The sequence below is a fragment of the Prunus mume genome, linkage group LG4 (genome assembly GCF_029339155.1).
Source record: "Prunus mume cultivar Tortuosa linkage group LG4, ASM2933915v1, whole genome shotgun sequence".
NCBI lineage: Eukaryota > Viridiplantae > Streptophyta > Magnoliopsida > Rosales > Rosaceae > Prunus > Prunus mume.
In genome coordinates this window covers 5,073,513-5,139,689 of record NC_142701.1, presented here as the reverse complement: position 1 = coordinate 5,139,689, position 66,177 = coordinate 5,073,513, and the positions used below count along the sequence as shown (strand labels likewise).

Sequence of the window (66,177 nt, the reverse complement as noted above, 5' to 3'; positions counted from 1 at the left end):
TGCATTTTCTGTGAATCCATATGACTTTACAACTTTATTAAATTTCAAATACCATTGTCTTGAGGCTTTCTTTAGTCCTTAAATTGATTTGCACAGTTTGCAGACTAAATTCTTTTCTTTTTCTTAAATGAACCCTTTTGGTTGTATCATGTAAATCTCCTCTTCAAGATCTTCATTTAGGAATGCAGTTTTAACATCCATCTTATGTAAGTGTAGATCAAAATGTGATACAAGTGCCATAGTTACCCTCAATGAATCTTTTGTTGAGGCTGGTGAGAAGGTCTCATTTTAATCGATTCCTTCTTTTTGTGTAAACCCTTTGGCAACCAATCTTGCCTTCTATCTTTCTATCTACCGCTTTGAGTTTCTCTTTGTCTTAAATACCCATTTACAACCTACTGGTTTGCAGCCTTCAGGCAGGGTTACAAGCTTCCATACTCCATTCTTCTCCATTGAATGTAATTATGATTTCATTGTTGCCCACCAGTTGTCACATTTTTCACTTATCATGGCGTGTTTGAAGGTCATGGGGTCCTCAGTGTTGTTCACATCTTTCTTAGCTCCTTGTAGGTACATAAAATAGTCGTCTGCTAATGCAGGCCTTCTAGTTCTGTGTGATCTTCTCAGATTCTGTGTTTTGTTGCATTTCTGCATCTTCTTTTGTTTGGGTGCCTTGATTTTTTGCTGGCAGTGTTTGAGTATTGACTATTGGTTCTACAGTTTTCGGTTGGAGCTGTAATTTTTTCCTCAATAGCAGTGATCTTTGGTTGAAACCGTTAAGGCAAGGATCTCAAAATATTTTTCACAAGCCTATCCTCTAGAATTTTTTCACCTAAACTTGAACAAGCATTCACAATTACACAGAGTTTAGCATAAAATTCAGAAATAGTTTCATTCTCATCCATCATGAGTGTCTCAAACTATAAGGTGTGCATTTGGAGCTTGGCTCCCTTGACAGTATCTGTTCCTTCATGAGCAACCTTCAAAATATCCCAAGCTTCCTTAGAAGTATCACAACCAGATATATATTGAAATTGATCGGAAGAGACAGTAGTAAATAAAGCATTTAACCCCTTTTGATTATTAGTGTTGTGTGTGACTTCTGTAACGGTCCACTCCTCTCTAGTTTCAAGGACTGTGGTTTCTTCAATCTTCTTTGTGGGTTTAGGAAATTCATGAACCACTGTATATGGGTGCAGCCAGCTTGATTCTTTCTTGCTTTGGAACATTCGGAGTTATTATCAAATTCATTGATTTCTTTCCTTGTGAGGCCCCCATCATGTGCACGTAATCCTCTGAAAATATGGGCGTGAATAGGTGGCTTAAACTTGGGCCTCTGATTTCTCTTGTATTACCACCTATATAATATATGTTAAATTTTATATGTATATATATTTATAAACATGCAATAGAATCAGGAAAGCTGGCTGCACGTCTTCATTCATTTTTATATATATACTTATATATATATATATTATCAATATGAAATAGGATAGAGAGGGCTTTGAACAGGAACCCCTCTAGCCACATATTTGCAAGAGTTCCTAAGCTTGGTCCGCATAGAACATGAGTTTTCACATACATATATGGGCGGGGCAAAACTCTCTTAATCTTATATATAATCTTATATATATATATATGTGTGTGTGTGTGTGTGTGTTTAAAGTGGGCTGATATAAAACCCTCCCCAAGTTTAAAGCATTCCAGCCGCAACAAATAATCCTCCAGTCCGAAAAGCTCGGCTGCCACTCATCTTTTTGAAAAGACCCGGCCATACTTTCGGCTGCTCTCCAGCCCTCCTAGCTCCATTCGGCCGCAAACTTGTGTAGCCCGGATTGCTACGACCTCCAAGCTTCAAGGCCCCGGCCAGATTTTGAACTCCTAGCCCTGCTGCACCTCACAAGCTCCTATTCCAGCGGCTGCCCAGCTCTGGGATTGAAAAGCCCGGCCGCACTCTCCATTCGAAAATTCGGCCAAGATTTTCCAAGACCTCCCTCAGCAGTCCCGACCGTAACAGACTCCAAGCCCGGCCGTATCTTTCACTCGAAACCTAGCCGAGACCCTCAAAAATCCGGCAATTCGGCCGCAAAGAACCCCAAATCGACCTTGAGTTTTGCCCAACCGAGTTCCACACCGGCCGCTATTCTACTTAGGGTGGCAATTTGGACACGACCCGATACACGACTCGAAACCCGCATACGAGAAATTAGCGGGTTCAACCCGCGTTAAAAAAGCAGGTCAATTTCGGGTCAACCCGTTCTGACCCGTTTAATAAACGGGTGGGTTTCGGGTCAACCCGCTAACCCGCTATAATACCTACCTAACCCGTTTATTAAACGGGTCGTGTCAACCCGCTATAATACCTGTCAACCCGCTAAAAAATGAAGAGAAATGGAGACTTCAGCACACACACAAGGGGTTTCGAACCTCTACCACCCTTATTTCTCTCAAACACCTTATCCACCATGCTACAAACAACTTTGTAATTTTATCATGTCTTTTAATATTTATAATGTTTCTTTTTCTTTTGTGTTTTCCTTTCTTTTCCATCTCTCTTCTCCACTTTTTTTTTTCTTTCTCCTCTCTCTCTTTTTTTTTTCTCTCTTTTCCTTTCCTGTTCTCTCCTTTTTTCTTCTTCTTTCTTTTCCTTCTCTTTAGTTTTCTCTCATCTCTCTTTTTTCTTTCTTTCTTTCCTTCAATCTTCTCTCTCTATTTTTTTTCCTTTCTTTTCCTTCTCTTTTCTCTCCTCTCTTTATCTTTTTTTTTCTTTCTTTTCCTTATATTTTCTCTACTCTCTCTGTTTTTTTTAATTTAAATTTTTTTCAATTGTGAGTTTCGTAACATGCATATAATTATTTATGAACCCGTTACGACTAAAACCCGCACGATAAAAGACGACCGAACGACACGACACGTTTATTAAATGGGTTGGGTTCGGGTTGAGCATTCTTGACACGTTTATTATCCCGACACGACACGACACGAACCCGACACGACACGACCCATTGCCAGCCCTACTCGTGCCTGGTCAATTCTCTTGCCCGGGTGGATTTCTACCACCCCTAAACACCATCAAAATATGGTGGATGTGCAACAGAGCCCACAACACTATCCATCCTAAGGTATGTCGGATCTTGTTGAGTATGTTTAGCAACCTACTTTGATGCCAATTGAAATTACCTATAGGATGATTATAAATGCCTAGAGGGGGTTAATAGGCCCATTTAAAATTATAATCAATAAACAAAAAATAAACTTTGGTAGCAGGATTGATATGGCTTATAAATCCTAAAACGTGTTGTGCATAAAATAAAAGAACACGTAGAGCATTATATTACGTGGTAAAACCCCGCCTCTGGGGAAAATCCACAGGACTCCTCAGTCCAACACAAATCCACTATAGAACAATGATTGCAAGAAGTACTTACACACTTATCCTGTACACATTCTAGATTATGTTTACCGACTTCTTCGTAACTCAACTTCTGTCATGGGATGATCTTCGACACTCCTTATGTTGACGTAAAACCGCCACTACGGTCTTGGTGCCCTCAACCATATGAGTCACCGACAGGTATATGAATGCAATATGAATAATGAAAGGATTTGATAAATCACCAAGTAAACATGGAACACTTGATGACTTATCTCAAAGATATGCACAATAGCTTTCTCTTGAAAATTCTATATGCTCAAAAAAAAAATTATGAAAGGCCGTGTCAAACAAAGAAGCACATCATATTCTTATACATACCACGATCTCCTTTTTGCAAGAGAAGAGCACCAAGCCATGTTCTCAATCTCTTGCCATTGATCATATTGGATTCTCTTGGATTCCTATTTAATTTCGTCAGCTTATGCAATCTTTAGGATAACTTCCCATCAAAACAATTGTTATTCAAGGAAACAATATTAATCAAAGAACCCAATTAGGTATTAATAACAAGTGTTCTTCAAGTCAAAGATGATGAAAACATAATATTTTAACTTAAATTAAAATAGAGTCCAACTAGGAAAGAATCTCAAGAGATAAAATCAAATCCTAGTAAAAATAGGATTAACATAAAAATACTTGATTGAAAATAACTCAAACTAAGAATCCTATAATGAATGCATGATTATATCATCATTTACCTAAAATCAATTTCCTCATATCGATCAAGTCATACTTCGAAAATCCGGGATTGAATGTGTTGTGCCAAAACTTCAAGTAAAAGATATTCATACACTAATTCCCAACCCATGCTAGAGTCTAGGAAATGACAGTACAATTTTCATACTAACACTCTCTTACCAGTCCGCGACACAGATATCTCAAAGGAGATCTAGCACAAGGTGAGGTTCATTCGCTAAGAAGCCGAGGGAAAGGCCAACGAGATCTCCTTCTCTACTGAAGAAGTACGTATCCCAATTCTATCACAACTCTTTTCTTTTTTCCCAATTGTTACTTTATTCTAATAACCCTAAATTTCAATTTAATATTGATCAATTGTTGTAATTCATGCGTAATCAAGTTTTTGTACGGGTTTTCCGATCTGGGATTCCAATGTTTAGTCTCCATGTCCGCCACCTTTGCTTCCATCTATGTTCCTAGCCGATTTGTACTTTGCTCTCTTCTCAGTTCTCTTCTCTTTTGCACCTAATTTGATTTTGCAGAAATTTGACCTATATATGTTGATTCAATTCTTAACAACTAAAATGAGTTATTAAAAACAGCAACTTTAATTCTCGCAAGTGCACGAACCGTTTATAGTATAGCTTATGTAAATACGATGTCGATCCCATAGAGAATGGTAACTTGGTTCCAAGTTAAATTACTTAGAATGCTAGAAAAACATAGAACAAAGAAACTGACTAACTAGCTAAAGGCAAGGTCGAATTCAACAATACCTCTTGCTAATTACTCAAGGTCTAGGAAAGAATCTTAGCACCACACACGCACTCGAAATGGAGGGTTTTTGTTGTTGAAATGAAAAGAAGAAAGTGAAATGAAAGTGCTCGAAAGTAAATAATGGACAGATTGTGAAACAATAATTGAGAGGTGTAAGAGCGTTGAAATCCACCACTAGTTTTCCTATCCAAGTTATGAATGCATGGAAATTGACTCAAGCTTCATCAACAACAGATTATCGCATACAAGCCTATGGTATCTAGGTGCAGGATGCATGATTCTCCTAAGGCATGTAATTGTGTATGGTATCTACACAACACGTGATCTCTAATATGCAACCTAAGCATGGTATCTACTTAGAATAAAGCATACAAGAGTCATTAAGCTCCATGAGAATATGATAATCACACAAGTCCTAGAACATGGTATCTGTCCTAGTCAACCTATGGTTATTAACCCCTTGAATGATTCTTAGGCCATTCATATGTTGCTTGTGAAAGGAGAGTAGAATTGGTGAATCTAAACTCCTTCCCAACCTGTGCTAGATGCATAAAATCCTAGTTAACTACTCCAAGAAAATATACATCAAGCACATAATAAAATGGAGATTAACAACTTGATAATGAAAGCAAGGAAATCAATTAACTATAAAATCATCCATAACATTAAATATTCATGACTAGGGCTTCATTCTAAGCCCTAACTAAATGGATTAGTTAGACATAACTATGAATACAGAAAATAAGAAATACATAGATAGGATAAAGAAAGGAGAAGAACTAGATGATGGTAGCAAGGAATTCCCAGGACAGCTCCAAGCTCTCTTCTCTCTTTGTGGTGAATCTGAATGTGTGTATGAGAGTAATGGATGAAGTGAAAATGTGTATCTGACTCTCTATATCTTGAATGAGTGTGCAGCTCTCTATTTATAGAGTGCAATTTCGTCCTCCCCTTTGGCTGGTGAAGCACACCTCTCTTAGCTGTTTCCAACTGCTCCAGCTGCCCATACTTGCCAACTGCTCCAGATGCCCATACTTGCCACCTACTCCAGCTACAAAATACATGCTTTGGTATGGTTTCTTTATGGAAAGCTTGACTTTTGTTCATATTTCTGAGTTCCTGAGCTGATTTGACTCTCATGTATGGCTGCCCATGTGTAGCACATGGCTCTAGGGATGTAGCCACATTAAATGTGATGGCAGCCAACATGACATTTATGTGAACTTGGTTTAGTCTTTGACGTGCTGAGGGCTCCAGATTTATCCAATTGGGCTGAAATTTGGATATGTTATAATAGACACCCATTGGAACAATTCTATCGAGGATGTCTCCTCATCCGATCTGTGTAAGTTGCTGAAATGAGGACTGCAATATGACCCACGAAACTGGACTTACAAGGAGTATGGCTCAAATTGGGTTTGTCTTTAAGCTCATATTCCTCTTATCCCAATCAGCCCTTAACAAGCATGGATTGCATCAAATGTGATCTCTTGCTGTCTTAACCTACGAAACAAACAAAAAGAAGTAAGTGACTCAAAATAAAGAGAAACTAAGCAAAGTCACTAAGTAAAGAAGGCATGCGAATGTATGAAATTATGAACTTATCAATATATGATAAATTTTGGTTCCCTCCCTTTTTCTTTGATTTGGGGATTTTCTTATTTCAACTGGGATTTTAAAAGACTATTTAGAGATAAGAAGTCTAGTGGATTTAAGCAAAATGTAATGATTTGTAGGATTTTATTTATGGATTTTTTATAATCTAAATTTTTTCCTTATTTATTTAAACGATTTATATCAAGATTTATAAGATTTGAAAGGACCACTTGGATTTAACGGATTATGAGTTTAAAAAATCCAATGGCTTAGAATATGCCACATCAGCAAAATAAGTTTTGGTTTTATTTTTTTGAAACTGACAATGCTAACTGTAATTCTGCTAGTAACCAATATCTGTCCCGGTGTTGCGTGAATCCTCTTTGAGGCATTTCATCGAATAGATGGTGGATGTTGATGCTCTTTTTCGGAGAGGGTCAACTTAGAGATAGGGGATTGTCTTTAGCAAGAGAAGGGTCTGGGCCTTGGTGAGGGCTAACCTGCAGAAGACAAAGATAGGAGAAGCGATCGTTAAGCGGACACGGTGTGGTGCGGCGAAGGCTCTCCGATGCCCGAGTCAGCTAGGGGTAGTGACTTTTGCAAAGTAATGTAATAGTGAGAGAGAGAAGTTACCCTTTTTCTTGGTTACTGTTCCCATTTATAGGGAAGTAAAAGTAGGAGGTTTGCACAAAGTTCCGATGTGGGACTTTGTGCAAGTTGCTGTGATGATGACACGTGTCTCATGTGTTTAAGGTTTGGCGGTTCGAGCTTGCAGGTGGTTGTCCCTTCGGAAGAGCATCTCCCTTTGGCAGGGAGGAAGGCATGTCTACCTTGGTGTTTTAGTCACGCTTGGTTAATTATGGTGTAAACAGTAGTCCCCCAAGTTGTCAATCAAGAAGTGGCTTCTGGTTTGGTAACTTGTGAAGAGTTTGTGTAATTCAACCAAGCATGTCGGCGTGGCGGGTGCTGAAGGTAGTCCCCTAGTCCCCCAAGTTTGGAAACTAGAAGACACCTTTTTTTGTTTTTGTTTTTTTGTTTCTTTTGGGGCTTCGGTCAAGGGGTGCGAAGGTGGCCTTCAAGATAGCCTTCCGAAGGAAGGTATGGCGTCCACGGGTACCTTCCAAGGGAAGGTGTGGCGTCACCGCGAGGTCTCCTTCCAAGCGGAAGGCTCCTTCCGAAGGGAAGGTGTGGCGTCATCATGCCTTCCGAAAGGAAGGTGTGGCGTCACCGCAAGGTCTCCTTCAAGCCGGAAGGAGCCTTCCGAGGGAAGGTGTGGCGTCATCATGCCTTCGAAGGGAAGGTGTGGCGTCACGCGAGGACTCATTCCGAAGGAAGGTGTGGCGTCATCATGCCCTCCGAAGGAAGGTGTGGCGTCATCGCGAGGTCTCCTTCCAAGCCGGAAGGAGCCTTCAAGGGAAGGTGTGGCGTCATCATGCCCTCCGAAGGAAGGTGTGACGTCACCGCGAGGTCTCCTTCCAAGCCGGAAGGAGCCTTCCGAAGGGAAGGTGTGGCGTCATCGCCTTAGAAGGAAGGTGTCGCCATCGCGGTCGCAAGGGGTTCCAAGCTTGGAAGGAGCCTTCGAAGGAAGATGTGACGCGTCATCATGCTTTCAAAGGAAGGTGTGGCGTCATCGTGTCGCGAGGGGTCCTTCCAAGCCGGAAGGAGCCTCCGAAGGAAGGTGTGGCGTCATCGCGTGTCGCGAGGGGTCCTTCAAGCTTGGAAGAGAGCCTTCGAAGGGAAGATGTGACGTCATCATGCCTTCCGGGAAGGTGTGGCGTCATCGCGTGTCGCGAGGGGTCCTTCCAAGCCGGAAGGAGCCTTCCGAAGGAAGATGTGACGTCATCATGCCTTCCGAAGGAAGGTGTGGCGTCATCGCGTGTTCGAGGGTCCTTCCAAGCCGGAAGGAGCCTTCAAGGGAAGGTGTGGCGTCATCATGCCTTCCGAAGGAAGGTGTGGCGTCCATTATGCCTTCCGAAGGAAGGTGTGACGCGTCATCGCGTGTCGCGAGGGGTCGCTTCCAAGCTTCGGAAGGAGCCTTCGAAGGAAGGTATGGCGTCATCATGCCTTCCGAAGGAATGTGTGACGTCATCATGCCTTCCGAAGGAAGGTGTGACGCGTCATCGCGTGTCGCGAGGGGTCCTTCCAAGCCGGAAGGAGCCTTCGAAGGAAGGTGTGGCGTCATCATGCCTTCCGAAGGAAGGTGTGACAGATGGTATAGAAACGTCTGAGCGTGGAAATCGAGGTGTCCCAACGGTATGATGAGTTATTGCTTGGAGCAAGAATCGAAGGGTCCCTCGTATGCCTTTAAAAGATTGGAGAGGGCTAAAGGAATGAGCACTTGAGTTTTCCGAAAGATTTTTGGAGACGAGAAGGGCGATTTCCGATAGGATCTAGGTAGGCGGAGCGATTTCCGGCGAGACGGGAAAAGGTGCCTTCGTGAGCTAGGCGATTTCCGGCAACCGTGGACGGTGGTGATAACAAGGTATGCCTTGTATTCCTTCTCCCTTTCTGGATTGAAATGCCCCTTTTGCTTGAGTTTTTCATGAATTTGGTATGAACGTAGATGAACTTTCGTGAACATATTAAGAACATGCCTAGGCTCCTGTTTTCAATCTTCGCATGCCCCTTAGTTTCCCTTTTTGTGTTTGTAGATGTCTGATAATTCTGAAAGGGAAAGTCAAAGCTCTCCAAGTCCCCATGCCTTCAGTGGGGAAGAGTTTGAGAGTGGTAGCCATGATGAAGACTTGGGTGCTGATGGGGAAAGTCTTGGGTGCTGAGCGTGTGGTGGAGGTGATAGTGGAGGGAAATAGGGTTGGGGGAGAGGAGCAGTCAAGGAGTTACTGGGGGGGAAGCTTATAGGGAGATGCAAAGGAACTATGTGACCCTAGAAGCTTGTGAAAACCGGGTGTTGGGGATAACCCAGGCACCAGAGGCTAGTGGAAGTGGGCGGGCTGGGCCATCGGGGTGTGGTACGGTGGTAGTAGCATCCGCCGATGTGGGCATTCAATAGGGGTTCCACTACCGAGGAAAAATATGATGAGCCTGTATGATCTAGAGTCACTGAAGGCAGATTATGCAATACCCGATTGTGTGGGGTTGAGGTTGCCCATATCTACCGAAGCGGCTAGATACCCCCCTGAGGGTTGTGTTATGGTGTTCTCAGCCATGTACAAACATGGATTGAGGTTACCATTGCATCCTTGGGTGCAAATGATGCTTTCCAGACTGGGCTATGCCCCTGGGTAGTATAATCCCAATTTACGGTGTATCTTGCAGGGTGTACATAGCATGGTGGTTGGCGAAACGAGGAGCCCTCCTTTGAGTAGTTCATGCATCGTACTCGGTGTCCGAACCTTGAGGCAACTTTGGTGAGTGCAGTCAAGTGTCGAAGGCAAAGGAGAGAGGATACTTTATAGGGCAACCACCATCGTCCCAGAAGACGTGGCGAAATCGGTGGTTCCTTGCCTTTGGTGATTGGGAGTGCTTGGCACAGGCGACCGTCACAAACATGTGCCTACCCACTTTCAATCTATAGGTCTTTGGTTATAACTCCTGTCTTTGTGTTGAATGTGTTGGTATGAATATGTATTGTCGTCCGAAGCTTGGGAAAGCTAACGCCTTCGTCCATGTGCAGGTTCCGTGAAGTGTAGGCCAGTGTCCAGGGAGGAAGAGGAAGAGATAAAGCTGGTGAGGAGACAGTGCTCCAGAGGCGCGTGAGTGAAGAATATTGTGACACCAGCTCTTCTTCTACAGTCGGGGTTGCTTCAAGGAAGTAAGTATTGGCCCACTCCCTCTCTTTTATGTGTTTGTTTTTGTATATCTGCTCACCTTTGCTTGGTTTCGTTTTTGCAAAGTGGTGAGGTGCGAAGAAGGTGGTGACCGTGTGTTTGGCTGATCCAAGATTTCCATGTGGATATTGCGGTCAAGACCCTGCTCTATGGCTGAGCTAGTCTAGCTAGGGAATCGGCATGGCTATTCTCCGAGCGTGGTACCTGGCTTATGAAATAAGCGTTGAAGGTTGTAAGCAAATGGCGGGTATGTTGGAGGTAGGCTGCCATGGACATGTCCTTGGCAGTGAAGTCCTGGTTGACTTGGTGGACAACGAGCTGTGAGTCGCTGAAAATCTGAATTTGCCTAGCGCCCATCTCTTTGGCTAACCGGAGGCCAGCTAAGAGTGCTTCGTATTCGGCCTCATTGTTGGAGGCTTGGAATTGGAAGCGAAGGGCGTACTCAGGGCAGTCTTCTCGGAGAGATGAGAACAAGGCCAGCTCCACATCCTGGGCATTGGAAGAGCCATCCATATACAAAGTCCATAAGGGCTGTGTCAAGTCTAGGGTGCCGTTCTTTGGCGGCGTGGGCTGGCTCGGGGTAGGAGTGGGCTCCATCGTAATCGTGGACTGCCACGGCATGGGGTTCTGTGGTCAGATATAAAGTCGACCACACTGGCCCTTCGTGGTGGGCGGGGTTTGTAGTGGATATCGAATTCACCAAGCTCAATGGCCCACTTGACTAGTCTCCCGAAGTCTCGGCCGCAACACTTGCCGAAGTGGTTGATTGGTTAAGACATGAATGGTATGAGCACGGCGGCTGCCGAAATGAAACCACCAGGCGAATGCCAATTTCTCGATGTCCGGTGCGAACCTCGGCGTCTGTAACGCTTGTCGGCGTAATGCAGGGTGCTCGACCGTTTTTGTCCGGATGAGTGCAGGCGGCCGTGAGCGAGGCGGAGATAGATCATGAGGGTGTCTCGGGCTCGGTGTTGACAATAAGGGGCTCGGCCCATATACGCCTTGACTCGTTGAAAGCTTTGTCGCACTTTCGGTGTTCGGGTAATACTCCGCTTGCTACCCTTAAGTGCCTTGAAGAAGGGCGCGAGCGATCGGTGGCCTTTGAGATGAATCAGTCGTGCGACTCGCCCGGTAAGGCTCTGGATGTCCTTGATCGTCCTGGGTATTGCCATGTCTAGTATGGCCTTGATCTTCTCTGGATTGGCCTCAATACCCCTCTGGCTGATCATGAAGCCAAGGAATTTGCCTGAAGCCACCCCAAACGCGCACTTGGTGGGGTTGAGCCTCATCCTATACTGCTTTAGAATGGTGAACATGGCTGAGAGGTTGGGGATGTGCTGGTCAGTAGTGCGACTCTTGACGAGCATGTCATCAACATAAACCTCCATGGTGTGGCCAATTAGGGGAGCGAAGATGGCGTTTACGGACGTCGTGGCCCCGGCATTCTTGGGGCGAAGGGCATGACTTTGTAGCAGTAAAGGCCACGATCCGTGATGAAGGAGGTGTGTGCCTGGTCCTCAGGATGCATGAAAATCTGGTTGTACCCCGAGTAAGCATCCATGAAGCTGAGAAGGGCGTGGCGGTGTGGCATCAACCAATTGGTCGATGCGGGGTAGGGGGAAGCTATCCTTCGGGCAGGCCCGATTGAGGTTGGTGTAGTCTATACACATGCGCCAGCCCTTTGTGCCCTTTCGAACCATCACCACATTGGCCAGCCAGGTGGGATAGTCCACCTCCTTGATAAATCCAATATTGGTTAGCTTGTCCACCTCTGCCCGCATGGCTTCATATCGCTCGGGTCATAAGCACGACGCTTGCCGAACGGGTCGAGCGGCGGGATTAATGCTTAGCGGTGGGATATGATCTCGGGTGATATGCCTGGCATGTCATTGTATGACGGCGAAGACCTCGGGGTGAGGCGAAGGAAGGCGACAAGATCGAGGCAAGCTCCCGGGAGAGAGAGGTGCGATCGGACTGCCGTCAGGATGTTTTCATCAAGAGTAACCAGCTCAAGGTCTTCCATAGGTTCGGCTGTGGGGTGACAAATTCCTCCCTAGGGTCCTCGACGGCGCCTTCGAATGCCGGCCGAGTCTGGTTACCGCGAGGGCCTTGCCCGATGTTGGCGGTTGGTGGACCTTACCGCCGAAGCGTAGCAGCGCGCCAAGCTGGTCTCCGCGCACCGTGCACATGTGCCATGAGGCGTAGGAAACTTGAGCAGGCGACATATGGGTGGAGATGAAGACCTTCATTTGGGCCATGGCGGGGCGGCCGAGGATGACATTGTAGGCTGTGGGGCAGTCAATAATAAGGAAGGGAGTGGTGATTGTCCTTCGTTGGGGTGCCGATCCAAGAGAGATTGGGAGATGAATGCTTCCAATGGGCTGGACCACCTCACCAGAGAAGCTCACTAGGGGTGTGATGCTTCGATCGAGCAGGTGAGATGGGACACAGCTCGTTGAAGGCCTCAAGGCAAACATCATGGCGCCGGTGTCCACTGGATATGCCCCACATCAAAGTTAGAAATGTCGCGCGAATAATGATTGGGTCATCGTGGGGAGGATAACTCCGCGCTCTTCCTCCTCACGAAGGTAATGGGAGCCCACCTGATTTATGGGTCTTGACAGCGTCCCAAGATCTAGTGCGCATAGGTGGAGCGGACATAATGTTTGATGGAGTTGTTAGAGGTTCCAGCCAGGGTGGGACCACCACTGATAGTTGAGATCATGTTGATCTGCCGTTGGTGAGGGTTAGGTGGGGGTGGGAGATTGTGCACATATTTATCCAATTTCCCATCGCGAATAAGTCCTTCGATGATGTTGCGCAAAGCAACACAAGATTCGGTGTCGTGTCCACCGAACTGATGGAAGCGACAGAAGACACCCGTGTTGGGCATGGGCTTGCCGGTCTCGGGGAGGCTTGGGTATGATAGGTGCCTCGTGCACCAGGACATTTTCGTAGGTGGTGTTCAAGGTGGTGAAGACCTCGAATCTAGGCTTGGGTGAGAAGTGGAGTGGAGCCCGATCGCACCTGTCTTGGTCGACCCATTGGATAGTGGTGGTTGTTATGTCTCCCAGTTTGTTATTATTGAAGGTATCTTTGGTAGTTATCCTTCCGCTTGGGGTGCTTTGGGTACCACTGGTACTTGGGCGGGAGTAGAATGTTGAGGCGGGGTGAGGTGGAGTCTTTGAAGCGGTGGGGATCGTGAAAGGATGATGTGCCGGGGTGGCGGGCCACGCTTGAGGTTGAAATACTCGGCCTTGGCATGCACTCTGCTGCTTCATTAATTCGACATCGTGTTCCAAGGGTTCTTTGTGGACAAGGTACCGAAAGTTAGACTCTCGGAGGCCACTCTTGAAAGCACCAAAGGCGGCACAATCATCGGTCTCGGGCAGCGGGAGTACTCGTGGCTGAACTCGGCTGCATACTCCCGAAGAGCTCATCCTCACCTGCCTAAGCATGTACGTCGTCCGCGAGTAGAGCGATCGATCGGATCATGAAATGGTCGAAAGCTGCCAGGTGTCATCAGCGTATTGATGGTGCGGGGCTCACCAGGCTGTAGAACCAATTGAGCCGCACCGAGGTAGATGGGAAGAGGAGGCACATGCCCTCGTCAGTTAAGCCTTTGCATCCCATGGCGGTGGAAGGAATGTATGTGGGTGAGGATCCTCCGTGCGGTGTAGAAGGCGATCGGAGGGCTGGATTTCCTTCTCTGGTGGAAGTGGGATGCGCTCGGTAAAGGGCCCAGTCATGGCCGCCAGGGGTTGGTGGTTGCGTTCTTGCTCATTCTCCAGACGCGGACCTTCTCAAAGAGAAGTCTCATTGCCGGGTCGGCATGAGGAGAGTCTCGGTTCTGGAGGTCCGGTGTGTGTGTGGCGGGAGCTAGATAAGGGTCAGTCCATCGAACTCCTCGGTGTGATAAGGCTGGTGCTCTTCGAGTAATCATGCTCCCAATCATCCGAGTCCCCATACCCTCTCCTGTAGGCACATGGATTGGTTTTGGTGGGGGGCCTAGGTGTGTCACCTTTGGGTCTTGGAGATTAATGGGGATAAGAAGGGTCCGTCGGCGGTCCGAGGATACGGTCGCTGCAATCCTGTAGACCTTCGTTAGTTCATGAGGCGGTTCCTCGGCGGGAGATACGGAGAAGGCGCGACTTGGTCGTCTCCGGATGGAGGGGGTCCTTACCCTTGCTTTGGGCCTAGGCTGGATTGGAGGGCTATGGTGGGAATGCTCCGCTGGTTTGGTGTGTGCGCTCAGTTCTGGTAAGGCTGCGTTGGAGCCACAGGCTTGGTTCCGTTCCCGCCGAGGATCACGGTAGTCGTGTTCCACTCAACATTCCTCGGAGGTGAAGATGGTCACACCTCTCGGACATCTTGACGACATCGGCGCGGAGGAGCTCCACCTCGGCCTCGAGGTTGACCTCCCGACGGTCCCTTCGGGAGGTACCCTCCCGAGGGTATTGCGCTGGGCATCGCGGCTATCCTCGATAGGCATGGCTGAGTGTGGAGTGAAGAAGAGGCGACGGGCGGATAGGTGAAGGAGCAATGGTGGTAGAGAAAAATGGGTTTTAAGTATTGGATTCCCACAGGGCGTAAGCTGTTGATGCTCTTTTTGGAGAGGGTCAACTTAGAGATAGGGATTGTCTTTAGCAAGAGAAGGGTGGGCCTTGAGAGAGGCTAACTGCAGAAGACAAAGATAGGAGAAGCGATCGTTAAGCGGACACGGTGTAGTGCCGGCCGAAGGCTCTCCGATGCCTGAGTCAAGCTGGGGTAGTGACTTTTGCAAAGTAACAGTAATAGTGAGAGAGAGAAGTTACCCTTTTTCTTGGTTACTGTTCCTATTTATAGGGAAGTAAAAGTAGGAGGTTTGCACAAAGTTCCGATGTGGGACTTTGTGCAAGTTGCTGTGATGATGACACGTGTCTCCTGTGTTTAAGGTTTGGCAGTTTGGAGCTTCGGCAGGTGGTTGTCCCTTCGGAAGAGCATCTCCCTTTGGCAGGGAGGAAGGCACGTCTACCTTGGTGTTTTAGTCACGCTTGGTTAATTATGGTGTAAACAGTGGAAACCAGCATAGAGCTGAGGATTGCAAGAACGATGGACATGTACAAGAAATGTATTTTGTACAGTCTTAATAAAAGCCATGTGAGATATCCCAGAAAAAATTGCAATCTCAGTTGTAGCCAAAACAAAATAACACCAGATATAGCATTATCAAGAACTTCAACTCATCTAACCCTTGCAGACTTTGAAATTGAAAACATACTTATCACTTGTTCAGTCACTCCACCAAACTTAGATGTGATCAGAAAATACAATACCCAAAAGAATACCATTAACTGAGATACAAAATAGAAAATCTCAGTTGCTCCAGAAACAATGAAACTACCAATGGAGATCATATATTTTGCACTACCTCCAAGAACTGATGTACTACTAGCAAGTATGCGTTGTGATACATCCATTCCTCGAATTGCAAACCCTTTTGCCTTCTCAACTAATCCTCCCTGACCCCAGAACTATTTCTCATACTGGAAAAGTGCTTCTCACACTCTTGCTTGGAGAAGGTTCTTGCAGAACAAATTGCTATCGATAAAAGCAATTCAGCCAATTAGATTAACCCCAGTCCAGTTGACTGCGCTCTTCTCAAAGACTACGTGGCCCAGGTTCGGGTGGCCAGCAACAAATGCTTCATCAAAATTGTGCATTGCTACCGTCTCAAAGCTGGCAAGGAGAAAGAAGCTCAAGAGTACCACGAAAAGGTGAGCCGTGCATCCCGGGTTGATCACTTGGGAGTCCGTCAAGATGTGGAATTACATTACTCTGCCATTCCAAGTGCTCAAGATGTGGAATTACATTACTCTGCCATCACTTGGAGTCCATCAAGATGTGAGTTTCTCTATGCCTCCAGCACCACCTAAGGTTTTTCCCACTCCGACACCGGGATGACACAAAGAGAGAAGCCTTTTCGCACTATTGGTCAGTTCATTTTTTCCTGAGTGAAAAATAAATCTCACGTGAAAAATCTCATGGGTTAGCTTGTGATTTGAGATAGGGTTTTATATTTATACCTGCCACTAAAAAGTCTGACACAATTCCACATTTTAAAAAATCCTTCGAAATTAGCAAGTTTTTGAATTCCATAAGACTTTTTGTTACTTGTTTAAAGTCTTGATTGAATACCACGTGATTTCGACACCCTCTTTTAAAAATCCTAATAGTCTTAATGGAATACCACAAGACTTGTTTAGATTATTTAAAAGTCTTAATAAATACCACAAGACTTATTTATCCCAAAATAATATTTTAAAATATCAATTGAATACACCTCCTAATTTTGGGATGTAGGCTTGGATTGAAAGCCAAGCAAAACAAGGACAACTTTAGAAGATTCTGCACAGGCAAAGGTGTGATGTGTTTACTAACAACAAGGTAATAATTAATTTGGAAACTAAGGAATAATAAAAATGAGAAAAATAATTGAGTTTTATAATTACCTTAAGGAAAATTGCATTTGCTGGGGGTTACCTTCTCAAACATATCTTCTCCAACAAAAATCCAAATTGTGAGTCCCTTGCAAGTTTACAACAACATGTGGTTGGTCAAAGACAGTGCAATTGATGTTGGGGAAGGCCTTGGCCATGGTTCCTGTGCCACCTCCAACATCAACCAAGGAATTCAAACCCTCAAAATTTTCTTCACACTCTTCAACCACTGCCCTTGCTAGCAGCTGAGCGTCAGCCTCCATTGCTTCATTAAACAAGCTACCGAACTTTGGTTGGTGAGCAACCGAACCCCAAAAAGGCCTTCCATGTGCCATCTCAAATGGGGAAGCTGGATGATCATGATTTCCATGATTGTTCATCTGCCACCAAATGCCCATGAGATGAAATGGATCTGTTACTATTGGATCAAGAATCATAAGTAAAAATTGTGTGGTGCTTAATAGACCTTCCTTGAGGAGAAACCTGGAAGCTGGTGTAAGGCTTTACACCACAACAGTTTTTTCCTCCTCTTCATCATCAAGATCTTGAATGAGTTACGTCAATATGCTTGGTGCGCAATATGCAATTCATCTAAACGCACCATCAAGATCCTGAATGAGTTATGTCAATAGGCTATACACCCCTATGCTTGGTAGGCAATATGCAGTTGATCTAAATACTCACTCTTGCTCTTGTAGAAAATGGGATCTATGTGGCATCCCATGTTGCCAAGCCATGGCTGCAATATTAAGGAAACAAAGGAGCCCAATGAGTTATGTCAATAAGGTTTATAAGAGATAATTTTATGATAAGGCTTATAGCAATTACATTTCACCAATGTCAAGCCAACAATTATAGAGGAAATTAGGTCATAGTCCAATTAAACCCTCCCTGTTACAGCCAGCCACGTTTTGGTGGAAACCACCACCTCCAGCCACCAAAATTGACGGGGTCGGTACCAAAATGTCGAGTGCACCGTCCTTTTCCCGCCTCACCCCTACCCCGCCGCAGCCTGCAGCTAGTTCGCCGGAAAACTCAAAAAAGGGCATGTTTTCACTCGAAACCTCTGACGTCATTTCCAATGATTCTGGCTACCAAATTTGTCGATCCACGTATACTTTCCCAATTTAATCGATTTAATGCAATTTAATTCTTTTAGGGGTGGGGCACTTTGGTAACTTTTTGATCCGACAGGATTTCGGGGAATTGAGTGGCACCGTTTCGTAAGGCTCACTTTTATGAGTTTGTAGACAGGTGGCACGCTCAATTCCGAGTTGTAACGCACACGTAAAGGTAGCTATAGTACTGCTACTATGCTACATTGCCAGGTTCTCCTATTTCCCTTCTTCTTCCTTGCGATATAGCTAGATTTTTTGGTTTTTTTCATTCTTCTCGATGCGACAGTGGCACAGCAAGCTTCATGAAATCTCTTCCCCTCGTCCTCCTCTACAAAACCCACCCAAGACCTGATCTGATTTGTTGTCAATGAGCTCAATTTGAAGCTGAAAAAGGGTTAGGTTTTTCCGGCGGTGTTCTTGCATTTTTAGGCGATTCCGGCAATGGTTCTCGTCAAGTGAGGTATGAAACTTCATCTACTCTTCACGCTCTATCCATTTATGTAGGTATTGTAGATCACTTTTGAGGTTTTATAAATTGCTCCCCTAGTTGTCCTGATCACGTAGGTATAGGTATTGTTAGGTGGTTTGATAATTTTCCAGTCACCGAAATTTTCTCAAGACACACACGCGCTGTCAGCACTTGGGCCATGGGGTGGTGTCCCATTTTGTCCTAAAATATTCCTCACGTCGTCCCGAGCATGACGATATGCTCGGATTTGAATTTGGTTATCGTTTGACAATGAAAAGGATTTACGCATATTAGGCGATATCCGGGATCGATATGTTCAGACCTTTGGATTAGCTCCATTTTCAAGCATGTTGATCTATGTACCTCTAGGATCGTGTAGGAACTCACGGATCTAGAATTTGTGTCCCAGACACTCCAATCGTGCCATCGAGAGCGATCCGACCACTCGATCTGGATCAAACTTGCAGGAGGTGTTTAATAAACTTTGTTGAACCCGTAGGAACTTTCGGATCGGAAATCCTAGGTTGTGGGCCACGCGGGCCCAATTGACCAAAAACAAGAAGTTTGACCAACTGTAGACCATGGTACTTTTGAGACTGTCTCATCCTTTGTGAAGGTACCAACAGGTCTTTCGAACCTTTCCAAGGTTGTGTATACACAGTTAGGCCGCCCTAATTTTAATATATTTTTTTTACTAAGGCAGAATCCCTGCCAAGTTCATATAAGGGAATGCTTTCCCCAACCATTAAAGGAAAGGCTCGACGAAGGGAGGGGGAAGGAAAACGCTTTCGGAGATAGAGATTTTATTTGTTTTTCATCGAAAACGAAGAAGGCCGAGGATGGCCTACGGTGCGTATTATCTAAGGGGAACACGCTTTTTCAACCGCAGTAGTATGATTGCCGGGCCCTCTCCTCGTTCCTTCTGGCCTATTGGGATAGCAGCCTTCGGGCTTTGCCTGCCTTTAAAAAAAAAATTCCAGCTCGGCTCGGGAAAGCGCTGACAACAACAGAAAGGAAGGGGTCCATGTAGCTGCTGCGCCCACCCCCTTCTTAGTCAATGGGGCAGCAGGTTCGGCATCTACTAGAAACGAGAGAATCCAGTTCAGATAACCACTCCTCTGCTAGGCAGCATGTCGAATGGCCGAGAGCGGACCTTTTTGGATATATAATCCAAGTCGAGAGTGGAGTTACGGGAACAGCCGTCTAATGGAAAACTAGTTTCACGTTCGGTTCAGAGAGCACTTTTTTCGTTGAGAATTCCTCTTTCCCTTTCTTGTAAATTCCCCTGCAACGAATTAAAAAATTTCTGGGCCTTCCTATCTATTTATTCCCTCTCTCGAGCCCCTAAGAAAACCCCCTCCCCTTCGGACTCTACATCTCTTATCATGACCCTCTTAGCATAGGTGGGTTTGGCTTGGAGCAACATATAAATCTCAAGGCCTGTTTAAAGGTTAATTGTAGATTCTATAAGAATGAGATTTAGAATGAGTTTGACCATGAATTATCTCAACATTGGAAGGGTTTGTAGGTTAACTTGTGAGACCCATTTTCATCATGCGTGGATGATCAAATCCAACAAGGGGTTGGGGTGGATGGATGTAGGTAACGCCTTTTCTTCGTAAAAGTTACTTAGTTAGCAGCTTGAAACCCTGAACTAAAGACCGTAGTTCCCTTTAGACTGAATAATATGGCAACAAGAGGGATCAATGTATTAGCAGCCCTTTTTGTTATCATGGTTCTACACTGCACCACTGTCAGAGACAATTAGAACTACTTATGATATTCTAAAAATGTGTCTTGATAACGCTAAGGCTTTGGTGCTTCCTGTTGTTTTCCCATTAAGGGCCAGTTTGACATTGCTGTGCTGTGAAAATAATCGCTGTCAGATTTGCTGTGAGAGAAATCAGCTGTGAGAGAAAGCAATTTGGCGTTTGGTAAAATTTTTGTTAAAAGTGTTGTTGGTGTTGATTTTACGCATAATCAGAAAATGATTGCTGCATAATCATTAAACCCAACACTTCTTCAAAACTGATTCCTGCATAATCAGAAAATAAAAGCACCTAATTAGCTGCTTTCCCTTATAGCTTTCTCTCACAGCAATTTTTAACAATAAGTGATTTTTTCGCAGTTTACCAAACGGGTTGGGCTTCTCAAAATTTTTAAAAAATCACTTATCACCCCAAATAAGCAATGCCAAACTGGCACTAAATCTATTAAACTAAAATTTTCCATTTATACTGAAAAAAATGAGAACATGTCAGCTCCTGTATAGGTATTATTTGTGGATGCTTGGCAAAACTTTAGTTATGTAATTATGGAATCTTCATTACTATATCCATCTTATGATTTTTCCCATTCATAATAAGATGCTTCATGCTCTATTGTTTGTCAAATTTTACATGTCTGTTGTGCTTTATATCATATTTTCTCATGCAAGCTATTTCTTGTGCTCGCTGTAGCAATGCTAGGTAATTTTCAGGTCTTACTAACTTTGACTACCTGGTTGTAGAAGTAACATTGCTGTGTTTGCATATATTGTCATTCTTGTGTTATTGTGTTCCATTTATTATATAAATGCTTGTTTGTTGGCATTTATTTTGGTTTACTTTGAAATATGAAAACATGTAACTAAATTCAATTAAGCATTGCTTTTGTAAGTCCTTGACTCTTGTACTTTTCATCTCCCTTAGACTCTGTTCTTATAAGAAATGGTATATTATACGTATGTGGAATTGATTTGAGAATGGATGTTGAAAGTTATGGGTGATTTAATTCAAACTAGTGAATTTTTAGGATGGGATACGTGATTATGGGAATTTCGGGAATGCTTATTATTATTACTATTATTATTAGCGCTATTAATATTATTTTAAAAAGGTTATGGTGACTTTGTGTAAGATATGGTGTTTTGGATTTTATTATCTCGTCTTATGGGATTTTCAGAGATTCTATATTCCTAAGTATATGAATAGTGTTTTGTATATTAATAAAATCGAAGGGCTTATTTAGATTTAGTGTTCTCTTAATTATGATTTTATTTTGGTTTTCAACAAGGAAGTATGGGTGTTATTTTATTATATATGTTTATATATATATATATATATAGATATAGATATAGATATTTAGGTTGAATGGAAACGATTTGTTTTGGGAAATTGGAATTTTGCATCAGGATATGTACCTTATTGACTTTTAGAATGTGATCTGGGATTTACGGGGGTTACTATCAGTATCGTTGTTATTATTAATGTTATTATTATTAGAGTATACGGATTTGAATTTCAGTCTATGTTGATACCTGTTAAATTTGAATTCAGTACACTGAATGTTATTGTTTTAACTTGATATCATTGGGGTGTGTTAAATTTGCATAAATGTGAAATTGAGAATTTAATTTCGGATAAGATTATTACGAGGTGAGTGGACTTTGTTTTGAAATAGCATTATTTTCAATGATTAAATTACCATGCATATAGGAGTTTATATATATATATATATATATATCGTTTAATTATGGAGATTTCGACTATTTTGATATTTGAGGCTTATTATTAATTTGAATATGGATTATGAGTGTTGAGAAATTGTTATTCACTCTATGATTAAATAACTCGGAAAGGGATTGATATGAGATGCACTACTTTGTTCATTGTTATGTGAATATGTGATTGCATCATGCTAAGTACCCTCCCTTGGTTACCGTATCTGATAGGCTTTTTAGTACATGCGCAAACAGGGTTAAAACTCCTACAAAACTTGCAAGAATGACAAGGTTATTGTAGTATAAATGATTCTCGTAAGGTCGTTCTCCGCAGGGATTATTAAATAACTCGTAGCAACCAAATTCTAATTAATTATTGCAAAAGAGAAAGTTGAGATGTTTGATTTGAAGACCTTAAATTAAAAGGAATTTAACTAATAAAAATAAGGCAATATGCAAAATTAAAGCTAAGAGCAAGAGAAACAGTTGTGTTTTTAGAAATCAAATTAAGAAAGCACTAGGGATCCGCCGTCACCTTAACAATTCTATATAGTTCCCCCAATTACTTATGACCTATACATGCATATTTCGAAGGTTAGGTACTCCTAATATATGCCTACTTGGACCCCCAACATAGAGCGTATATCACACATGCAATCCGTCTGTGGTATTCAGGATCAAATCTAAACATACATGACTCATTAAGTTCTGTGAAACCTTTTGAAAAGCCCATGCAACCCTTAAGACGTGGTATTCATCCTAAGTGAACTTGCACATATTAATCACAAGAAGCCTTCGTCAATTTCAGGGACCGACCTCCAACCAAAACTGCATCAAATTACTTTTCTAAACATCCTAATGGTGATCAAGCATCAAGACACTTAGATAGGTTAACCCAGTGATGAATAATTCGAAAACCTGCATGCATATAATCATAAGCAAATTGGACAGAAACTACATATTCTTGCTAAGGCTCGTGGCCTCACCCTAGCAAAAGAGAGTTAGTTACGCATGTTCACAATAAAAATAATCAAGTTCTTCATTAAAATAATAAAGATCGAAAACACCTTGAAGTAGAAGTTCTTCCAAAATCCTAGCAAAAGTCGCGTTCAAAAGCCCAAAAGAGAAGTCCAAAAATTTTCTGTGAAAAATAACTTAAATACCTCCTAAAACCTAGCTGCCCCAATCCCCACAAGGAAACTAGGTTAAAATAAAATAATACTAGGATATAAAATCCAAATTGGATTAGGAGAATCTGCCCACAATCTGCCCAGCCACATTTTGGCCTCAAATGTCCTCCAAATCCAGCCCAAGATAGCTTGTTTTAAAGATAAAAATATTCCAAACACTTCTCCAGAAGGCCATGAACCCATCTGAGGTCATCTTGGGCTCCAAAAATGCAATAAAAGCCCAAAACGTCACTATTTCAGCACAGCGCACTGCTCCTTCTTTTATTCGCCAGGAAATCATCGCTTGGTGGAAAAGTCTGATATTTTGATACGATCAAGCTAAGTGACTCACGTACGTCCTCCAACTGGAATTACTCCAAAATTAGTTCATTTGATTATGTTTTGCTCTAGAGAGAATCGAAAGTCCTATATTGGAAATATAATTCAAAGTATCAAAATTCTTCCAAAGTATTAACCAAAATATACTAAGAATGGGGTTAAATATATAATATAAAATCGACTCATCAGTATCCACACGTGGCGTTGGATTATCCAGCATGTGGAGACATTTGGTTGTGTTAGTACTTTATCACATGTGGCGTTGGATTATTCTGCGTGTGATAAAGAAGTCCACGTGTGTAGGACATGGTTTGGTCTAGCCACACGTGGCATTGGATTTTCTGGCTTGTGGGCTTACTTGGTTATGTTGTACTTTATCACACGTGGCATTGGATTATCCAGCGTGTGATAAAGCAGTCCACGTGCGTAGGACATGGTTTGGTCTTGCCAGCATGTGGGCTCACTCAGATACTGGTTACTTTACCATACGTGGTGTTGGATTATTTCGGCTTGTGGTAAGGGATCCAGACATTTTAATTACTGTTACTTTACTACGTGTGGAGTTCGACCATATCGGGAAAAAGAGTAACGTTTAAAGGAATTATGCTTAGCATATGTGAATTGTTAAAAGGAAAAGGTCGGTGAGTTATGAGTCTTAAGAACGGAGTGAGTAAAGAAAAATGGGTTTGTGGTTCATGGGCTGAGATATTATTGAAAATATTCTAAAATTAACTTGTTGGTATTATTGAACATAATTCTACGTTATATGATTCATGACTATTGATTGAAGAACTAAGTGTGGCTTGATCCCTCAGTAAGGGTACGTAGGTAGTCTGTGGTCTCACCTAGGTGTAGCCGCAAGATAAACTATATTTTTTTACTTTAATTTGGTCATTGGAATCAAATCCTATTTATTAGATTTGTTAAGTTTGGTTTTAAATTTGTCAGTGACCTGCCTGTTTATATTCCAGTTTTTACTAAAGGGATGTGGTTAAAATGTGTTTGTAGTTGTGACGGGGCTGAAACCTATTTTAGATTGACGAATAATTGTGGATTGACTCTTTACAACTACTTATGATTGAATCTTTACAAAAATCCGTTGTATAATCCTAATGTAGAGATTAAAAAAATTTTATAATGGAGTAAATCAACTTACATTTTCACTATATTTCTCATGTCCTCGTCAATCGAGCAGTTTGGCAATGAATCCATATAATAGACTGTCTCCTTAGCTGGTCTCACAATAATCAACACTCAACGACCCCTACATCCATATAGGTTAATTAAATTGTTAGGTTCCAAGAAAAATATGACAAAGAAAAGAGGTTAAATAATTAAGGGGACTAACCCTGGATTATAAGGCACCAAGAAAAATTGGTCCCCATCTGCCTTTTCCAAGCGATCTGATAGATGTTTTGATTTGTAAGATAACGATCCAGATTCAGAGCTAACTTGTCCAGGGTCGACGAGGCCAATAAGGTTTACCATATTTGCCATTTTTAAATAGTCAAATAGGTACCTAAATATATGAAATTCAATTAAATGATATTTTAATTTAAAAGATAGGGAATTGTAATAAAATAAATTAAAATAAATTAAAATAAAGATTTCTAGAATTACCTCATGTATACTGCAATCACTGTGGATCCGATCTCAACCATGGATGCAAACTGCAAAATATCTTCACACAAGATGAAGGTATCATGCTCATACCCAAACACTTCCCCTGGAATGTTAACTCTCAACGTCTCATTAGAAGGCTTCAAAGTGGTCTGGACAAATTGGCATAGGGCTAATAGAGGAGGTGGCAAGTCTAGCTTTGAGAGATCCTGTTAAAATAAATAAACAAAGAAATATAAGATAGTTTGTACATCAAATAAAATAAACAACTCTAACTAAACAATCCAAACTGTTGTGGAATTAATATATAAACGATGATATTCCTAAAATACTGACGTAATAATTTTTTTAGACGGCGGTAAAAAGAAACCATCGTTGTGTAAAAGTTATAACGTCGCCAGACTATAAAAAGGTTGTCGAAATAAAAAGCATTGAAGATGGATTGTAAAACAAGTAAAACATATGACGTAGTAAAGAAATAGACGACGGTTTCTGAAAAAATAACTGTCGTAGTAAATGGTGTCGACGACGGTTAACAGAAACCGTCATTATTTACAAGTTCTAAACTAAAATGCAAAATATTCTGAAGATGAAACCAACAAAAGCATTGTGGTATTTAAATCACAATGACAGTTCTTAGAAAAAGTACACGTATTATAAAAATCAAACGACGGTAAATATGTAATGTCGTTGCTTTAGAATTCAAACGTCGGATATTAAAAAAGCGACGTCTATTTAATATTTAAAAATAAGAAAAAAGAAAATGTTAGAGATTTTACCATGTCATCTTGCTGTTTTTCAGCAGAATCAGCATCATGCTTGAGATTTTCTTCTTCCAAAACAAGGGGTCTCACATTAATGGCCCCCGAGTAGCTTGCTTTGTCAAACATTGGATTTTTTGGGCTTTGCTCTTGAGGCAGTAAGGGAATTGAAGTAATTGGAGTTTTATTGAGCAAGTTGGGATCAAAATTGGGAACTAGTTGACGGAATTGTTCCAACAAAATTTCCCTCGCTTGTCTGACTGCCTCCAAAACAGTTTCCTTTGCCCTAGCCTTGATCCTCTTGGTTTCTTCTCTGACTGCCTCCATAAGACTTTCCTTCAATTTGTCAGCAAATTTTACTCTCTACTGTCTTAGCAAATTGAAGAATTGAGTTGGGGAAACCCCAATTCCAACACCTCTGACTCTCTCACCATGCTCAGGTGTTCCCAAAGCCTAGGTCAAAACTTCATTGCTCCCAAAGACAGCCAGAGTGCCCTCGGAGACTTGTTTTTTTAAATCATCCTAAAAGATGTACAGAGAATGTTAGTGAGTGAATGGATTGTAAAACGGATAAATTAAGACGACAGATGTGTGAATACGTCGTGGTAAGTGCATTAAAACGTTGGTAAGAAACTACCGTCGTTGTGTATGCATTCTAACGTTAGTTTTTGGAAAAAACCGTCGTATAATTGACATGCAGGGAAAACAAATCTTAACCAAAATATTCATTCTTTTCCAAAAATAGTGTACAAACCAACTGCAGAGAAATATATATACATATATATATATATAGAGTGTGTGTGTGTGTGTGTGTGTGTGTGTGTGTGTGTGTGAGAAAATTCAGAAAGTTTAAAATTTTAAAATAAAACATATAACTCAGAAATATAAACCATCGTGGTAATTCAATCCAGACGTCTGTTTCCTAAACGTATTGACGTCATATCTATTTTTAAACGACAATAAATAAAAATCGTCGTGGTGTTTCATTTCTAATGACGGTTACTAAAACGAATGACGTCTAAATGAAAAATAAAACCTCTGTTTTTCAAATTTAGATCAGAGTCAGTGAGACTTAAGATTAATTTTTCCTTCTCTACAACCTTTGGATCATGGATGTTTCCCTGTTTATCTTCTCTTGCCTTCTTCCATAGTAGAGAACGATCGATTTCTTCACCGGGCATGGTTTCTTCTAATTCGTCCACCAAACCAACATGCCCTTTTCAAGACAACCTATGGTTATACTCGCATTTTTTCCTTCTCTGTGACTGCTCAGAATGCACAACCTCAAAAAATCTGGGGATAACCTTGAAGCTACAAAGGCATCCCATTGCGATTTCTTTATGAAGTTATAAAGCTGAGGCGGTTCTTTTAACTTCTCCTTCTCATTTGCGAATGGAAGGATAAACTACCTCGTTAAGGTAGGCTTGAAATCCTTCCATTTTTTTGTGGCAGACGACAGCACCATCTTCTTGCTCCCTTCCCCAACAACATAAGCCATTTCAATAACTTCCCAAATATGCTTCTTCAGGTCCTTGAGTCCATTTCTTGTCCATAAGAGGGACTTTGGTGCATGCCAAAACACCAATGTTACTCTCCATCTCAACAGCAGCCTTGCCATCTGGTCTGCCCCTTTTATTGTACTCAACCATGGGCTTAATCTTTTGGATTTTTCTCTTCACAACACGGCTCATTGTGTTGATACTGCAAGTCAATTTTGGCTCCTCATCAAATGTCGCTGAGCTTTGGTCTTTCTCGGTGGTTGAAGTAAATCTCATCTTCATCGCGGGATTGCTTTGAACATATTTGGCTTCACTCATTTGAGCCTTTGAAACAGCAAGGTCCTTTCTTTGACCTTTTGATACTTGAGCCTCCTTACGTTAAGATTTTGAAACCATGTTTAGAGAGAAATAAAAACTGCAAATAAAAAAAACGGTTAATTAAAAAGAATGACGTAATATTACAGTTTAGAATGATGGATGTGAAAATATGTCGTGGTAAGAGAATTAAAACGACGTACATAAGAGAAAACTGTCGTCTTATTATGAGTTGATACAAAAAACCGCTCAGATTTCTCTCTCCCACGATTGTTTCAAATAAGACGATGGTTTTATCTTATTAACGACATATTTATTCTAACACCACGTGGGTTATTAACTACAATCGTGCTATTTGAAATAGCATGGATTTAATTACCGTTGCGGTGTGTGAATAAAAACGTCATATGCAAGACAAAACTGTCGTCCTCAGACGTCGTGATAGTGAGGGACTAGTGATTTTAATCAAACAAGTGAAAGATTTCATTATTTTGAATGGAATCTTGTTTCCAGACTCGTTCTTTCAAAAAAACCTTCAAATGATATTGAACAAATAAAAGTGTGAGAAAATACCTTTGGCTTGCAAAGAAAGTTTTCTTCCGAAGTAAACTTTGGAGTTTTGGAGATGAAGATGAGGAAGATGAAGAGATTCAGACATGCCATTTTTGGGAAATGAGAGGGAAATTGAGAGGAAATTAAAAGAATTTATCAGTTAGAGAGAACGTAAAACTTTAGGTCAAGTGACGAAAACATTTATATATTGTTCCAAAGATCAATAAGACGATGGTTTTTCCCAAAACCGCCCTAGTATGTTTTTACAACGATGTGAAAATAGTAGAAACCGACTTGGTTAGTAATAATGCCAATTGACTTTTGGTATTCCGAGAATGACGTGGTTATCTAGGTATTACACGACACAAGTTTACTTTTGAAGAAGTGATATTATAAGTTACCACGTCGCCTATTTATAGAGAACCATCATTGTTGGTTTTAAAAGTCAATGAGTTTAGTTTACCAAATTGACTGTGTTAGATAGGTTTATACGACCTCATGTTACTTCTTCTAACGCGACACATTATTTAATATGTGTCTATTTAGTATACACCGCCATGGATTTTTGTAATTAGATGACTTGACTTGTAGGAGGACCGACGTGGTTAGTGAACATTATTTGTATAAATTGTATTTTTTTCCCGCGCTCTTTCACTTTCAGTTTTTAACAACTTCTTATTGCCCTTGGCTGCCGTCCACACTTCAAGCCTTGGCTCTCTCTCACCTCTCTGAAGGCAATAGTTTGGATGTTGATGTGTGTGTGCGTTTGTGTATCTGAAAGACACAAACATGCACACATCATCAACTTCTAAAAAAATTTCGTTTTGAAAGCTCACAATTGTCAAATTTTAGAAGCTCACAATTGTCAAATTTTAGAGGCAAATATTTCGGATTTTGACGTGTATGTGCCTTTGTGTATCTCGAAGACACAAAGACACATACATCGTCAATGTCTAAAAAATTGACTTTCCCTAATCTTGCCGTCTTCAAATTTTAGAGGCAAATTTTTTGGATTTTGATGCGTATGTGCTTTTGTGTATCTGAAAGACACAAAAACACATATGTCATAAATGTTTAAAATATTGTCTTTCTCACATTGGTGGTTCGATTATGATGAGGAACACAGATCCCACTGGTAAGATTTCATATCTCTTGGAATCTCATTTTAATTTTCTTGTCATTCTGTTGATCTACTATCGTAGGATACAAAAATCCATTAGTAAATTTTAAAAAGCAATAAAAATTAAAACGACGGTTTACTAATAAGGTCGACCGTATAAAGTGAATAAATACGACGGTGCTTTGAACTTCATGACGTGGTAAAATAATATTATACGTCGTTAATTGAACAAACCAACATAGTTACTTCAAACTTATGCGAATAGTAGAGTTATAGATACCATCGTAGTACATTGCCAAATAATAAGTCGATAAATTTATCTTTATAGTCATGGCACATCGATTTAATACATTGAAATTTTGTAATATACCAACGTGGATTTATTTGAAATTATACGACGTTGACTAAGAAAAGTTGGTCTTGTTTATTTAGTAGTTAACACGGCGGCTATTTAGTTAAACCATCGTCTTTACCTTTTTAATAAGACAACACTTTTTTAATTTGGTGTGTCGTTTTAAAAAAAATATCCAAACGGGTCTCGATTGTTTAGGTGTTTAAGTAATTTATCCATGACGGTTTTTTGTTACCATCGTCTTTCTAAACACAACGACGGTTTTTGGTTCTACCTTCGATTTTTTCTGGTTGTCTTTTTCACTTTTTGTAGTAGTGTGCATACTTTCTTGTCTTCATGTTTAGATATGAATCCTTCAAGTTGATCCATGTAGATTTCTTCCTAAAGGTGGCCATTCAGAAAAGCCATTTTCACATCATTTGCTATATCTCATAATCATAATATGCTGCTATGGCGAGAAGTATGAGGATGAATTTCATCAATGCTACAGGAGAGAAAGTTTATTTATAGTCAATTCGCTCTCTTTGTCTGTAACCTTTAGCTATTAATCTAGCTTTATAAGTCTCCACCTTGCCATATGAGCCCTTCTTTCTCTTGAGGACCCATTTGTTTCCTATTGGTACAATACCTTCAGGTGGGTCAACCAGAGTCCAGACTTGGTTGGTATACATAGAATCCATCTCAAACTTCATGGCTTCCTGCCATTTCTTTGAGTCAATGTCCAACATTGCCTTCATGTAGGTTTCAGGATCTTCCATGTCATCTCCCATGAGAAGAACATGGTGTAAGCCCAAATATCTATTAGGTGCTTTACTGGTCCTTTCAGACCTAAGTGAAGGTTGGGTGAGTGTGGGTAAAGGGACTGGATTATCAACTGGATCATACTATACTTCAAGTTCATGAGGCTCTCCAGACTCTTCCTTAAGCTCAACCTTTTGCACATAGGTGCCATCCAATGCAAAATCAATCTCAAGAAATCTTGCAGATCTTGCAATAAGCACCTTTTGTTCGTTTGGATAGTAAACGTAGTATCCTAAAGTTTCCTTTGGATATCCAATGAATCTACACATTTCTGATCTAGCGTCTAACTTGTCAATATCATGCTTCTTGACATAAGCCGTACAACCCCATATCTTAAGATGATTAAGACTTGGCTTCCTCCCAAACCACATTTCATATGGTGTTTTGGGCACGGATTTGGAAGGTACTCTGTTTAGCAGGTATGTTGCAGTTTGAAGTGCATATCCCCAAAACGATACTGGCAAGTCAGTATAACTCATCATTAATCAGACCATGTCCATCAATGTTCGGTTTCTTCTTTCAGATTATCATCAAACCAGCAAACAATCGTTTCAGCCTCAATTCCACACAAACGCTACATGTATGTTCCTATGCATCCTATCTTCAACTGCAATTTCTTGTCTTGTTCATGAAATTGATGAACATAAACGGAATGAGAAAGTTAGAATGCCTGCAAATGGGGTTGAGTTCTGTCATAAACAGTGGGTTCTGTCAAAAAGGGGCAGGTTTTGGCACCAATTGAAAGATAAAGTTTAAGAAAAAGGAGGGAAAGGGGTTTGAGGATTAGAAGGACAAGATTACCCTCAACAGTAGCCGCACATGCCATTCACATGGTGGTTTTGACGGGCATTTGGATGGAATTGTGAAAAAGCTAACGGCATGAGCAAAATTGGCAAATAAATTTAATAGGAGCGCTAAATTGCCTGAAAAATTAATTCATGGTGGTAATTTCAACAATCGAAATAGTTCAAGGGGGTATTCGGCAGTTTACCCTTATGTATATGTAATATTATATATATAATATGTTTTCCTCCAATAATAATTATATTCTCTCCTTACCCAGAGAAGAAAAACTCTTCTCTCTCGGTTCTCTCCTCTATCCATCTCCTTTCTCAAATTTGGAAGCATGAAGATCCTCAAATATTCAGTTATATTAATCTAAGAAGGTTTATGAAGAGAACTTAGAAACCAAACTCCACGGCACCACACCAAGAAGGTTAATGAAGCATCAAATTATAGAAATTTCTAGAAATTGAGGAACCAAAAGAACTCTTACAATTGATCCAAACCTAATAGTTAACAGTTTGTTGGCTTAATGACAGAGATAGTGTAGAAATACTCAAAACATGCGGTTGTTGCACTTTGACTCCAAAATTAATTGACAATAAAGGAAGTAGTCTTTAACTTTTTATAGACCCATGCAAGGTCCCTTAAATCTTCGATGTAGGACTAATACTGAACATTTTTAACATAACAATCGTTCAAAATAGTTTCATCTAACATTTTTAACATAACCATCGTTCAAAATGGTTTCATCTAACGGCTAATCAAGTGAGTTATAGTTTGTGCCAAAAAGTGTCTCCTAATTTTGACCCTATATACATGTTTGTATTTTGGCATATGTGCGTGATTTTTAAATATACCCAGGTTGATTTCTTTACGTATTATTCTTATTGTGTTTGTAGTAACTACAATTTAGAGTTATTCTTGTTGTGTACGTAACCACAATCTGAATGCTCTAAATTCTAAGTAGGTACGTTACTGTACTGTTCTTGCACACTTTAAGCAATATACATGTTTCTAATATCAAATGAGAGTGATGGGTTACTCAATCGAGGATTTGATTTGGTAGATGGCCTATGAAGGTTTTATGGATTCAGATCCTGCCAATAACTATAAGATTAATTTTATCAATCTAATATTATTGTAATATTCTTACGGGGGTCGCTGTTGTACCACTGAGATTATTGTAATATATATTCAATGTTGATACCCAATTGACGTGGAAGATCATAATTAAAGACTCCAATATTAATTGTGTTCTGTCATAAATAGTGGGTTTTGTCATAAAGGGGTGGGTTTTGGCACCAAATGAAAGAGAAAGTTTATGAAAAAGGAGGGAAAGGGGTTTGAGGATTAGAAGGACGAGATTACCCTCAACAGTAGCCGCACATGCCATTCACATGGTGGTTTTATTGGGCATTTGAATGGAATTGTGAAAAAGCTAACGGCAGGGGCAAAATTGACAAATAAATTTAATAGGAGGGCTAAATTGCCTGAAAAGTTAATTCATGGTGGTAATTTCAACAATCGAAATAGTTCATGAGGGTATTCAGCAGTTTACCCTTATGTATATATAATATTATATATATATATATATAAAATGTTTTCCTCCAATAATAATTATATTCTCTCCTTACCCAGAGAAGAAATACTCTTCTCTCTCGGTTCTCTCCTCTATCCACCTTCTTTCTCAAATTTGGAAGCACGAAGATCCTCAAATATTCAGATATATTAATCTAAGAAAGTTTATGAAGAGAACTTAGAAACCAAACACCATGGCACCACACCAATAAGGTTAATGAAGCATCAAATTATAGAAATTTCTAGAAATTGAGGAACCAAAAGAACTCTTGCAATTGATCCAAAGGTAATAGTTAACAGTTTGATGGCTTAATGACAGAGATAGTGGAGAAATACTCAAAACATGTGGTTGTTGCATTTTGACTCCAAAATTAATTGACAATAAAGGAAGTAGTCTCTAACTCTTTATAGACCCATGCAAGATCCCTTAAATTTTCGATGTGGGACTAATACTGAACATTTTTAACATAACTATCGTTCAAAATGGTTTCATCTAACGGCTAATCAAGTGAGTTATAGTTTGTGCCAAAAAGTGCCTCCTAATTTTGACCCTATATACATGTTGGTATTTTGGCATATGTGCGTGATTTTTAAATATACCCAGGTTGATTTCTTTACGTATTATTCTTATTGTGTATGTAGTAACTTCAATTTAGAGTTATTCTTATTGTGTACGTAACTACAATCTGAATGCTCTAAATTCTAAGTAGGTAAGTTACTGTACTGTTTCTTGCACACTTTAAGCAATATACATGTTTCTGATATCAAATGAGAGTGATGGGTTACTCAATCGAGGATTTGATTTGGTAGATGATGTATGATGGTTTTATGGATTCAGATCCTGCCAATAACTATAAGATTAATTTTATCAATCTAATATTATTGTAATATTCTTACGGGGGTCGCTGTTGTACCACTGAGATTATTTTAATATATATTCAATGTTGATACCTAACTGACATGGAAGATCATAATTAAGGACTCCAATATTAATTGTGTTCTGTCAAAAATAGTGGGTTTTGTCATAAAGGGGTGGGTTTTGGCACCAAATGAAAGAGAAACTTTATGAAAAAGGAGGGAAAGGGGCTTGAGGATTAGAAGGACGAGATTACCCTCAACAGTAGCCGCACATGCCATTCACATGGTGGTTTTATTGGGCATTTGAATGGAATTGTGAAAAAGCTAACGGCAGGGGCAAAATTGACAAATAAATTTAATAGGAGGGCTAAATTGCCTGAAAAGTTAATTCATGGTGGTAATTTCAACAATCGAAATAGTTCATGAGGGTATTCGGCAGTTTACCCTTATGTATATATAATATTATATATATATATATAAAATGTTTTCCTCCAATAATAATTATATTCTCTCCTTACCCAGAGAAGAAATACTCTTCTCTCTCGGTTCTCTCCTCTATCCATCTTCTTTCTCAAATTTGGAAGCACGAAGATCCTCAAATATTCAGATATATTAATCTAAGAAAGTTTATGAAGAGAACTTAGAAACCAAACTCCATGGCACCACACCAATAAGGTTAATGAAGCATCAAATTATAGAAATTTCTAGAAATTGAGGAACCAAAAGAACTCTTACAATTGTTCCAAAGCTAATAGTTAACAGTTTGTTGGCTTAATGACAGAGATAGTGGAGAAATACTCAAAACCTGTGGTTGTTGCACTTTGACTCCAAAATTAATTGACAATAAAGGAAGTAGTCTCTAACTCTTTATAGACCCATGCAAGGTCCCCTAAATTTTCGATGTGGGACTAATACTGAACATTTTTAACATAACTATCGTTCAAAATGGTTTCAGCTAACGGCTAATCAAGTGTGTTATAGTTTGTGCCAAAAAGTGTCTCCTAATTTTGACCCTATATACATGTTTGTATTTTGGCATATGTGCGTGATTTTTAAATATACCCAGGTTGATTTCTTTACATATTATTCTTATTGTGTATGTAGTAACTACAATTTAGAGTTATTCTTATTGTGTACGTAACTACAATCTGAATGCTCTAAATTCTAAGTAGGTACGTTACTGTACTGTTTCTTGCACACTTTAAGCAATATACATGTTTCTAGTATCAAATGAGAGTGATGGGTTACTTAATCGAGGATTTGATTTGGTAGATGATGTATGAAGGTTTTATGGATTCTCTTGTTAGCAGCACAATTTCCACATGCGATATTTATGAAAGATATTTGAAATTTCCCGTGCACAACTGGGAAAACACTATATCGGATGAATGATTTGTGAGTATAGGAAAGCACTATATCCGATGAATGATTTGTGAGCATGGAATTAATAATGGGAGCTATACATTAACATATCTGCCACGCGCTTATCTCGAGTTTGACAATATAAGTTCTTTGTGTCATTAATCCTTAATCAATTGTATATCGCTAAACACAAAACATGTTAAAATTGATTATCACTTTATTAGATGATATACAGTCGCTACGCATTTGGTCATTGTCTAAATGTGTTGTGGCAGCAAGATTTCACCAGTCAATTAATATAATGACACGTGAACAAAACCGAAGGTTATTGGAGGAAATTGCCCTCAAGCGCACATGGGGTAGGGATCTGTCCTAATCACACATTGATTAGGAACAAACGTCATCATTTCAAGTAGGTTCCAAAAGAAGTCACCTTTATCCAGTGGCGAAGCCAATGTTTCATGTATGTAGGGACCTCTTTCAAAATATAAACAATAAAAAATTCAAACTCAAGACATAACAAAACATCAAAAATCATAGTGATTATTCATTACAATCATAAATTGTCCTCAACGAGTTTTCACTACTACAATTTTGTTAAACCACAACTCAAAATAGATGATGGTGCACCTCAAAACCGTCATCGTGTTTTAAAAGACGATGGTTTTACAAAACCGTTGTGGTCTTATACACTACTAAAATGGAGTTGTGTTTTTAAAACACACTAAACAAAAGTTGTCGCTTAAGTAAATTCGCCCTCAACCAAAAATTCAAATTTCCCCGTGTTTGTGAAAACCTTAGCTCTCCCTCGTTGAAACCCTCATGAGCTCTCTGAAACACTCCCTCTCTCACCTCTATGCTCCTTATACGTACCTACCAGCCATGCCATCGATGCAATGATGCCAAAAAAATTTCAAAAGCACTCCTTGTCTCACCTTTGGATTAGTGCTAGTGTCATAAGCAAGTGTATGGTATATCTAATCTTTTTTTGTCTCAACCATCTTTTGTGCAAGATCAATAATCTCTTTCAATTATGTAAATTCATTAAGTTTGAGAGAAAACTCACTAACATTGAGAAGTCTGCTTGATAAGTCCATAAATTTACGCATTTATGTACTCTTTATGCTTAGTTTTTGTAGGGGAATTTGATTTAAAAAAGACTTATTACTTTATTATTTTCTCAATTTGCAACTTTCCAATGCAAGTAACTTGTTTTCAACGGAAATATGACTTTTTGGTGGAGTTTTAGTTCAAGACTAGTTGGAGATGAAAGCTAAGATCTTGAAGATGGTTGTGGAATTTTTATAGAATTTTCGAAGTAGCCAATGAAAGTATTAGTTGAAGTTAAGTCAGCATAAGGTGCAAACCCATTGAAATTGTATTCCTGTGGAAGAATGATTATTTGAAGACTTTTCTGATTTTTGCTCAAGGTGTGCGAGATATGGCTGGAAAGATAAGACAAAGCCTGCAATTTAGATATTTTTCTCGAATTTTCTTGGAGGAGGAAAGACCCCAAAGTAACTGACATGTTATCCCAATTCAAGTAGGAAGAGGAGTCAATTACTTACCCATTTTGGATTTATATTTTAATTAGGTTTTTCTTTATTTTTGGGCCGCTGTAAAAGCTCAGATAGCGAGGAATAGACATGTGGTGTTATTTAAGCATGAGAAACAACTCCTTTAGAGGATGCAAAGACTAGGAGAAATTGGAGGCACCAGAAGAGTACCACAATTGGCTAAGTTTTATTGTTTCTTCCTTATGTTTTTGTTTATGTCTTATTCTATGATTATGTGCAACTAATTTTCTTTTGTTAGGGCATGATGTAGCCCTAGCATGATAATCTAGTTTTATTAGTTTACCTATTTATTGATTGATGTTTGATGTTGGATTCTTAATCACTGTGCTTCATAACTTGGTTGATATCTTGATGCTTGGTCACCATCTAGACTTTTAATTGTGTTAATCAGATGTAAATTAGAGTAAATACCGTACCTAATTTGAGGCTTGCTTCTTGTGATTAGGATTTGTAATTCTTCTAGGGTAAATACCATAGTCCTAGGTTTACATGCTTGTTGGAGGTTTTCACTGATCTTAATGAATTTATGTGTTGATATTTGACCTAAATACCATAGGTGAATTGCCCGTAGGAATATATGAGTTAGCCTAAATACCATAGTTAATTTATGAAAAAGGAAAATTAAGCAGCAACATCAAATGGTTAGTTAATAGGTAGGTGAATAAGAGGCTAGATCGGATTACTAGTAGTGAATTCACTGTCCTAGTGCTTTTGACAATTTGAATTTCTCATCTTATGTTTCGTGACTTTCTACATATTTTGTCTTTTAAGTTCGTTGTTAATTAAATCATTCTTTTAAAAAAAATCCCTTTTGTGCTTATGTGAGTATGCTACGTGTTTAATTTCTTGTTTATATAATTAGAGTAGTTAAAGTATTTCGTGAAGTAAGTTAGATTAGACTAGTTGGAAGTTGAACTCAATCCTCGTACGAATGACCTCATATTTGCCATACTATATAACGATTGACATTGTGCACTTACGAGTATAATTTGTGTTTAAACTAATCTTTATAATCTCCATTTTCAGGTTGTCTAAAAATTCACAACACTGCTCCCTGTATGTGCCAATAAAATAGAAAAATGGATTAAAATCTCTTTGGTTTTTAGTGATTTGTATAAAACATTAATATAATAATAATAGTTTTATTAAAACTTTTGGGAATGGGTTTGCAAAAGGAGGCGCAGTCTTGGAGGAAATGTAAGTTTGGCTGGGTAGGGCCTCGTGTGGTAAAGTAATATATTAATTAATATAGGTTATACAACATACTACATTTTTTTTTTTTAATAATAAAAACTGAGTGGTGGTCTGAGACTACACTGGTCACAATGTGCCTTCGCCCTTGCCTCTACTAGACCCATACAGAAATTTGGCTGAGCATTGGCCAAATACCTCTGAACCAAAGCAAGGCCATGTAAGGGAACGACCCAATAGGTGTTGTGTGCAAACACTCAAAGACCTTGTCGTTGATGGACTACGCAACCGGAACACACACCCTCCCCATGAAGAGAGTAAGCAAACACACAAAAACACAAAGATTTATATTGTTCGACCTAGTGCCCTACATCTTCTTTGTGATCTACCCGAGAAATTCACTAGTATATAAGAACAATTTTGGTTACAATCAAGAACCCTTACAAGAACCTCTCTTTCTCTCACCCTTGCTCAAACCCTTATAAACACCCAAGAATTCCCTCTTAAATTCTCTTGTTACTCTCTCTTCTAAATTCCCCAACCTCTCTTCGGGTCGGCTGATTTAACATAACCCCAAAAGTCCTTTTTATAATGCATCGGACTTGGGTTACAAGTTAACTACGAATAGGACATCAAAACCCGATTTAATTAGGTTAAGAAACCCCAATAAAATAGGAAAGCCACGTCAAAACCGCTGAAAAAAACATGTTCAACATGCAAACAAAATCAGGACGAAGCGATCGTGTGAGAAATCTGAGGTTTTGCCTAATATGGAAAAGGAGTTTGAGAAATCTGAGCAGTTGCTAAATGACGAAGAGAGAACTTTATAGTTAGAAGAGGTAGTGTTGATTACTGGTTCTGAGCAAAGACACAAAAGTCCCCGCTTATATATGTTCCATACATATATAACAAGAATTAAATCCAAAATTTTCCACAGAATTTCCAGAGCAGCTCCCAAATTGACAAACAATTGCATTTAATACAATACTAAATAAACTAGGTAACATTAATTTACCCTGAACAAAATTACAATACACTACATGCTGCCCACATAATATATTAAGCAGGTGCTTCATTATAAATCAAGGATAAACCTCAATGAGAGACCTTAAATCCAAACAGGGAGTAATCTTATAGTGGCTGAAACCTGCGTCAGAAAAGAGCTTAGCCCATTCTTTCTCATTCCTTTCTTTTCCTGTAGCCAAGACCATCATTTCCATATCGAAGAAAAGTTGTGTTTCCCCAGATTCCTTATCTGTATTCTTGTCCTCCACCGTCATATCTACGATAATCACCTTGCCTTTCTTGCCCTCTCTTGTAATTGCCTCTTTACATCGCTCAAGTATTTTCACGCATTCTTCATCACTCCAGTCATGCAATATCCACTGTTTGTCATGGAAAATCACCAATCAAAATCATCAATACTAAGACAATTATCAAATTACTTATGGACCCAATTTGATTTATACCTTAAAGTCCATTCGGAAAGCATACTCTGCTTCACATATATTGTACTGATCTATAAATGGAAATCTGTATTTAACAATATAATATCACTAAGGATGAGATGATTGACCTTCAAGAAAATAGCATCGGCCGCAGGAACAGCCTCAAACATGTCCCCTGCAACATATTCCAAGTTCTTACTCCCTTTTTGGTCAGCAACTACATGAGGGAGATCAAGTACAGTGCATTTTATATGAGGGAAGGCATCAGCAATGGACTTGGCCACAGTTCCCGTCCCACCGCCCACGTCAACCAACGAATCCACTCCTTGAAACACCCCCTTGCACTCATCAATCACCAAGCTTGAGATCAACCGGGCATCGCTGGCCATGGCGTCATTGAAAAAATGTGCAATAGTCGGGTCCTGGTTCCCATAATCCCAAAATGTCATCCCATGCACCATGTGAAACGGCGTAGGATTGTCATTTTGGAACCAAATGGTCAAATACTGCCATGGATCGGTTAAGATGGGATTAAGCACGGCAAGTAAGAAAGGCCTTGCGCTCATGGGATTGTCTTCCAGGAGGAGTGTGGAGGCGTCTGTTAGTACATAACCTTGTTCGCCGCCACTCAGACTTTCTCTGGCAAAGAAGCTGGAGTGGACTAAGATTCGCATGAGGCGTGGGATGAAATGAGCTTTTGTTGGGGAAATTGGTAGGGCGGAGACAAGCTCAGAAAGAGTCATGGGCTGGCCATGTTTTTGGATGACATCTGGGATACCTAATTGAACTGCACATTTGAGGGACATAGAATTTATGAAGCTGAAAATGTGGTTCCAAATGTGGGCTTGTGCTTCGAGTAGCTCATGACTTGCTCTCACTTCACTACCCATGCCTTGCTGTTGGCTCAAGATGTGGTGAGAATTAAGATTGATGCACATCTCTTCATATAAGCGTGTGGAGTGGAGGGGAGCTAGAGGAGCTTAATGCCATAAAGGAGAGATATATTTCGAAATTGGGATACCCATGTTTTCCATGTGAACGAAGTAATCAACGTGCTAGACATGTTATTGGTTCTTGTAATTGATGGTCGACTCTATTTTTTTCCTTCTACTGTATGCAATTACTGTTATGTAAACTCTTACAGAAAATAAATAACAATGACATCACACTAAAATGTGGTTTGCGCACGCAATATTGCTGGGGTCAGGACAACGACGGAATTATAAAACTAAACTAATCCATACAACATGAATCATGTAAAAGTCATTCATCTTTACTCGCTAATAAAGTGGTTATTAACATAAAATCATGTAAGGAGAATGCAAGTAGCTAGTGCAGATCACACAAGAAAACACTAATTTAAAACATGCAGGTAGTGTTCATTATGCCAAATCTTACTTTACACCACACCACATAGGCATCGACAAATTTGAAAACTAATGTTGTTAGTATATTAGGCATCGGTTTTATAAATAATAAGACTAAAAATGTATAAAGCGACACGACCCGCCCTGAATTTTTCGGAACCCGAGACGAATCCTGTGGGAATCTCGGCATCACACCAATGCTGGGCTCACCCACTAAAACTATGTCCTCTTTTGCCAAAGAGGAATAAGGGCACGAGACTTTCTGCTGAAAATTTGGCAGAGTCTCCCCTGTAAATCAAACTTTCCCCAAATTTTCCAACCTGCATAAAACACATTAAATATCACCAATTGGCAGCATGCACAAGATAATCTCCTGCAATTCATCTAATTGGCCTCCGGCCTTCACATAACATAAATTACTTCCCAAATTTTTAGCATACAACCACTATCATCTAAATTTCCAAACTATCCAACATTCGAGATCCTAACCTCCTAACACAAACACATCTCACCCTCACTCGAGTAGCAGGACCACGACAAGGTCCGCATTGTACTCAAATAAACCACCTAAGTGAATTTTTGTCTGCGGCTGCACCTAGGCGCTATCCTAGGCTGCCTACGTACCCTTACTAAGGGATCAAGCCACACGTAGTTCTTTCGCATCACTTCTGGCTCCAATAACATACAAACCATCACAGCCATACAAATTCATACATTCTAGAATGTATTCCATTCCCATTTTAATTTCAATCACAACTCACCAATCACAATCTCACATATCTCCCCATACACCGGATCTACCAACGCCACGTATGGGGTCTGTCAACACGCTGGCAACTCCTACGACACGTGCGACCTCACAAGCATATCACATCTCTCCCCATACACCGGATATGCCAACGCCACGTATGAGGGTTTGTCAACATGCCAGCTACTCCTACGACACTTGTGACCTCAACACAATATCACATATCTCCTATCGCCGAGTATACCGACGCCACGTATGAGGTCTGTCAACACGCCAGCTACACCTACGATAAGTGTTACCTCAACACAATATCACATATCTTCCCATATGCCGGATATACCAACGCCACGTATGGGGTCTGTCAACACGCCGGCTACTCCTACGATATACCACGTGCGACCTCAAAAGCAGGGTGGTACTTAGACAGTGTAATCAATATCCGAGAAGGTACATAGGGTAGTGCGTATAGCACTCCAAACTCAAATTCTATACTCTTTTATACCTTTGTATACACACATAATTATATACATTAATTTCTAATATTGTAAACACCTTAACAACCATCTAGCATCCGATAAAACCCCCATTAAAAATCATCAATTAATATCCTAAACCCACAATATCCACATAACTCGACTATCGATCAAGACCTATCTCTACGGTCATTCTAACCCTCATGGGAAGGTAGAACTATCTCAAAAGTCTCACAGTCAATCCAGGGTCAAACTACCCAACCTTGGTCGAACGGGCCTGCTGGGTTCACGACCTCCAAATTCTGATATGACAGTTCCTATAGGTTCTACAAGGTTTAGGACACATGTCCTGCAAGTTTAGTCCAGATCGAACTGTCGGATCGCTCACGATAGCACGATTGGACAATTACTATAAACCTTAGGGTTGGCATTTCCGGAGTATCTGGGACTCTTTTTACGATCCGTCGAATCCTACACGATTCTAAGGACGTCTAAATTAACATATTATAAACTCAGGACCATCCAAAGGTCCAAACCTAGCGAACCCGGATAACGTGCAATATGCGATATCCGTTCGGGACTCTAACGGTATCCAAATTGGGATCCGAGCACACCTACGCACTCGTGACCACCTGAGGATCCCATTGGGAAAAAAGCTCCTCGGGTTCCCACGCACCGCCACAAGCACCGGCAGCGCGTGGGTGTCCAAAGTGATTACCCTTTGCTGGAAAATCTCCAATTCTTGGCTCAAGACTCCTACCCTAAGTAAAACACCCTATTTGGAACCACCTTTGTTCTTGGACCTACCCAAAAACTGACTGGAAGTGGCCGGAATCGTGAACCCAAAATCGGCCGAACCCTAACTCGAAAATCAGATAATCTAGGCTCAAAATTAATGAAATCCTACTCAACCATCAGTTAGAGCTCGAGGAATAGGTGGATTTCCATACCTGGATCACCAAAAATGGCAACCGGAAGAGAGAGATCGAACGACCGAATTTTCCTCTCGAAATTGGTCGGTTTTCTGCAAAATCTGGCGGTGTGGCTGCCGTCTGTCATCGAGAACAGTGAGGATGGACGGTGGAGATCGGCGGTCATTTTGGGACCGGTCCCGCCTAAACGGTGGTCGGGCTTGGCGGTGGCAGGCGGAACGAGCAGCGGTTGCTATAGTGGGGGTTTTCACAGAGAGAGAGAGCACACGAGAGAGAGAGAGAGAGAGAGAGAGAGAGAGAGAGAAAGGAGGGCATTTCTGACTTTTATCAAAAATCCATTTTTCAATTAATTACGATTATACCACTGAGTTTCATTCGATCATAACTCTCTCGTTACAACTCTAATTTGAGCCCACTATGTGTCTACGGATTCATATCAGTACGACCTACGTAACCATACCACTTGTTGTCCCCAAATCCTTTAGGATAAGAAAATGACCAAATTACCCCTACCCCAAGTGTAAATTTGTAATTTCACTTAAATAAGTTAAATAGGGGATTAAATTTGGAGTCGGGGTGTTACATAAAGACATCAACAAAAGTTTCAGGCTTTTTCTACCGATGCCGTTGATGTTACTTTAGCATTTATGGTTAAATATACCAACGCCTATTCATTGGTGTATTCTCACACAAAGGACCTCTTGGTTGACGTTGGGCGTTACTAATCATATTCTCACACAAAGGTCCTCTTCGTTGGCGTGGGGCATTACTAATCATATTCTCACACAGGACTCAAGACTTTGGTCCCAATCGGAAATATGAGACAGCTCTCATAATAATTTATTTCTACACTAACCATGCATTTGTTTATATCTGACTAATGAAGAAAGTTGAGGTTCTAAAGGTGAATTTTGGCATATATATTGAATTAGTCCAAGACTGTAGTTTTGTCTAATATTGAGAAGACAAATGTCACCAAATTATCAAGAACTCATCTCATAATGTTTCGTGTTGCTCTCATGTCAATTAATGTCCTAAATCAAAATCCATATATCGATTTCATACCATTTGTTAAAATAATACAAAACGTATTTTGTGACAAAAAATACTATTTCTTTTACTAAAACGCTAGTATGTTTTCCTAATTACAACTATCGATCGACTCAACTAAATTAAATGAGGGCGGATCCGTTGCACCATATTTTTGACACAAGTTTTGACACAATTTTTGGGCCATTAGATTACTTCACTTTTAATGATTGAGATTAAATCTGACATGACAAATAGTTTTAATGTTTTAAATAAACAATCATTAATTTTACTTTCTCTCTTATAAAAATAAAATAAAATAATTTTCTCTCTCCTCCCTTTTTTCTTGGAAACGTAATCTCTTTACTTGGTAGTATCATTTTTTACTTGGTATATACCTCTCTCTCTTTCCTGATATCAGAAAAAAAAATACAAATTTATAAATAAACCCAATCCTAGACATGTATTTATAAAAAAACCCAAGTACTATTTAAACATAGAAACACACCCAAAATCAACCCCAAAGTCAACTTTTTGGGTGTGTTTATAAATGGATTTTGAGTGTGTGTAATGATGGGTTTTGGGTGTGTTTATATGTTTAAATAGTGCTTGGGTTTTTTTATAATTTCAACCCCTATTTTGGGTGTTTTAGTGAAACTCCCAAAAAAAAAACCTCCATCTTTTTTGCCTCTCTCTCTCTCTCTCTCTCTCTCTCTCTCTCTCTCTCTATCTCTCCGGTAACTACAAACCAACCTTATGAATTCTCTCAATCAATTTCTCCACTTCCTCCAAGCATCCTGCCCTTCCCAAAAGATCAACCATCCAACCATATTGCTCAATTTGGGGGATAAGCCCAAAGCCCTCCATTCCTTTAAACCATCTTTTCCCTTCCTCTACCAGACCACAATGGTTACAAGCAGACAAAACACCAATAAAGGTTATATTGTTCGGCATAAACTTTTTGCACTGCATCTCTAAAAAATATTTTATTTTCTCCGTTTGTAAAACCTGAAATTCTTTAAGAAAACAAACCAAACAGTGAAGATTTCAGATCATATCAACATAATCATAAATAACAAAACAAAACGTATTAGTTTTAAGAAAAATGAAAATGGAATAAAAATGGAGTAGAGAATTCATACGGTTGGTATGCAGTTACTGGAGAGGGAGAGAGAGAGAGAGGGAAAAAAGATAGAGGTTTTTTTTTTCTGATCCCAGGAAAGAGAGAGAAAATTATTTTATTTTATTTTATGAGAGAGAAATAAAATTAATGATTGTTTATTTAAAACATTAAAACTATTTGTCATGTCAGATTTAATCTCAACCATTAAAAGTGCAGTAATCTAATGGCCCAAAAATTGTGTCAAAACTTGTGTCAAAAATATAGTGCCACGGATTCGCCCCCAAATTAAATATGATTGTAAATAAAGATTATGTATTGAATACATTCAATACAAGCAGGTGGTCGTTAGGTACACTCATATAAGGGGTTATTTACTGAAGAGTACAACAACTCTCATGCAACGAAAGGATAGCGCCATAATATTTTGCCAGCTGGGCATACAAAGGTTGTTGCTTATTAATAGGCAAGTGATATATATCATAGATTTTCATCATAGGTTATCTAAATAAACATTTTCTAAAGTTTGAACAAATTTTTTTAAATTTTCTTACGATTTTCGTGGTTTTTATTTAATTTTTATCGATATTGATAATTTCTTGATATTTCCATCAAAATTTCCGTGTTTTAGATTACTGATATTTCCCAAACCATCGATATTTTAGACCTTGGTGGTGAGGAGTTTCTCCTCAGTTTTAAGGAACCAAAATTTTCCCCTTTGAATAGTATAAGTGAAGAACTGCGAGCAAGTATTGAAACGAAGAAATGATAAGACAATTGCAATCTGACATTAAGGACACTTTTGATTGGCTAGAAAAGGGGCTTAGGAATGGAAAATCATTTACTTTTTCATATTTAGTAAGTCCAGGTTTGGGAGAAGATTTTCCACCTCATAGGAAAATAGGAGGGAAAAATGAAACCCTACATCCACTTTGGATTTCATTCTCCCTTCCCATGTGAAACCAAGACGCGTTAATTACATTTTTTATTACTAATATACCCATTAACAATTAAAAAATAGCAAAGCAAGGATTAATTACACATTTTTTATTTTTTTGCATATTTGTAATTTAAGGATAGGGATTTGATTTGAAGTATTTTCCCAACATTACCAAATATAAGAAAAGAAACATGATCACTACTACAAAAATCGAAATAGACGATGGGAAACCACCGTCGTCTAGAAGGTTTTCCAACCGTCGTGAAATCGACCGCCATCTTTTGTACAACCAACAACGACGGTTAATAACCGACGTTGTTAAGTAATTCAACGTCCAGATTTATTCTGAACCGATGTTTAATTACTATATAATTAGGGTAAAATGAAATCTTCGGCAACAATAGACAACGGTTTTATGAAAACTGAGACGTCTAAAGAGTTTTACATGTCAAGATCAAAAGAAGAACCGATGTACAGATAATTATCACGTCCCTAAAAAAAGGAAAAATGACTTGGATAAGCTAGAAACCGTCGTGGTTAATTTTTACTACGTTAAAGAAACAAAAAAACCGACGTCTAAAACATAAACTACGGTGTTTACACAAACCAACAGACGTTTAAAGAGTATTGCATGTCATTTGGCTCCCAATAACCGCCGTAACATGATATAACCACGTCCTGCACCTGGCATCACCAACGCTTATGTAATTATCCACATCGAGGACTTTAATAAAAACCGACGTGGTAAGTATATAACACGTCTGTTACTTGAGAGAATCGTCTTTTAAATTTAACAAAGAAGGCCCTTTGACACAGTTAGACGTCACTTTTTCTAAATAATCAACGTCTAAAAGATTTAAAATGACATAATATTACTCAATATTGACGTACCAAACTATACTCCACGTCAGTTTTTGTCAAAGGATGACGTTGTAAATAGTATTGAGGGCGTGGATAGAAAAATAACCGACGTGGATTATGTATTCAACGTCCGTGGAGTTAAAATAATGGACGTGGTTAATTATATCACTACGTCTAGAGATCCATCTGGTTGACGTTGTAATTGCTTACCACATCTGTTTTGATTACATAATGACGTGGTTGTCCTTTTAAAAGTCGCTTGTTTAACTTGCCTTGACGTATGTATACTCGGAGACGTCAGTTATTTTAGACTATCTGACGTGCAGAACATCTCTCACAACAGTTAATGGAACTGAACGGCCTTTATTTTGACCTTTAGACGACGGTTTATTTTAACCAAATCGAATTGATTTCTTTTTCATATGTCTATTTTTTTGCTTTACGGTCTTTTGCCTTTTAAAACCCGATGTTGTTTTTATTTTAGACGTCTATGTTTCCAGTTTTTACCAGATGCCGTACTTTTACAGCTTTAACCCAGCTTTTTTAATTTTTGATTTATCGTGCCCAAAGCCTGCATATAATGAATATGTGATCAGAATTAAAATGATGTACATAATTATTAATTAGTGTCATACAATTAACTGAATAAGTAATGTCATACATTACAACAATCAATCAATCTATATATCTTCACACCCATCTCTAATATTTTCATTCCCTAACTCACCCACTAGGTCATCAAATGTGTCAACATTTGGTATCCCTCTAGTAAATGGCTCACACTCAATTCTAGTATCACCTAGCACATCATCACCAATAACATCATTATATTCTCCATTAGGCATTGATAACACTACCGACCAACCACGATGCATTGGGTCGTCAACATAAAATACTTGTTTGACTTGAGAAGCCATAACAAATTGGTCATTCCTATGTCCAGTTTTACTCAGATCTACAAGGGTAAATCCAAGTTCGTCGACTACAAGGTCCGAAGTGTTATTTATCCAATCACACATCGAGACTGGTATTCTAAACTTTTGGTAGTCAAGGTCCCAAATTTCTTGAATAACATCATAAAAACCCATATTGGAGACAATAGGGTTTTTCCTTGGCACTAGCAACTTGCATAGTATGTGCAAGTAAATAAACTCCACTATTTTGGACAGTTCGCACATCGTCTTGTGCCTTGGTGTTAAATTTAACACCATTAATAAGATAGCTCCTGCACTGTCATGCTTGGACCAGCTGCTAGCCACCTCAAATTTTCTGATACGCCATTATGCTCTTCCCCATTAAGTTCACTTTGAACCTGCAAATTAATCATATATCTGAATTCAATCTAACATATAGAATGGAAGAAAATTAAAAGTTGAATATGCATGTCCCAATCTTATAGCTTTGGTCAATTTCATTGAGTATAAGTGGTCCCTTATAATTCCAACTCCAAACAATCGAATATTCCCACATTTAACACATGGACAACGAATATGAGTTGTATTTCCAAGATTTTCTACAGCAAAATTCAAAAATCCTTCCACACCTAACTCATATTCCTTCGATCTTCTATCCGCATGCATCCATGACTTATCCATCTCACACAATATAAAATCACACATATGATAAAATGAAAAGACCAGCAATGAAACAATACTATATTGACAGAGAAGAGAACAAAGTGGAAAAAAATTAAAAACAAATTCCACTAGAATTAGGTCTAGCTATCTATCCAGGTGGTTTGGATCAAATTTGGGTTTTTGAAGCTTGATCTAAAACCTAGGTTTTGACTTGTTCAGGCCACTTTTTGGATGTGGTCTAAGAACAAAAGCTACTCCCCTAGTTGTGCCAAACACGTAGGTATAGGTATTGTCTAGTGTTTCAAGAGTTTTCCGGTGGCCGGAATTTTCTCAAGACAGCCACTCGCTACCAGCGCGTGTGGAAGGATGTGGGCCATTGTATGGTGACCCATTTTGTCCTAAAATATTCCCCATGTCGTCCCGAGCATGATGGTATGCTCATATTCGAATTTGATTATTGTTCGACGGTCGAACGGATTTACGCATGTGAGGCGATATTCAGGCGAGCGAGAGCGATCCGACCGCTCGATCTGGACAAAACTTGCAGGGCGTGTTTAGTAAACCTTGTTGAACCTATAGGAACATTCGGACTAGAAGTCGAAGGTTGTGGGCCCCACTGGCCCCAATTGGTCAAATTCCGCTATCGAGGTCAAATCAACCATTGGATTGTGACGAGAGTTCTAGGATGGGTTAAACTCATGGTTATGGACCAACATGAGTTGTCATATACCATTAGATAGTGGGCTATGTTGGCTCGGTTGAGGCCATTTAGTAGTTGTAATTGTAATTGGAGGCTTGTTTTTAAATGGTTTTATGTTATGCATGTTATGTTATGTTTCATTGTGCGGAGTTGGGAATGGCTTGGATAACTAGGTGTTGTCATGATTAAGGAATCAATTAAATGCTTGATTATATGTCTATATTTAAATATATGCTCGACGCCTTGAAATCGACGAATTATGAATACTAGTTTTCTCAATAGTATGTTGTACATATTTGAATGTTGTTTGAGAATAGTTTTGAAAGATTATGCATGGTCAAATTCAAGTTAAGGAATGTTGGAATTTATCTCTTTTTAAAAAAGGGATTTTTGGTTAACTATTTTAGAACTGATTTTTGGAAAGTTGAGAAAGGATTCGAAAAATGGATTTGTGAAAGTGAATTTGTGGAAAAAGAGAAATTTTATGATAAGTTTCGGAAAATGGTTTTTAAACCCACCACAGGAGTACCCATCCCAGTTGCCTTTGGTATACTCTTGTCATTTATGACAATGCCCCATGAGTCTCGGGGACGCCTGAATCTTGTGGTGCGAGGATATGCGTTCTCAAGTTAATTATATCTTCTTGAGTCCTGCGAGGGGATTTGATAGATATGCATTTCGAGCTGATCACCCGATTCTGCAAGGATATACGTTCTCGAGCTAACCACATGTCCCCCGAGTTCTGTGGGGATGTAACATATATGGTACTTTGAATTGATGGAACATCGTTGGAATTGACGGGTTTTGATTTGGGGTACGCCTAGGTGGAGAGTATTTCAGTTTTGAGATGTTTTAAACTAAAACTGATGATTTTATCTTTGTACTTATTGGTGAAAGTTTTAATACATGTTTTCCGATTTATGAGACAAGGATTTTGAGAGTGTTCTAAGTTTAAGTCTTTGATATTGATATTATGGTTTCATGTGGCCAATGTTATTTTATTAATCTTCTCGTTTTTCTACTTATCTGTACTGAGCTATTATATATATATATATATATGTATTTGTATCTGCACATATGTCATATGTAATGGGTGGAAGATTGTTCTGAAATCAATATCTTTGCTCAAGATTCAGCGGATTGATTAGAGTTTGTAGCTTTTGGTTTCAGGGAAGTGTAAGGGAATATTTAATTCGTGTGCTTACTTATGAGTTGAACCTTTTTCTTGTATAAAGAACTACATGTAGTTTGATCCCTTGGTAAGGGTATGTAGGCAACCCAGAGTTATTAGGTGTAGCCGCAAGATCAAGTGCTGAAAATTTGTTCAGTTAGGTCATATTGGAAATTGATAATGTATCCATGTTGTTTTGAGAGTTGAGACCATATTCAGATGGTTGAATGATTTATGTGGTATAAAGAGGCCTGATGCCATTCAGATTTATTTGTCTGATGCATGCTGAACGATTGAGATTTTCTTTTAACTGCATATTTTTACATGTAGAAATTTATTGGGAAATGTCCGTTTTCAAGGGAGACTCTGCCAATTTTTTGGTAAACCCTTAAGTGTGTTTTCATTTTGTAGTTAAGGTAAAAGGGTATTTTGGTCATTCGTGCTCGATACCTGCCAAGTGTTGGACGCACACGGGGCTCGACTTGGATTCCAAAGTGAAATTTGGGTAAGGTCCTGTCATTATTAGCCTTATCCGACTCAAGAAGATACTCGACAATATTCTGGTTAGGATGACAAGGCATCTAAAAATGAGACTAAAAGATAGAACAACACCTCCATTTCCAAAAGAACCCTCAAGCAACAACAGAAATATTACACCACTTCAAATTCCTTATATGCCCAGCATTATAACACAAATTTTCCTTCAAGCCACTATCAAAATCAGAGAAAAAGAAATTGATCAACCCTTCAGGTTCATAGAAGGATCTCCAAAGCGCAAGAACATGAAGACAGAAAATAAAGAGATATTGCAAAGAATCCTCATGATAACGATAGAGAAGGCAAGAAGGGTCTCTAGAAATATGCCTTCTTACTCTCTCCACATTAATTAAGATCTTTTTTTTTTTTTTTGAGTGAGGAGCCAAGTGAACACTTTAACAAGAGGAGGGATCCTTAAATTCCAAATGAAATTCCAAGGAGAACTAGGGACTTCATTAAACCTAGCAGATAACTCATAAGCAGTCTTCACAGAAAAAACTCCATTTGAAGTGGGACCCCATATACAAGTATCAGGTAAATTCCCTTCAACATGAACATGAACACTAATGATCTGCTGAACGGCTTCAGAAAGAAGAGCCTCTAAGAGCTTCTTAATATTCCAACCAGTCCTAGAAAAATAATTAGACATGGTTTCAGTTTTGTCAAGCTGATCAGATAAAGGAAAATTAATATGCACCAAAGGAACATCACCAATCCATGTATCAGTCCAAAATTTGACTCTAGTGCCATCTCCCACTCTCCACTTCATACCATTATTCAAAATAGCAGCTCCAAACATTAACTCTTTCCAAGAGCTACAAGCCAAAGTACAATTATCATCATAAGCATTGAAGCAACAACGACCCCTTAAGTACTTTTTCCTGAGCATAGCAGCTCAAATACCAGAGTTCGTAGCAACAATTCTCCAACTAGCTTTAGATAACATAGCTTGATTCATAAGAGAAGCCTTTTTAATACCCAAACCTCCTAATCATTTAGGCAAACAAACTGTATCCCACTTAATTAAATGAGCTTTATGATGGATCTCACTACTTCCCCAAAGAAAACTTTTAGAAGATTAGTTAAGATCTTCACAAAGAGCTTGAGGAAGCTTAGCCTTCTGCATAGTGTTGATGCTCTTTTTGGGAGGGTCTACTTAGGTAGAGGAGTGTCAGATCTTTAGCAGGGGAAAAAGTGTGGACCTTCAGTATGTGGAGATCCTGTAGAAGACAATAAAGAAGAAGCGATCGTCAAGCTTCGGAGGCCGGTGTGGTGCTTGCCGAAGGCTCACCGATGCTTAACTCAGCTATATGTGGTAATTTTGGCAGAGTAACAGTAAAGGTGAGAAAATAGTTACATTTTTTACTCAGTACTGTTCCCTACATATAGGGAAGTAAAAATGGGAGTTTTGCACAAAGTTTCGATGTGGGACTTTGTGCGAACTAGTGTGGAGATGACACATGTCCATAGCTCTAGGTTCTGTAGTTAGGAGCTTAGGCAGGTAGTAACCACTGGAAGGGGGCCTTCCTGCGGTAGGCTAAGGAGGAGATGATGTCACTCGTCTTTTATGGGCTTGTCTGTGTGTCTGTTTAGCGTGTTTCCCTTCCTTTAGCAACTCACATGTCTGCCTAGGTGTCAGTAGTCTAATGACGAATACGCTTGGTTGATTATGGTGTAAACACATAGTATAGAGAGGAATAGAAGAAGCAGAAGACTGAATTAAAGTGATTCTTCCAGCCATAGAAAGCAGTTGACTTTTTCAAGAAGAAAGTTTAGCCTGATCTTTCACCAGAACCCCCTTATACATAGCCTTGGTAACCCTCCCCTGGAGAAGGCTAGACTTATTATTGGCAGATATATACAACAAAGATTTCTCAAAATTAACTTGCTGCCCATAAAGCTCACAAAACTCCTTAAGAGAATTTTTCATAGCATACAACCTAAATTTATTAGTTTCCTAGATTCTCTAGTTTTCCAAATTCTAGTAGGATTTCTACGTTTTCATATTTCCAGATTTGTAGTTTTAAGTTTCCTATTTTATTTGGGTTATGATTTCTGTTTAAGCAAGGGATTTTTATCCTATTGTGTCTCGGTTTTAGATTGCTATAAATACCCCCATGTAGTTCTTTAAAATTCAGATTTGGATATTGAGTAAACCTTCTCTTAAAACTATGTGATTTTTGTTCTTTCTTCTCTGTGCTCTGATTTCAGTCCTTTCTTTCGTCCCTTCGATCAATATTTTTGTCTCATCAACCTCCGATATTCTTCTTGTTCTACTATTCTGCCCTTTCTTTCGTCTTTTCCATCTATATTTTCTTCTCCTCGATCTCTTATATTTTTCTATGCCCTATTGTTTGAGTGCTTAATCTAACATCTATGGGCTGTACTACATCAAACCTCACCAAAAAGAATCAAGTCATCCACAAAGAAAATATGCGAAATTATAGGACCAGATCTTGCTGCCCTACCAACTTTCCAATCCTTCTTTAACACCCTAGCCATAATAATGTGACTAAGTTTTTCCATAAATAAAACAAAGAGGTAAGGGGAAAGAGGGTCACCTTGTCTAACACCTCTTTAAGGTTTGAAACTCTCAGTAAGCTCCCCATTCATAATTATTTTGTAAGAGACATTCTTGACACAGCTCATAATAAGTTGAAGAGAAGTTTCCCCAATACCAATTTCTGTAAGATTTTTCTCAATGAAAGACCATTTCAATCTGTCATAAGCCTTAGAGAAGTCAATTTTCCAAGCTATATACCCAGTTTTACCTCTTGCTCTTTGGAATCTATGCAAAACCTCTCGAGCAATGAAAATATTATCTGAAATTTGTCTTCCAGGAACAAAACTAACCTAATTGGGGCTAACACGCTTACACATAAGAGGTCCAAGCCTTCCACCAATGATCTTAGAAACAACTTTGTATAAAGTGTTACGCAGACTAATTGGACGGAACTGCAGCATGCTATGAGGATTAGTGATTTTAGGAACTAGAGTAATAAAAAAATTGTTCAAAAACTATGGAACGGAACCACTAGAAAAACACTTAAACACCAAAACTTCAATATCTTTCTCAGAAAGAGACCAACAATTATTGGAAAAAAAATAGCAGAATAGCCATCAGTACCAGGAGCCTTGTAGGGACAATAGCAAAGAGAGCATCCTACACCTCCTTTTCACACCTCCTTACTGACAGTAGCCAAATCAGCCTGAGGAATATGGGGAAAAAGAGAAGGCAAAGGACTACTAATGATATCAATAGCACCATCCAAAAGAAGGCCATGAAAATACTCGACAACGAGAGATTTCAAACCCTCTTTACCTGAGATCTAATCCCCATTATTATCTTTAAGCCTATCAATCCTATTCCTTCTACTTCTGACAAGGATAGTAATGTGAAAGAACTTGGTATTTCTATCCCCACTCTGCAACCAAGAAACTCTAGATTTTTTTCCAAAACACATCCTCCTGATCCAATAAATCCTCAAACTCCTGTTGTAAATGCGTCTCAAGATTGCTCAAAAAAGAGGAGAAACCCTTACAAAGAGACCTTTGAATACCTTAAAGTCTAGTAAGAATTCTCTTCTTCTTTTGAAAAATTTGCCCAAAGACTTGAGTATTCCACTTCCAAAGCAGGGGAATGAACATGTCCAATTTATTAGAAACTAAACCTTCCAAATTCTTCCGCTCTACTTTAATGAACTCAGAAAATAAACAATGTTTAAGCCACATTGCCTCAAATCTGAAAGACTTAAGCTCGGATGAAGGAATCTTCTCATAAATAAGACTAATCAAAAGAGGACTATGATCAGAACATCTTCTAGGCAAATGCCTCATGAAAGCTTTAGGAAATAAAACCCTCCCCTCCTTGTTACAAATAGCCCTATCCAATCTCTTCATCGCAAAATCACCACCAACTCTCTTATTAACCCAAGTAAACTTGGGTCCCAAAAATCCCAAATCAATGAGTCCATGTTGGTCAAACCAGTCCTTGAAACCTCTACTTTTATCATATAATTTTCCAAATTTTTCATCCTCAAACAAGATATCATTAATATCCCCATAGACAACCCAAGGAAGATTCCAAGAAGTAGCAATAATAGATAAATTTTGCCAAAGATAAGATCTCTTAGTAGGGCAAGGGTGCCCATAAACGACAGTAAGTATCCAAGAAGTACCTCTAGATGTTTCAACACAAACAAAACAGCTTGATCCATACAATGAAGGACTATCATGTTGAATTTAGCATCATCATCCCACAACAGCCAAATACTACCAGAGAAACCCATAGCATTAGAAATTTCAGCTTTAGGGAAGCGAAGTTGAGAAATGACTTTCCGAGCTCTATTGGAGCTAATTCTAGTCTCCAAAATAACCAACATATCCAACTTATGTTTATACTTAAGATCTTGGATAGCAAGCAAGGAGCTCTTATTACCTGCCCCTCTAATATTCCAACAACCAATCATCATGATGGAAGGAAGAAAGAAAGGTAAAAAAAGACCTAATCAGAATTGGCAGACAAAGACCCTATAAAATTGAAACATTGAGCCTTGTCATCCTCTGCATAACAAGCAGACACATCAGCAATTAAAGCTTCACCAACTTTAGAATCCAACAACAAACTCTCAGAATCCCTCAAATCCAAAATTTCCATATCCTGATCAGTAGCTCTAGAATCCACATAAATAATATTTGGAGCTTGAGGCTTGGAAGTGAAAGAAGAATCATTACTACGAGCATCAACCTCCCCAATTTCCAAACCTCCATTAGCAAAGCCATTCACAAGGCTCCTAAGATTAATTAAAGCTTGGTCCAAATCAGACGTAGAAGTTATGGTGGAATCATGAGGCAAATTCTTAAAGCTAGGCCTCAAAACAATAGCAGGCCTGGAAGAAGATTTATTTGAAATTTCAGACAAAACTTTCCTCATCCTACCAACCTTTTTCTTGCCCTTATTAGGAGTTAGATCATTCCAACCACCACCATCTTGACTTTGAATAGCCTTCCCATTAATTGACAGTAGATTCTCCAAAGTCCCAAAAACATGCTCTTGCTCACCATCAAAACAATCGTTCTTCAAGATATTAAATCTAGAACGATAAGCATCATAAATCCCAACCGCAAGAGTTAACCTTTTGACCAACTTTCTTTTTATCTTTCTAAGGCAAAGCATTCCTGGAATCAAAAACATTCTCCTGTCTCTTTTGGACAACCTCAGGGATAACACCCTTTCCTTTATCTTCACTAGTATTAGTCCTATTTTTAAAATTCTTCTTCCAAAATTTTCTAGTAGGAACAACATTCCAGATACCAAAACCAGCCTCATCCTCAATGGGATCAATTGGGCCTTTTTGATTATCATAAAGCCTCATCTTACGTAACTTCTCCACTTGATGAGAACTCATCTCTTCTTGAATATCCCTAGTCATAACCATATCAGTCTCATTGTCCTTGTGGACAGGGTTAGCAAAAGGACAATACTCTTTGTTGTGCCCAACTCTGCAGCAACTAAAACAAATCACAAGAAGATTTTTGTTTTCCACTCTCACAGGGAGAGGCTTATTCAAATCAATTTCAACACAAACCCTTGCAAACTTACCTCTCATCTGACCTATAGTACGAACACCCACCTTATAGGATGAGCCAATCAAATCCCCAATATACTTAATAGTCTCATAATTGAAAAATTCAACTCCCATACCAGATAATCTCACCCAAACAGTAATGCAAGAAACATGCCTCTCAGCTGCACAAAAATTAGGTCTACATTTTTGAACAGCAACATACTGCCCTGCTACTACCCAAGGACCCCCAGTTAACACATACAACAAATCCTCCTCAAGAACAAAAGGAGCAATGAAGAACGCATTGTCTAAATCAACTAATTGCATCGGTCCATTAAGTCTCCAGCGCTGCTTCAAACGTGCAAAGACAAAATTATAGGTATGAGTCTTCCCTAAAAATTGGATAATCACATAATTTCTCCAAGGTCTATAGATCTTATTCTTAACATGTTCAGAAAAATGAATCGAAGGACCATATGGAGAATCCTCAACTTCTTAATCACTAGATTCAATGGAGAAACCATCCTTCTCCATTCCTTTAGTATATTCAAAACAAGAAGAGCGTAGTAACTTATCTTTGAAATTGACCTCTGGCATGGAAGGGATCTGATCAGACTGATCCATGCCACCATCATCGCCAGAGGCTCAAAATCCTCGAAGAATCGTTTGGACGAACCATCCTTCATGACAACAGGACTCTCCGTAGGCCGGTAAGTCAAAACGTAAAACCAAGAGACGCAATCGCCTTCTATCTGATCGGATATGAAAGAGTTGGGCAAGAGAACGCAGAAGGAAAGGGAGCATGTGGAGCTTGTTCAAACGCACTCACAACTACCCACACAAAAATATTTCAACCCCTCCCTCCCACTTCAATCTACAATAACTTCCTTCTACACATGCATAGCATATTAGCTTATATTGCCCCTTCTAGTTTTCTTTACTTAAAAAATTGGGGTGTTTTTTTAAATGCGGATTGGGATGGGTTCAGTGGGCAACAAGCTGTAGTGTGAAGTGACAGAGAAAAAATGGATTGAGACCTTTGGAGGAGAAGAGGTGTCGTCACAGACATTATGGTTGCGAAACAAAGGTAGTTGCTGATCCAAAGGTCTTTCCTTTCTTTTATTACTTCAATCCTGTCATGCATTGTTGGATGTGGATTGTGTCTCAGCATATAAATATACACACTTAGATAAATGGGTTTGAGTAATGATAAAGTTAGTGCTACTAGCCATGAGCTTCTTCAAGCGCAAGCTCATGTGTGGAATGATATCTTCCAGTTCATAAACTCCCACTACTACATAAAGTGAAAAAGACAACCAGAAAACAACGATGGTAGATCCAAAAATAGTCATTGTGTTTGAAAAGACGACGGTAATATAAAACCTTCATGGATGAATAACTTCAACACCTAAAAAATGGAGATTCCCATGGATGTTTTAAAAACATGACGCACCAAATTAAAAAGCATCGTCTTATTGAAAAGGTTTTCTTCAGAGTTAAACTCCAACCCCAAAAACAACGACAGTCGCTATGAAGCCACTGACGTAAAAAGTAAAGACAATGGTTATCAACAACAGTCGCCTTGTTTACTCCTAAATAAACAAGACCAAATTTTCTTAGTCTGTGTCATATAATTCTGTGGGGGTCTTTTTGTTCCAATAGCCTGACGAATGGGCTTGGGCTTGCTGTAAGAAGAGAACGAACAGAAATTCCCCAAGTATCTGAGTTCAGAAACCAAGCTCCTAAAAGAGTTTTTGAAAGGTTTGATGAAACCTTAGAAAAACACCCTCAGGTTCTTTTCACCAGTAGCCAAATAAACATGATAGATTGATTAATGACTTAGGATGAGGAGCATGTGGCATGGGAGCAAAACAATCATGAGTTTAGCATAAACACACACAGAGAGAGAGAGAGAGAGAGAGAGAGAGAGAGAAGCGTGAATTTCTTACAGAGAACGAAGGTTTGGAGTAGGGCAGAGGAAAATTAAGAGGATTTCTTCGTAACGGGAAGAAGAAACAACAAGAGATGAAAATTGGGTGGCTTGAGTAAAATTCCCAATTTGCTTGACAAAGCTTGGTCAGGCTCTGGGTAAGGATTTTGCTGGGTAGAAGAAGCTCCCTTTTATAGGAACAAAGAATCCCGAATTTCATCTAACCTTCTTCTCCCTTTTCGTTGCTCCTTCCCACTTGATCCTATTTGATGCAATTTTCATATCTAAGGTGCATAGGTAAGGAGCCCATTATGGTTCCAAGGTTTTGACATAGCTGGTCTTCTCTATAAGGGTGAAGAGCCACCTGCTTTCCTTTTGGTTTGTCAAGATGGAGCTTGCAGTGGAAAAGAAGATGGATAGAGACTTTTGTCCAATGGGTATTCTTCCTACACTCATGGGTTTCTGTTGGTCTCTATCATGGCTTCGTATTTAACCATCTTGGAGTCCTAACAAGGGTGGAGCGCGGTGATAGCTTTTCTACAAGTTGTTAGGCTGGGCTCGTGTGCAATATTAGGCTGTCAACACGTTATTTCCACGCTTAAAGGGTTTTCGTCAAGCTGCTGGGAATAGCCTATTTAATTTTGGGCATTTTATTGATGACGACTTTGTCTAAGTGCTTGGCAGACTATTAGATATCCTCCTAAGGCATTAGATTATTTTCTCCCCTCTCTCATGCTAACCCATGTGTTTGGGCTCAAGAAATAGGCTTGAGTTTTGGGGCTCCTAAGCAGTCCAAAACTTCCATTTCTTGGCTCATCAATAGGCCCCATGAAAGCTCGTTACCATCCATACCACAACCCACTCAAGCAAGCCCCGGACATTTGCATGGCTTGGGCCCACTTAAGCTTGTAGTGCGGCTATGTGTGAAAGAATGATTTCCTGCTTGGTATGGCATGTCAATTGGTGTGCTTGAATTTTATGGTCTTTGAAAAGAGACATAATGCTTGATAAAATAATTAGCATGAGCTTGTAGAGCCAATGCCTTTCATAGGCTCATTTTAATTCTTAGCGTGATAAATTGCGTATTTATTTGGCATGGCATGATGTCATGGCTCGTGAAAGCGTGCATGACGAATTCTGCATGCTCCGAATCGGGTCTTTTCTTAATAAGGTGTCGCATTGAGCCAAGAATTTATTTGGGCCCAACTGGATTTTTTGGGCCTCAACATTAGCCCCCTTAATTATTAGGGCCATGGATAAGTGCTGGAATGATTAAACCCGACCCAAAAATCAATTTCATAAGCTCCTTTGTGGTTTCCCAGATGCCCACTTCCTCCTTTTTTTTCATTTATTATTTCTTCCTCCAACGAACTCAGAGCGAGAGAGAGAGAGAGAGAGAGAGAGAGAGAGAGAGAGAGAGTGAGATTAAGAAGAACCACCTGTCTACAGCCATTTGAAGGGAGCTCAAGCCAAACCCGACTCTGTTATTCCCCCGCATGAAGAAACCCACTTGGTATTGCTGGATGAGATTGTCTCTGTGCCAAATTTTCTTGCAAAATTCCCAATTCCTTCTTTCTTGGTGCATCTGAGGCTATCATTTGAGGGGATTAGCAAGGTATGCACTTTTCTGTTGCAATTTCGTGAATATATTGAGGGGTTTGTTGGGTTCTTCGTGCCCATGGGTTTTGCTCTTTGTTTTGGCAGCTAAGCACCCACTCCTTTTGACCCATCCATCTTTTGTTGAAGTAATTGTCAGCGAGGAAGGGTTTGTGTCAGTTTTTGGGGTTATCCCTTTTGATTTCTTTTTTTTTGGCAAGCTGATGGAAGAGTGCAAACTTTGTGAGAAGAAATTGTTGGCATGGATTGCATCCTTTTCTATTCTCCATTTTTCTTAATTGCGTGTTGGGCCTCTTTGTGCTAGCAAAAGGGCTAAACTTTGTATGATGCACTTTTTCTATGTAGGTGTATACGTCTCTGACATAGACAGGGGAAGTGCCAAAAGCCTGTGTTGCATTCCTTGCTGCTGGAATTGTGAGTCCTTCTTTTGGCTTTGTAAGAATAGACTGGTGTTTGGCCTAGGCTCATTCTTCCTGTGAACACATTTTTGATAAAATCTGGACTTTTCTCCCATCTTGTGGAAATAGAAATTGACAGAATGCATGTTCTATAATGCTTGAATCTTTCGCATTTTGAGGGAGAATTTGCTTGTCATGGGAATTGCTTGAGAATTTTGCTTGTCATGGATAAATTGCATGCTGCTTAGGTATTTGCTTAAGCGTTTCTTTTTGCATGAGCTTGACTTGTCATGCTTGGCGTATATTTTGCGTGTGCTACATTCTTGACCACCTTCTTTTATTGTTGTTGAACTATATGCATCACGAGCGTATGCTTGCAACTGCATGATTAATACATAGGATTAGAGGCTGTTGAAAGCTTGAGGAAAGCACAGTTGGTTTCTTTTTATGAGCTTAGAGCTTGGACATGGATAACTAATTATTTTTTTGGCTTACAAGGGATAGATATAAGCGTGTGTATGATGGGTCTGCAAGAATGCCATGTAACTCATATTGATTTTCTTTTTTTGTGGAAAAGGTTACTAAGAGGTAAGTAGTGTACAGTTTGTAACACTTGCTTTGTGAAAAAAAAGGTCTGCTTGAATGATTGATTGCGCATGGAATGAGAACTTTGCTTGTCATGAGCTCGAGTAATAGATGGCATGATGCTTCGAAAATATTTTTTGTTTATGCATTTCGCTTGGCATGAGATAGCTTGCTTTGCTTAGTCTCTAAAGTTCATATGGCTTGCATGCCAATGTGAAGATTTCTTGGCTTTAACATAGAGATGCTTTGCTCTTTTGCAACATATTCTTTGTTGGCAATTCTTTCAGGAATTCACATAATAAGTCACAATGACTTCTGTGATCAGTGATGGCCTATTTCCCCTTGCACGATGGGTTGAAGAATGGATGACTACCTTCATAGCTTAGAAACACTTGCCAAGACTTGATCATAGGCATTGGGTAAGCTTTGGAAGCTATTGTCATTTCCAGTACTGTATAGAAAAAATGCATGTTTCCAGGGCCACTTGACTTTTTCAATACCCTTGCAGCATCACTAAGGGTTGGCCAGAGTGCTTTGATTGCGAGTTGACACACCCAATTACCAAAGATGTTTTGCGAATGATTGAAACTTGCAAAGGAAACATCATTTTTGACCTTACAAAGCGTCTGAAAGGGCTTGAGCATGTGTCTTATTAGGACCTTGCGTGGACTTTCTGCTAGATACTCAAAAGAAGTTATAGAACACGCTGTTTTTAGAGAAAAATCTGTTTGTAGCATACATATGTATGCATGATCCCCTAAGCAAGAGTTGTCGTTAATGCATTGAGCCTTAAGGAACACAAATTGGAGAGCCAGTGTCGTAAGCTATGAGACCTTCTCCTTGACAAATGAGCGACTGAGAATGGCGCTTGATGCATGGTGGAAACGTTGAAAGGATCATCTCTTCTCGCTTCTTCTATTTTGTTTTAGTCATGCACCGTCATCTAGTTAAGGTACCCAATTCTCCTTGTTTGCATAGTGATATATAATTTTTTTTTAGCAAGGCTATATCTTCTATCCTTCTCTAACACCTGTCCTTATTTCGCCTTGCAGTCGCATTTCTTTGTTGTGGGGATCTGGCCGGCTCGATGCATGGTAGCTTTTCCTTTTGAAGCCGTAGGGTGTATCGATCCAGTAGCTTGACTGCATTTGTGCTTTGAGTTGTACCCCTTTTTTTTTTCTTTTTCTTTGGAGAGCTTAAAGCTTATGTTGTTGGAAACTTGAAACATAGCATTGTTGCATACTTTCTGTCATAACTTTTGATGTAGAATACTTGAGATATTAAGCTTCGGCCTGCTTGTTTGGTTGGAAATAATGAAATGAATGAATTGTTGAGGTTTGGAATGCATTGAGATAATGATTTCTAGCTTGTTCTATACACTTTGCTTGGTTGAAATGCATGAGTTGCTTGAGATTTTAACAGGTTGGGTTGTGGTAGGTGCACGGTACATGCTACAATTTTTTTTTACAGGATCACAAAAGTGTTTGCCTCATTGCCTCTGCGTTTTTTTTTTCTTCTACCTCCACAAGGCCTTTCTCTTCAAAACACATACACTCTGCAGGGGCTGGAATGATTTTCCTTGATAGCATAACCTTTTTTTTTTCTTTTCAAGATTGACACATGATATTGCTCGTGCATGGTGCTTGTTAACAACTTGGGGTCCCATCTAAGTGGCTTTGCTTGGTATAGTTACTATTAAGAGGCTTAGCTTTTTAAAGAAAAGTTTGCTTGTCAATTTTGTTTTTTTTCAAAGAGCATGTTTTGCAAAACAGAAGAAGTTAAAAGCAAGGAAAGAATTCTTAAGCTTTTTCATTTTTCCAAAATACTCCATGCTCATTGCAAATATCATCTTACACCTTGGCATGCCGTAATGGTGGTGCATTCTACGAAAGTCGTGAAAGCATATGGTGAAAATACAAAAGGAGTTCATCTTTGAAATAAATTTGAAAAGCTAAAAACAAAAGGATATGTGTCAAAGCAACTCTGCAGTAGTAAGACTTTGAGCCACTTTGCATTAATGAATACTCCAATAAAATCAAGACCCCAAGTATGAAAGGGCCAAGGAGTGTGCATGACTTGCAATAGCATGAAAGCTTGAGGCATGGATTGGCATGTATTTGGCATGTGTCGTACTAGGCTGCCATGCTCTGTAGTGGTATTTAATAGAGCTACAACTGTTGCTTTACTTGCATGCAGCTCATAACCCAATTAATCAGATATTGATTTACGGCTCTTATAAGAGGTTATGGCAGCTGTCTCTCAACAATCTTGCTAACCAAATGAAGCCCCCAAGTGGCGCTCTTCCTCTTCATTCTTCCAAGCTTCCTGCACAGTTAGCTTGACCGACATGCTTGTTTTTCTTGTTGCTTCCTTTCCTTCCATCGAAGATAACAAAGCTTGGTGCCTCGTAACCTTTAGGATATGGCTACTGGAGTAAGCTCATGGATATGGTGGCTGAGGAACGTACTTCCAATCTTCTTGGCTTCAGCTAAGCTATTTTTCCAGCATGGCAATGACATCCTCTTAGGTAACAAAAGATGGCTTCTTTTGTTCAGACCCTTTTCCAAAGAATAAAGAAACTCCTCTTGGGAGGTTTTTCAATTTTTTTTTTTTGCTTAGCTTGGAGACTGAGCTTTTTAGCTCTTTAATTGTGTTCGCTATCTCCCTTTGGGTTTCCCTTATAGCATAGATGACTGCAACGTAGTCTGAGGGTGAAAGCTCCTTCACTTGCATGTTAATCCTCTCTATGAGAGGGATTTTGCCTTGATTCGGAGTCACCATAGTCGGATCCGTCTTGGGAAGACATTGTATTGCTTCTGGTCTTCTTCCTTGGAGGCAATAGTTAAAATGACGGCCTAGTCCCCAGCAGAGTCGCCAATTTATGTGGGTCTTTTTGTTCCAACAGCCTGACAAATGGGCTTGGGCTGCTGTAAGAAGAAAACGAACAGAAATTCCCCAAGTATCTGAGTTCATAAACCAAGCTCCTAAAAGAGTTTTTGAAAGGTTTGATGAAACTTTAGAAAAACACCTTCAGGTTCTTTTCACCAATCGCCAAATAAACATGATAGATTGATTAATGGCTTAGCATGAGGAGCTTGTGGCACGGGAGCAAAACAATCATGTGTTTAGCATAAACACATAGAGAGAGAGAGAGAGAGAGAGAGAGAGAGAGAGAAAGCGTGAATTTCTTACAGAGAACGAAGGTTTGGAGTAGGGCAGAGGAAAATAGGGAGGATTTCTTCATAACGGGAAGACGAAATAACTAGAGGCGAAAATTGGGTGGCTTGAGTAAAATTCCCAGTTTGCTTGACAAAGCTTGGTCAGGCTCTGGATGAGGATTTTGTTGGGTAGAAGAAGCTCCCTTTTATAGGCATAAAGAATCCCTAATTTCATCTAACCTTCTTCTCCCTTTTCGTTGCTCCTTCCCACTTGATCCTATTGGATGCAATTTTCCTATCCAAGGCGTAGGGTAAGGAGCCCTTTGTGGTTCCAAGGTTTTGACACAGCTGCTCTTCTCCATAAGGGTGAAGAGCCACCTGCTTTCCCTCTGGTTTGTCAAGATGGAGCTTGCAGTGGAAAAGAAGATGGATAGAGACTTTTGTTCGATGGGTATTCTTCCGACACTTATGGGTTTCCGTTCATCTCTGTCATGGCTTCCTATTTGACCATCTTGGAGTCCTAACAAGGGTGGAGCACGGTGACAGCTTTTCTACAAGTTGCTGGGCTAGGCTCGTGTGCAATATTGGGCTGTCAACACGTTATTTCTAGCGCTTAAAGGGTTTTCGTCAAGCTGCTGGGAATAGCCTATTTAATTTTGGGTATTTTATTGATGATGACTTTGTCTAAGTGCTATGGCAGACTATTAGATATCCTCCTAAGGCATTAGATTATTTTCTCCCCTCTCTCATGCAAACCCATGTGTTTGGTCTCAAGAAATGGGTTTGAGTTTTGGGGCTCCTAAGCAACCCAAAACTTCCATTTCTTGGCTCATCAATGGGCTCCATGAAAGCTCGTTACCATCCATACTACAACCCACTCAAGCAAGCCCCGGGCATTTGCATGGCTTGGGCCCACTTAAGCTTGTAGTGTGGCTATGTGTGAAATAATGATTTCCTGCTTGGCATGGCATGCCAATTGGTGTGCTTGAATTTTATGGTCTGTGAAAAGAGACATAATGCTTGACAAAATAATTAGCATGAGCTTGTAGAGCCAATGCCTTTCATAGGCTCATTTTAATTCTTAGCGTGATAAATTGCATATTTATTTGGCATGGCACGCGGTCGTGGCTCGTGAAAGCGTGCATGACGAATTCCGCATGCTCTGAATCGGGTCTTTTCTTAATAAGGTGTCGCATTGGGCCAAGAATTTATTTGGGCCCAATCCTGGATTTTTTGGGCCTCAGCAAATTTCAAAGGAATCCACATCGGTATCCTACAAAGCTTTGCCGTATTAAGTCAATGTTCTACGATGGTAAAGATAAATTTATCGACTTTTTGTTCAAAGTGTTCTACGACGGTATCTATTATTCTAATGTCCGGGTAAGTTGTACTAACCACGTCGGTTTGTTCAATTCACGACGTATAATATTACTTTACCACGTCATGAACTTAAAAATACCATCGAAATTATTTTCTTTATACGTGTGACCTTATCTGTAAATCGACGTCTTAATTTTTATTTCTTTTTAAGATTTATTTCTGGGTTTTTTGTAGCCTACGATGATAGATCAACTGAATGAAAACAATTTTAATAACCAAGACGGTTTATATAGAAAACCATCTTAACAAGAAAATTAGAATGAATCTTACCATTGGGAATTCTGTTCCTCATCATAATCGATTCACAAATGTGAGAGAAAGACAATATATTAGACGTTGATGATGTATGTGTCTTTGTGTGCATGCACACATCAACATTTGACGACGGCACACATCAATTTGCCTCTAAAATTTGATGATGGCAGCCAGACATCAACATCCAAAACATTTTCTTTCAGAAAGACAATTTTTTAGAAGTTGATAATGTGTGCGTGCTTGTGTCTTTCAGATAAAAATGCACACACACATCAACATCCAAACTATTGCCTCCAAAGAGGTGAGACAAAGCCAAGGGCAAGAAGAAGTTGCCGTATTTATACAAATAATCTTCACTATCCACGTTGGTTTTATTATACGTAGCGACATCTAATTAAAATAATCCACTTCGGTGCGTAATACATTGTGGTCGTATAAATACATATAACCACGTCGGTTTGGTAAACTAAATTCAACGACTTTAAGACAAACAACATCGGTTATGAATAAAATGACGATGTGGTAACTTACAATATCACTTCTTCAAAAGTAAACTTTTGACATTTAGTGCCCAAAGAACCACGTCATTTACGGAATACCAAAAGTCAATTGGCTTTATTACTAACCACGTCAGTTTCTACTATTATAACGTCATGGTAAGTACATACTAGGGCGGTTTTTG

The 66,177-nt window shown here is 39.6% G+C and overlaps 1 protein-coding gene across 1 annotated transcript; it reads right to left on the bottom strand.

The window, feature by feature from the left end:
* Positions 1–38,525: 38,525 nt before the first annotated feature.
* Positions 38,526–40,114, bottom strand: LOC103328492 (putative O-methyltransferase 3). The gene is made up of 2 exons (XM_008230887.2): positions 39,279–40,114; positions 38,526–39,087 (listed from the first exon to the last, which is right to left on the bottom strand). The coding sequence occupies exons 1-2, from the start codon at positions 40,086–40,088 to the stop codon at positions 38,785–38,787; spliced, it is 1,113 nt and encodes a 370-aa protein (XP_008229109.2). The 5' UTR covers positions 40,089–40,114; the 3' UTR covers positions 38,526–38,784.
* Positions 40,115–66,177: the final 26,063 nt, after the last annotated feature.

Excerpts from the sequence above, each read along its gene's own strand:
- LOC103328492 (XM_008230887.2), bottom strand. The coding sequence starts at position 40,088 with ATGTGCATCAATCTTAATTCTCACCACATCTTGAGCCAACAGCAAGGC. Across the intron at positions 39,088-39,278 it reads CCGATGCTATTTTCTTGAAG|TGGATATTGCATGACTGGAG; the intron begins GTCAATCATCTC and ends CATGACAAACAG.